The following is a 72,089-nucleotide window of genomic DNA, read 5'->3' as shown; positions in this document are numbered from 1 at the left end:
TCTACCAGGTGGACCAGACAGGTCCTAGCCAAGTCAATTCCCTACTGTGACGGAGTCTGTCCCGACCTGGCGTAACGCCACCAGCCCTATTTATCTAGTATGCCTTATCCAGTTCTCAAGCGTCGTTTGGTTGTCTCCACAGCCACAGCCCTCTCATCCCGCTGTATCGCATCACTGTCCACTGCAGCGTCTCCTTGCGGCTGCCCAGACGTGAACCCCAGCACCTGCGGCAAAGTTGACCCGCTAGGCTGACATGGCATGAGGGCTTGGCAAGTCAACACAATATGTTCGATCGTCTCTGTCTCTCGCCCGCACACCGCACACAAGACATCCACGTTGTCCTTGCCCTCGATACGCGCGTGCCATGGATGGATGGACGGATGGATGGATGGATGGATGGATGGATGGATGGATGGATGGACGGACGGACGGACGGACGGACGGACGGACGGACGGACGGATGGATGGATGGATGGATGGATGGATGGATGGACGGACGGACGGACGGACGGACGGACGGACGGACGGACGGACGGACGGACGGACGGACGGACGGACGGACGGACGGACGGGTGGATGGATGGATGGATGGATGGATGGATGGATGGATGGATGGATGGATGGATGGATGGATGGATGGATGGATGGATGGATGGATGGATGGATGGATGGCTGGATGGATGGATGGATGGATGGACGGACGGACGGACGGACGGACGGACGGATGGACGGACGGATGGATGGATGGATGGATGCATGGATGCATGGATGGATGGATGGATGGATGGATGGATGGATGGATGGATGGATGGATGGATGGATGGATGGATGGATGGATGGATGGATGGATGGATGGATGGATGGATGGATGGATGGATGGATGGATGGAATATAGGAGCGTCCCCTTTGAAACGGGGTGGTAGCAGTAGCTATCCTGCTCCTTTTTCTCCATATATCTTAATTATTTATTTAGAATAGTTAACTAAACCATCATTCTATTTATTAAATTTTTGTTCCTACATTACTAACATTATGTCACTTCTCTGCTTTTAAGCCACCAATCTTCCAGTCGTTTTTTGCTAGTTTCCACCGCCGCTTTATTCACCCGGCCACTGGTATCTCTAAACCCCAGAGCATCAGGAACAGTGATTGCGCCTGCATAAACTTCCGGATGGATTCGAGTATAATATGGTCAAATGTTTCACTGGAGTTTCCACATACAGCACTTGCGTCATCTCCATTGTTAAATTTCTTTTTGTAGCTGCGTGTTCTAAGGCACCCTGATCTAGCTTCAAAAAGTAGGGCACTGCCTCTTGAGTTATCAAAGAAATCTTCCTTCCTGATCTGCATTTTCCACTTACGGTATAATTCCACACTCTGTTTCTTTTCCATCGAATTTATCCAATTTTTACCTTCTGTGTTTTTCACCTGTTGCTTAATGCTCTTTATTTCTCCGTCCTTGTGACTAGCATACTTACTAGTTAGTTTCCTAGTTCTTTTCCTCCGTTGTGAGTCCACGCCTTTTAGGTACAGGTATTTAAATACTTTAGCTGCCCATCTGTTACTCTCTAATTTCCTCAGGCGTTCCTCATATAATATTTTACTCTGAGCTTCCCGTACTTCGAACGATGCCCAGCCCATATCTCCCTGTACCGCCTCATTTGTAGTTTTGCCGTGGGCACCTAGTGCTAATCGTTCAACGGATCTGTGATTTATTTCTAATGTCGACTGTACCTCTGATTTTAGGCACAAAACCGCATTTCCGAAAGTAAGTCCGGGCACCAAAATTCCTTTCCAAATACCCTTCAAAACATCATACCTATTGTATCCCCACAATGCCTTATGCTTCATTTTCCCGGCATTCCTTCGCCCTTTGGCCTTAAGTGATTGCTCATGCTTTCCAATGCATGCCAAACCTTTGTTTACCCATACCCCCAGATATTTATATTCTGCTACCCTAGGTATTTCATGGCCTTATATTTTAAGGCCCTGATCAGTTGAGCCGTTGAAAATCATCAGACCCGACTTAACTGCGCCAATTCTTCGTGCGCAGCGCCCCCGTATGGTCCTCAAAAAGCAGGGCGCTCCCCAGGGAGTTTTCATAGAACAGCTCCTGAGTGATGTCCCTCTTGTGTGTGGAGTACATACCAAGAGCCGGCTTGGTCGCTGCTCCAGTTTGCCACCGCCTGGCCTTCGCCGCTGCCACGTGTTCACGCACCTTCGAAGTAGTCCAGCAGGTGTCTCTAGTGTTTGTCACAATTGGCAGCGGTACCTCATACTTTGCAGTCAGCTCAGTCCAACACGCGTAGCGATCATGATGCCACTGACTGGAACGTTTCCCGTGTACTTCTTCCTCTTTACAATATATTGTCACGAAGATAGGGATTTATGGGTACCGGCAACAGGGGCAGATACACACAGTCAAGAGAGAGGTTCCCGAGAAACGGTAGCACGAAGACACAAGCTCAAGAGTCCACAGGGGTTAACTAGCCGAAGCGCGCGAGAGTCTCCAACTTCTTTGTCGTTCAAGCGCTACCTCGAACCGTCAGGTGGCATTATTCCCCCCCCCCCCCCCCCTCGAAAAAAAAAAACCGCAAGCTCACAGAAAAAAAAACTGCTCCGGATGGCAAATATGACTTTCAGCGGGTAAAATACGGCTTCATGCGAAGCACATGCACCAGGTCAGACGAGCACTGACGACTAGAACTCGGTACAGTTCCGTCTGGAATAACCTCGTACGTAACTTCTGAGAGGCGACGCAACACTCTGTAGGGTCCGAAGTAACGATTGAGAAGTTTTTCTGACAGGCCTGGGCGCCGGACAGGTGTCCACACCCAGACTTTGTCACCAGGCTGGAACACGACATAGCGATGGCGGTCGTTATATCGGCGTGCATCTGTTGCTTGCTGTTTTGTAATGTGATTACGGGCGAGTTGGCGAGCTTCCTCAGCGTAGTTGGTGAATTCTTCTGCGTCAGCGGTAAGCAGCTGGTCGTCAGCCACACATGGCAGCATAGCGTTGAGCATGGTCTGTACATCGCGTCCGTATACTAGGCGAAACGGAGTGAATCGAGTTGTTTCTTGGACGGCCGTGTTATATGCAAATGTGACATAAGGCAATATCTCGTCCCATGCTTTATGCCGGACATCGACATACATGGCGAGCATGTCCGCTATTGTTTTGTTTAGTCGCTCAGTAAGGCCATTAGACTGAGGATGGTAAGCAGTAGTCTTTCGGTGATGTGTCTGGCTTAGTTGGAAAACTTCTTCAAGAAGACGCGCTCTAAATGCCTTGCCACGATCAGTAATGACGTATGAAGGGGCGCCATGGCGGAGGACAATCTGCGTCATGAAAAATTGTGCCACTTCGGAGGATGTTGCACGTGGCACCGCCATAGTTTCCGCGTAACGTGTCAGATAACCTGTAGCCACGATAATCCACTTATTGCCAGCTGACGATAGAGGAAAAGGGCCAAGAAAGTCCATACCAATTTGGTCGAATGGTACTAGCGGTGGGGGAATAGGCTGCAGGAAACCCGCTGGCTTCAATGGCGGTGTCTTGCGTCGCTGGCACTCGCGGCAACCTCTAACATATCGATGAACGGTGGCGGTAAGTTTGGGCCAGTAGTAGGTCTGGCGCCCTCTGGTAAGAGTGCGTGCAAAGCCCAAGTGTCCAGCGGTGGGTTCATCATGGCAAGCATGAAGGATTTCATCGCGGAGATCTGCAGGGATGACTAGAAGATAGGCTCGGTCACTGTTGCCGGCGCTTTTCTTGTAGAGGATTCCGTCGCGCGTACAGAAGGGTGACAAGTTCTTAGCAAACAGTCGAGATACTGTAGAATCGAAACCCTCCAGATGATCGATCACAGTTTTGAGGTCTGGGTCAGCCCGTTGCCGGGCCTTTAAATCAGAGGAACTGATAATGCCAAGAAAATGGGCGTCTTCATCCGTACTGTCATGGGCCAACTCCACGGGTGATCGAGACAGTGTGTCAGCATCTTCATGTTTACGTCCGGATTTATAAACGATAGAGTAATCAAACTCCTGCATACGAAGGCTCCACCGTGCAAGACGTCCTGATGGATCTCGAAGACTAGCTAGCCAACACAAAGCATGATGGTCTGTCACAACTTTAAATTTACGGCCGTAGAGGTAAGGTCGGAATTTCATTGTGGCCCAAACGACGGCGAGACACTCCTTTTCAGAAGTTGAATAGTTTGATTCTGCCCGAGAAAGGGTGCGGCCGGCATAAGCGATCACTTTTTCCTCGCCTTGCTGGTGCTGGACCAGAACAGCACCCAGACCGACATTGCTGGCGTCGGTGTGAATTTCGGTAGCAGCGTCCTCATCGAAGTGTGCAAGAACGGGAGGGTTGTGCAGCCGTTGGCGCAGCTCGGTGAATGCCTCCTGCTGCTCGGAAGACCAGACATACGGGACATCATCACGTGTCAGGCGCGTCAAAGGTTCTGCAATCTTGGCAAAATCGGCAATGAAACGGCGATAGTACGCGCACAGGCCCAAGAAACGTCGGACTGCTTTCTTCGTGGTAGGGATGGGAAAATTGGCTACAGCGGCTGTTTTCTCAGGGTCAGGCCGGACACCGTCAGCGCTAACCACATGACCGAGAAATTTTAGCTGCTGATATCCAAAGTGACATTTTTCCGGTTTGAGTGTCAAATCGGCCGAGCGAAGAGCGTCCAATACCGTTCGCAGCCGCTTAAGATGTTGGTCAAACGTTTCTGAAAACACGATGACGTCGTCCAAATAAACCAAACAGGTTTGCCATTTAAGACCAGCAAGTACGGTGTCCATCATTCTCTGGAACGTCGCTGGCGCTGAACACAGACCGAAAGGCAATACTTTAAATTCATATAAGCCATCGGGTGTCACAAAGGCAGTCTTTTCCCGATCGCGCTCATCCACTTCTATATGCCAATAACCACTTTTTAAATCAATGGAGGAAAAGAACTTGGCGTTGCGAAGTCGATCGAGTGAATCGTCGATACGAGGCAACGGATATACATCTTTTTTTGTGACGTCATTCAGTTTCCTGTAATCAACGCAAAAACGCAGCGTGCCATCCTTTTTCTTAACCAACACGAAGGGCGACGACCACGGACTTTTAGACGGCTGAATAACATCATCATTAAGCATTTCCTGGACTTGTGTCCGAATTGCCTCACGTTCTTTGGCCGAAATACGGTACGGCTGCTGTCGAATAGGTCGGGCATCGTCAGACGTTATGATGCGATGCTTGGCGATAGAAGTTTGCCGGACTTTCGATGATGAGGCAAAGCACGGGGCGTACTCCAGCAGTAAGGCACGCAGGGCGCGTTGTTGACAGAAAGAAAGGTCACTGCTAACATCGATGCGGTCTAGAACACTGGGAGTATCAATAACGTCAAACGCAAAACATTCAGAAACTTCCTTTAACCGTTCGCCGAAAGCGATGGCAGTAAAGCGATAGAGGTGGCGAGATTCATTCGTGAAGTTCGTGACGAGAAGCTCAGAGTGACCATTATTGAGAATAATTAAGCTTCGAGCTGCACAGATGCCATGAGAAAATAAAAGAGAACGGTTGCTTTCAGCTATTATCGGCCCGTCACGAAGCCCGTCGCACACAACACTCACAAACACGCTGGAGCGGGGAGGCACTGAAACACACTCGGCTGAAACCCGTAGGGCGCACGTACGTTGGCCATCGGTGGGGCTGGCAGCCGCTTTCTCCGTTGAGAACGAGACCGTTCGCTGTCGGAGATCGATGATGGCGCCATATTCCCGCAGGAAATCCACACCGAGAATCAAATCACGAGAACATTCCCGGAGAACGACGCAGCTGACAACGAACGTTGACGTACGAATCTGGATTCTAGCCGTGCACTGTCCAATAGGAGTAATTACATGCCCCCCAGCCGTGCGTATTTGCGTGCTACACCATGGTGTCATAACCTTCCTAAGGGTCGCTGCCAGTTTCCCACTCAAAATCGAAAAGTCTGCTCCGGTATCCACTATAGCGCTGACATTATGACCACCGATGCACACAGGGATGTCTAGCGATAGCCGGTCTCGTGAACCAAATGCTGTCGTTTCTGCTCCAAAATCTATATCTGTTCTCATTGGGGGGACTTCTTTGTGCTGACCTTTAGAGGCCCCGCCCCCGGAGGTCGCTCTACTCAGTTTTCCCGGTGGGGGCTTGGCGAGCGACCAGGCGGTGCTCGCGGGAAGTTACCAGTTGTTGAAGCGGTTTGCCGACGTGGGGATGGAGACCTGGATTGTCGGCGCGCCATCCGGAGGCTCTCTTGTGCGAGGTTGTCTCCAATGTCACGAGGTAGTTGTCCGAACGTGCGTCTAGGTGCGTTGGTGTAAAAACCCTCCGGTCCGAGTTCCCGATAAGGGCACCACCGGAAAATGTGACCAGGTTCCCCACAGTGGTAGCAAAGGCGGCGGCTCCGAGGGGCCTGCCAGACGTCCGTTCGTCGAAAGTTTGATCGCGGTGGCCGCACGTACCGCGTAGGCTGCTGTACAGGAATGTATTGCATTGGCTGCTGGACGGGCATGCACTGGGTTGGTGGTAGCGTAGACAACGGAGTTTGGACGGGAACTGGGCGTCGGAGAATGTCAGCGTAAGTCGGACGAGAATAATCAGGAACAGGGGTACTTTGAGCTTCAGCAACATGCAGAGATGGCTGCGTGACTTGCTGAATCTCTTCGCGGATCATATGTGCGAGAGAATCACCCCTGGGTTGGAACGTGCCACAAACCTTCTGCAGTTCCTCGCGTACAATCGCACGAATAAGATCTCGGAGCTGTTCAGTATTTCTTACAGCAGCTGTAAGAGGCTCGGCAGCAGTCGTAACGAGGATTGGTTTGTCGTAGACCGCCGAGCGGCGCTGGTGTAGGATCTTTTCCATGGTGACCGCCTCTGTTAAAAATGAGGTAACTGTAGTTGGTGGGCTACGTACAAGACCAGCAAAAAGCTGTTTTTTAACCCCATGCATGAGGTGGCGCAGCTTTCTCTCTTCAGACATGTTGGGATCCGCACGTCGAAATAGTTTCGTCATGTCCTCAACATACATCATGACGGACTCGTTTGGCATCTGTTTTCGAGATTGTAGAGCACGTTCTGCTCGTTCGCGCTCATCCAGGCTGATATACGCCTCTACGATAAGACGGCGGAACTGAGGCCATGATGTTATTGTGCCTTCTCGGTTCTCATACCATGTCAAAGCATGGTCTTCCAGGCAGAAAGTGGCGTTCCGTAGCTTTAAGTTGTCGTCCCACTGATTAAAGGATGCGACTCGTTCGAACTGAGTTAGCCAATCCTCAACGTCTTCATGCGCAGTGCCATGGAACGATTTCGGCACTCGGGGGTTTTGAACGTAAACAGGAGTACCTTGCATGACTGTCGTAGTGCTTTGCGTGGCTGGCCGGAGGCTCGTTGTTGAAGTGGACTCCAAGGGCCCGTGTTCGGGAGGAAGGCCCAGGTTCCTCCGGCTGACGCGATGAACTGGCGTGTCCACAGGCAAAAGCTCGGTGTCGTTGGTTCGCGGAGGGGTGTGCGACAATGAGAGGACAATTACCCAGCGGCTCCACCAAAACTGTCACGAAGATAGGGATTTATGGGTACCGGCAACAGGGGCAGATACACACAGTCAAGAGAGAGGTTCCCGAGAAACGGTAGCACGAAGACACAAGCTCAAGAGTCCACAGGGGTTAACTAGCCGAAGCGCGCGAGAGTCTCCAACTTCTTTGTCGTTCAAGCGCTATCTCGAACTGTCAGGTGGCAATATAATAGCCATAGTAATGAATGGAAAGGGTAAAATGTTCCACAACGCATCAAAGCCAGCGGGTTGTTTAGTCAAGATTAGCATTCTTCACCACATGCGGGGTACCCGCAAAAGTTACTGATGACAGGAAAGATGATGGATATGCTTTGCGGGCATGTACAGCTAGCAAAATGGTAGGAGCAGACGGTGCACAGGGTTTGAACTTGCTAAGTACTTTAAGTCACTGACAGGTCTTTGCGAACTCTATTTAACAGCTGATCGACTTTTGTTCAGTGAATAGAAATTGTAACCTCAGGAATAGCGCACGGGGTACGAAGCCGCGGCAGCCCTCAGTTACAGGTTGTCATGGTATCTCATTTTCTGAGAATCCGCAAAGGCGTTCATTTTTGTATTCACCCACATCTCTGATGTTAAAAAGAAAACAAAAAATGAGCTGCATTGTTCAAAGCCCAGAAACACAAAATGCAATATAATTACACTGCACTTTCAAATAAACCTTTTTCAGAACAACACAAAGCAAGCATAACACCCGCTGCGCAGACTGGTTCAGCAGCGATGAACAGCAAAAAATGTGAAAACCTTATAATATAACGAAGGAATCTAAAAATAGTTATAGGCCCTTGATGCAGCAAGTCTGAATCATCGTGAAATGATGCTATCTCAGTTGAATCATATTACAAGGCAGGTAAAAGGCCCTTGTAGCCGTGCCTTTTCTATTAGTGTATGTGTTTCGAAGGGATATCGACTACCTGCTGTTGTTGTGTAGCCTTAGCGAGGCCGTCGGCCGCTTTGGGTGACTCATCACCGACACGTGCTGCTGTAGAAAGTGGCAGAGATTAAAAAAACGGAGCGCATCTCTTTTCCTGTCACTAGAATCACCGGTGCCAAGCAGAGTGACCTATGGCGGGCCGCCTTTAGCACACGTATTCATGTATATCACCCGCTAATGCTCTCTTTATACGCTTCTCGCTAGTACTACGCAGGAGAACGCTCTATAAAGCATTTAACTTCATGCTAGTTAGAAACAGCGAAGGAGAAATGAGACGCTTGACAAAATGAGGCCATTGATAACAGCTTTCTTGCTCGGGTCGCTTGATGAGTGTTTTCTCACTAAAAATGGTGGCGTTTTAAGATGGTTCAACAGAATAATCGTCAAGGGAAAGCAGTTTAGCTTACTTTAATTGTTTCAAGACAGTACCCGTATGCCGCTCCATTCATCCCCGAAACTCGCGTATATACGTTTTTAGAAACCCCTTGGCGCCACCGTTACAGCGTTGCTGGAACTGTACATGCGTCCAGACCTCTTGGCCAACGCATTCATCCTCATAATACGCGACTCTCTGGATGCTGGAAACCAACTGACATCTATGCAGGAAAAAATTACATGGGTCAACTTCCCGTCAAACAAAAAGGAGACAGCACCACATTTTGGATTTGAGACAAGATGTTGCAGCACTAGGCTCACATAGTTAATTCAAGATCAGGTAGTGGAAAACGCCTGAACTTCGCATCTTTGGTAATTTTGAAAAGAGATATTTCGCTCTAAAAGGCGTTTCATTGCCTACGTTTCATTTCGTTTCGCCTAACTGATCCTATGAAAGGAATATCGGTTTTCATACCGGTTTCCTGCACATCTATATAAGGCTACGAATTAAGAGATTCAGTATAGCGAGCTTTGCGTGACTGCGTGCTTAGCGGAATAACGGGTCTAAAGTACGCGTGCGTAGAACGTTAACTCTGCAATAACGTTAGCGTATGCACGCAGTTTTCAGTGGTTAGCGCTTGAGCTTTGCGAGAGCCGCTCGCTTTAGCTGCATAAAATGTTTTCGTGGTCTTATTTGACAATTTTTTTTAAACTCACTGGTGTTTGTACCTTTTGCTGTGACAGCCCTAGCTTCGGCGACCGAGTTGAAACTGTAATTGAGTTCAATTTTCGAGATAGATACTTGACTCTGGCTTCCATTTGGCCTCAATGGGGCCACCATCGGCTTTGATACCGTCTGCAACTGCTCAGAACGGTGCACAACCGGCTTGGACGTAACAAAACTTGGCTTGGAGTTCCGTGAGGATCATTTATGTATTTAAGCAATTAAACATAGCCATCTACATTATATTTCACTAAATTATATCCAGCAACGCATGTCATCTCAAGGAAAGTGTACACATTCTAGCGGTTTTTACTTCGCATTCTTTAACTAGATAGCGCCACTAGGTATTATATTTCCGACGTTTTACTTGCACATTTCGATTACAGAAAGTAGTAATAAAGTATTAATTGGCTCTGAAATAATCTGACATATAATACTCTGCAACTAAACAGATGCATAGAATAAGGGGCGTTTCGTTTCCTTGCAAAGTTGACCGCGTGTAGAGGTTTTGTAACGCTATATACTCAACCTTTCTTTGGGGATAATTTGCTTACGGCTTTCTAACGTACTCTCTGTTATTTCCGTCATCACGACAACGCTATACGAACGCTCTTTATTGTCAGAAGTTAGAATTTGCGGCTTTCTCATACTTAGTGTGAAGCATGGAGACGTCCTTCAGCTAAATAAGAAGTCATTGCGGTTCTGTTTGACAATATTACTGAAGTCCACTGACGTTCGTACCTTACGCAGTGGCTGATAGATCTTGCTTCGACGGCTATGTTGAGGCTGCAATTGAGCATAGTTTCTGAGACACAGTTTCGATGGCATCGCAAAGTCTAATGGGACCACCATCTGCTATGCTACCGTCTGCCAATAGTCAGACTGGCGCACAACCTTTAGAGACTAAAAAAAAGTGCGTTGGCCCCTTTCTGATGGTATTTCATACATTTAAACTATACAATACGGTAACCTATATTAAACTTACAAAAATAGTTGCGGCATTACATGTGACGGAAACGAAAATATAAGTATTTAGCGGTTTTTATTTCGCATTCCTTCATCTAGATTGAGCCTATAGGCTTACGTCTAAATTAATGGCAGGAATGAGTGTTTCTTAACTGGATGTAAAATAATCCAATACATAATATTTTTGCAACAAAGCAGCAGTAGTAACCATTGCGACTCCAAAGAAAGTAGAACCCTAAACTAAAGCTATATTTAAGGATATGTGGCTGGAGGGTCGCTAGCGTAATTTCCCTTATTTTAGCTATCTCGCAAACGCTTTACTAAACTTCTCTACATGTAATCCAGTGTTATGGCATCGTCCCAGTTGTTTTTTGCGGCCACAAGCTCGATAAGTTCCAGCCATTCGTGGGTATTCCAGTCCGGTGACCCGCTGAAAGTGGGCGGTATAGTCAGGGTTCTCACAATAAGGAGGCTTTTATCGCAGTCATAGTCCACGTGGTAAAATATATTTAAAACATTTCTAAGGTTTATCCTGGTCAGATATAGTTATCCGAACGTAAGCTGCTAAGCATGACTGCACATCAGCCTGCCGCCTGCGCCGAAGCAATGACGAACTCGGACCGGCATGCACCTTATACTTGGCGAGACTGAGTAACCAAGTGCGGGTGAAATCACGTAGTTAGCGTACGTTAAAGAACCCCTGGAGATCAAAATTTCTGAAGCCCTCTATCATGTCCTCTCTCGGCTCAAGGTCACACATGCGAGTGAATGACCTTGAACGTAGGTGGTTGAAATTTCCGGAGGCCTCCCCTATAGGTTCATTTCACATAACTTCACCGCGCGGTATGAAGACTGTTGGAAACCATGGTAGCGAAGAGGGGGAACGTCATCCGCCACTTTTTTTTTTTTTTTGTCACAGCGGCCAGGTGACGCTGTCCGCTCCTCGCGTGCCGAGTTCACGTCTGGTGGATTCACACGACGGGCTAAATAGCAAAGCACTCTTGCGCTCCGGCATGACCTGACTATGCAGTACTAGAACATTCTAGCACACTGTAGACGTGACGCCTACGGCAGTGATTTCCGCTACTTTGCTTCAGTCCATGAGCAGCGCTTTTGTAAGTCGGATCCTTCATGAACGACACATCATTTGATTTTATTTGCCTACCAGAAAGCTTTCCAGCCATTCCCCTCGTACCTAAGCATGCACAACGTAGCATATATTGAACTAAAACGCCGGAGGAAAGCGGGAAACATATTTGAGGGACTACTTTATACAGCCGCGAAGTAAGCACGAACAGGCGCCACACTGTTCTGTATCCCGATCGCCTTAGCTCGCTTGTACAGCGCGCAGCGGTATGTCGATTACCCGCAGTCACACAGAAACAATAGCAAGAGCTCATTGGCACCGTGCGACAGCTAGAAGGTATTCGTCGCTTTCATCTAGTGCTCTAGCGCGCTTAGAGTCACGCTGTATAAGTTTTTCTATTAGAGCTTTTGCCGAACTTCGAACCTTTGGACATCAAGGATTGTTTGGTTCATGCTACCATGCTACGTTTCTCGCGAGAAACTGAAGGCGAAGAAGTCGCTCAAAGCCCGCAATTATTTGACCAGCGGCTTCGTTCAGAAACAACAGCTGAAAAAGTTATCGCTTTGAGGCATAAGAATTTCATAAAAGAAATTTTTTCGCATTTTTATTATTATGTTTATAACAGCGCCTGACAATATTCTACAGTTACCTATAGTGTTTCTTTAAAGGCGTGTATCATTGACTTTTATTGCCAGTTCAATGTATTTGGCGCAAGTGTAAGAAAACTTTGAAAAAGCACTGTTTTTCTATTAACCAAAAGCGTACAGCGTTCTCATGGACGCCCGACGGTGTATCTGATAATATCTCGCAGGCTCCTGGTAATTAAGAGGTTTCTCAGAAAGCTGAACTTGAGTAGTGCTCAGAGACATGAGCCAGTTTCTACATCGCTATTCAATGTAGTCTAGGTCAGCTTGCTGTAAAATTGATACGTGGCAAGGTTAGTCCACGAAGGTTAGTCCAGGCTGGCACCGCACACAGAACACAGGAACACAGCAGCGTCGACCTTATTCTAGCATCAATCGTTGCTACCACTTTGTCTTCTTCTGTGTCACTGTTGCTGATCGTTGTCATCTTCAACTTCCAGCGATGCAAGGCATATATGTCACTTTACCCCCCCACGAAAAGCACAGTCCCGGTGCACACTAGGACGAACTGCTACTATAGGGGTAGTACGGTTTCATCCGGGCAACATTAACAATCTCGGTGCGTGGCATAGATGACTGTTGTGGCGGATTTACAGGGGCGATCTCGTAAGTGACAGGAGTGACTGGCCGTAAAACTCGGTAGGGTCCTCGTGGCAAGAGCTTCTCACACAGCCCTACTTTACGAGCGGGAGTCCAGAGCAAGACGAGAGAGCCCGGAGAGTAGTGGATATCCCGGTGGCGAGAATCATGGCGCCGTTTTTGAGAACTTTGGGAGGAAGCTAGTCGGCGGCGAGCGATAACACGGGCGACGTCAGCTCGGGAGATGGCGTCACGAACGTAGGAACTGGCGTTAGCGATGGGAGGCAGTACGCTGTCAATCGGAAGGGGAGGGTCACGGCAGTATAGAAGATAAAAAGGTGAGTAGCCCATTGTGTCGTGACGAGACGAATTCTACGCAAACGTTACGAACGGCAAATATCCCAGTCACGGTGATCATCCGAGACATACATTGACAGCATGTCCGTGAGCGTGCGGTTGAGGCGTTCGGTGAGGCCGTTCGTTTGTGGATGGTAAGCGGTAGTAAAAGAGTGCTTGATGGAGCAATACCGAAGAATTTCGTCGACTACTTGAGCAAGAAAGCAACGGCCACGGTCAGTGAGCAGCTGGCGTGGAGCACCACGGAGCAGATGACGTCGTGGAGAAGAAACGCAGCCACGTCAGTTGCACAGCTGGTGGGTATCGCTCGGGTGATAGCGTAGCGCGTAGTATAATCCGTGGCCACCGCAATCCATTTATTCCCAGACGCGGAAAGTGGGAATGGCCCGAGAAGATCAAGACCAACTCGGGAAAACGGGTCTACTGGGATGTCGATCGGCTGCAGGGATCCAGCTGGCATAACCGAGGGCTTCTTCCGTCGCTGACACCGGTCACAAGAAGCCACGTAAGGACGAACCGAGCGGTAGAGGCCTGGCCAAAAGAAGCGGCGACGGACGCTGTCGTACGTACGAGATACGCCAAGATGACCCGCTGTAGGTGCGTCGTGCAGCTGTTGAAGAACGGTGGTATGCAGGTGTTCGGGGACTACGAGCAGAAGTTCGGTGCCATCTGGTCGCATATTTCGTCGGTATAGGGTGCCGTTGTGGAGCACAAACAGAGCTAGGGTAGCGTCAAAGTGATCAGTGCTGAGGCGATTGGTAATACTGCTAAGCTTCGGATCTAAGCGCTGCTCATGGCGAATGTTTGAAAGGTCACAGATGGCCAACACATATGTGTCATCGTCACACTCGCTCGCAGGTGGCGGATCTACCGGGTGGCGGGACAGGCAATCGGCGTCAGCGTGCAGCCGGCCAGACATGTGGACGATAGAAAAAGTGTATTCCTGAAGGCGGAGGGCCCAACGGCCCAGGCGACCAGTAGGGTCCTTCAGCGTAGAAAGCCAGCATAAGGCATGGTGGTCTGTGATGACGGAGAACGGGCGGCCGAACAAGTAAGGGCGAAACTTTGTAACGGCCCACACGAGGGCTAAACACTCACGTTCTGTGATCGAGTAATTCCGTTCAGCCGCAGAAAGGAGGCGACTGGCATAAGCAATGACGCGAGTGCGACCCATCTGCTGTTGGGCGAGTATGGCACCAATACCGTGACCACTGGCGTCGGTGCGTACCTCCGTTGGTGCCGAGGGATTGAAGTGTGCCAGGACGGGCGGGTTGGCGAGGGCTGCAATGAGCGCAGAAAAGGCTTGGGATTGTTCTTGGTCCCAGCAAAATGGAGTGTCGTTCTTCAAAAGATTGGTGAGTGGACGAGCCGTCTCCGCGAAGTTGGGTACAAACCGCCGAAAATAGGAGCAAAGCCCAAGGAAACTACGTACGTCACTGGTACAACGGGGTGTAGGAAATGCACTTACAGCACGTATTTTGTCTGGATCGGGTTGAATGCCACGGGCGTCGACCACGTGAACGAGCACTTTGAGTTCACGTCGGCCGAAGCTACATTTCTTCGAGTTCAGCTGAAGGCCAGCTCTTCGGAAGACGCCAAGAATGGCATCAAGGCGATGGAGATGGCTCTCGAATGTAGAGGAAAATACAATGACGTCATCGAGATAGCACAAGCACGTCGTCCATTTCAAGCCGCGCAGGAGAGAGTCCATCATGCGCTCGAAGGTTGCGGGCGCAATACACAAGCCGAAAGGCATCACCTTGAATTGATACAGGCCATCAGGAGTGAAGAAGGCGGTCTTCTCTCGGTCTCGTTCGTCGACTGCGATCTGCCAATAACCGGAACGAAGATCAATGGAAGAGAAATAGCTGGCACCGTGTAAGCAGTCGAGGGCATCATCTATCCTGGGAAGCGGGTAAACGTCCTTCTTTGTAATTTTGTTCAGGTGTCGATAATCAACGCAGAACCTCCAGGTATTGTCCTTCTTTTTAACAAGCTCGACAGGCGACGCCCAGGGACTCCTCGAAGGCCCTATAATGTTTTTTGCTAACATCTTGTCCACATCATCTTGTATGACGCGACGTTCAGAAATGGCGACTCGATAAGGTCTTCTGTTAATTGGGCTGGCGTCACCGGTATCGATGCGATGTGTAACGAAGGACGTTTGTCCTAAGGGGCGGTCACCAAAACCGAAAATATCGCTGTACGAAGTCAGAAGGCTCGTAAGTGCTGTAGCACGGTCAGGGCGCAAGTTAGGTGCGACCATTCCTGATATGCGGGCCTCCGGAGGTGGGGACGGTGAAGGTCGTGTCGATACTTTAGCAGCAGGGTCAGGTAAAAGAGCGGCCACAGTGACGTCAGACACTGGGGTCAGTTTGGCGAGAGTAATGCCCTCAGGAAGAACGTGCACAAAAAAGGCCGAAGTTAAAGACTGGAATATAAGCGTTGTTATTTTCTACGTGCACGATGGTATGAGGGAGAGCGATTCTACGCTGCAGTGCCACGTCGGTTATGGGGCAAACAACGTAATCGCCATCAGGAACGGAGGGAAAAGGCGACATGAGCACATACACTGCAGCTTCTGGTGGCAAACGAGTAAATGTAGAGGAGCGGGGACGGAGCGTTGAAGTATCAAAGGCCTGTTTGTCAGGACAGAGTGGGAAGTCAAGATGAAGCAGTCCAGAAGAACAGTAAATGAGCGCGGAATGTGCAGTTAAAAAGTCGAGTCCTAATATAACGTCGCGAGGGCAACTGGTGAGGACTGTAAATAGCACAAGGATATGGCGGTCGGCAATGGTAATTCTCGCAGTACACATACCAATCACAGTAGCTGTGTTGCCATCAGCAACACGAACGGTAGATGAGGGAGCGGGTGTGAGGACTTTGTTGAGGCGTTGATGGAGCGAGAAACTGAGGACGGAAATGTGGGCGCCAGTGTCAATTAGAGCACAAACTGAGACTCCGTCCACAAGAATGTCAGTGATATTACGTCTAGGTGCAAGGGTCAGTTCCGAGTTGACAGTCCGGGCTGGTAATGCAGCGTCACTTACGGGAGCTGCATTCGCTAGTTTTCCGAGTAGGTGCCGGCGTATGACTGAGAGGAGCCGCTTCGAGGTACCGGTGAACGGGATCGATGAGCCCGGGGAGATGGAGATTGGTGGGGCGACAAAGCGTCGAGGTCCATAGTAATGCCGACGGTCAGCGTTGTAATAGAAGCGAGGGGTGGGGAAAGTACGGCTACGGCAATACCGCGAAGTGTGGCCGGCTCGACAACAAATGAAGCAGATTGGCCTGTCGTCTGAGGTGCGCTACTCTGCAGGGTTATGACCAAGGTAGCGACATGGGGAGGCTGGGCTGGTGATTGTAGCAGCCACTAAAGGAACAGGGTGCGATGGTGGTGGGGGTGGCACGGAGCTAGAGGAGAGACCGACGTTTGCAAGTTCCTGGCGGACAACGGCCTGTATCATGGCAACGGTGTCGGGCAGCGGAGACGAGAGTGGTGCAGGAGTTAGGGCCTCAAGTTCTCGGCGGACGATCCTAGTCACGGTCGTGGGATGGGAGGGTTGGTGCAAAGGGGCCAGGTCATCGCAGGATGAGGTAGCCGCCGTGTTCGGAAGACGCTCAAAGCGATGTACGAGACGTCTTTGTTTTGCCTGCTCGAATTTTCGGCAGGCTTGGAGCACCGAGTCGACGGTAGAGCAATCCATGCAGAATAGGATGTGGAACGCATCATCCGCGACACCCTTTAGGATATGCCCTACTTTGCCACTTTCCGGCATGGAGGTGTTAATCTTGCGACACAATGCAAGTACATCCTGAATGTAGGCGAGGTAGGACTCCCTGGGGGACTGAACACGAGAAGAAATTTCCGTTTTTGCAGCCAGAGCGCGTCCAATTGGTTTCCCGAACAAGTCCTTAATCTTGCGCTGGCAGGTATCCCAGGTAACGAGCTCTTGTTCGTGGTTTTGAATCCATGTTCGAGCTGTTCCCGCCAAATAAAAGATGATGTTAGCGAGCATGATGGTGGCGTCCCAGTGGTTGTTCCGGCTGCAGCGCTCATACTAATCAAGCCAATTGTCAACGTCGGGATTGTCGTCGCCATTGAAGATGGGAGGGTGGCGAATTTTCATTAGAACAACTGGCTGAGCCGATGTTCCGGCGGTGGTAGGGGCTGCTTCGGAGGTCATCATGGCTGTTTGAGACGTGGTTGTGATCTCAGGTAGGTGGCGGCCGCTTCGTAAATCCAGCTTTTGGCAGCGTAAATGGGCTAATCGGTGCGTAAGGGGATCTTGATTGACCTCCACCAAGATTGCGGCCATTTGCTATAGATAGGTGGATTACGCAGTCGTCAGCAAATAGCATGCTAGCAGCAGCGATAACAATCCCCTTCATGGATCACTGCCTTGTCGTGGCGGAGGGGCTTGCGAAACTCGATGAAGTCGTGAGCTTTGCTGTGTAGGGCCACCCAAGATAGACAGGTCACGTCAGAGAGTTCTGACAAAATGTGATTCACTGGAGAATGTAATGGCAACCCACTCCAGTATTTCCTGCCAAGAAAACCCTATGGCCAGTCACAATACCATTATTGATATGGCGCCGGAAGATGAGCCCCCCAGGTTGGAAGGCGTCCCACATGTTACTGGGGATGTACAAAGGGCGATTTCTAGTAGCTCCAGGACGAATGAAGCGGCTGGGCTAAAGCCAAAAGGACGCTCAGTTGTGGATGTGTCGGGAAGCGACCGGAAAGTCCGATGTTGCAAGGAGATGTATCACATAGCAACATGGAATGTAAGATCTATGACACAAGGTAAACTGGATATCGTCAAGCGAGAAATGGACAGATTGAACATTGATATCTTGGGTATCAGCGAGCTCAAGTGGACCGGAATGGGAGAATTTAACTCCGGCGACCATTATGTCTTTTATTGTGGACACGAATCCAAGGGAAGGAATGGGGTCGCTCTCATAGTAAACAGAAGAATGGGCAAAGCAGTACTAGGGTACAACCCCAAAAACGACCGAATGATTTCACTGCGGATCCAAGGTCACCCTTTCGACATAACAGTTATCCAAGTCTATGCACCGACCACTACTGCTGAAGAAGCTGACGTTGAGAGATTTTATGCGGACCTACAATGCCTTTTAGACCGCACCCCATCATCAGACGTTGTTTTTCTCATAGGTGACTAGAATGCTAAGGTAGGGAGTGAAGAAATATCCGGAATTACAGGCAAGTTCGGTCTTGGTGAGCCAAATGAAGCGGGGCAGAGGCTAGTAGAGTTTTGTCAAGAAAACAACCTGACCATAGCGAATACTCATTTTCAACAGCACAAGAGGCGCCTGTACACATGGACTTCACCGGACGGTCTGTACAGGAATCAGATTGATTATATTATTTGCCGGCAGAGATGTAGAAGCGCTATACAAGCAGTAAAAACAAGGCCTGGGGCCGATTGTTGCCAAGATCATCAGCTTCTTGTTGCCAAGATTAAGCTTCGATTGAGGAAAACGCAGAAAGCTAGAAGGCCTTTCAGGTATAATCTGGATCAAGTTCCATTAGAATATGCTGTGGAAGTGAGGAATCGATTTCAATAATTAGATCTAGAAGACAAAGAGCCCGACGAGATGTGGACTGATGTTCGTGATATAATACAAGAAGTTGCTACTAAGGTAGTTCCAAAGCAAAAGAAATGCAAGAATGCAAACTGGTTATCTGAAGAGGCTTTGCAAATAGCTGAGAAAAGGAGGATGGCAAAAGTTATGGGGGAAAGAGAAAGATACAAGGTTCTCAATGCGGATTTTCAGAAAATAGCAAGGAGATATACGAATGCCTTCCTGAACATACAGTGCCAAGCAGTTGAGGACAATAGCCAATTAAGGAACACAGGAGCTCTGTATAAGACAATCAAAGATATCAAAGGAAGCTTCTGTGCTAAGCTGGGCATGATAAAGGACAAACGAGGCAAGGACCTCACTGAAGCCGCAGAGATAAAGAAGAGGTGGCAGGAATACACAGAAGAACTGTACAAGAAGGACCCGAATGTGCAAACCCAACATAATACGGTTGTGATCACTGATCTCGAGCCGGGCATCCTGAAGAGTGAAGTTGAATGGGCCTTAGCCAGCCTTGCTAAGAACAAAGCTAGCGGAATTGATGGCATTCCAGCTGAGTTGCTTCAAAACCTCAACCATGATGCTGTTAACACTCGGCATACATTATGTCAAAGATTTGGACAGCCCTGCAGTGGCCACAGGATTGGAGGAGGTCAGTTTACATCCATATTCCAAAGAAAGGCAGTGCCAAAGATTGTTCCAACTACCGCACGATCACGCTTATTTCGCATGCTAGCAAAGTGATGTTGAAAATCCTCCAAGGTAGGCTGCAGCAGTATGTGGATCGGGAGCTTCCGGACGTGCAAGCTGGGTTTCGCAAGGGCAGAGGAACTAGAGACCAAGTTGCCAACCTTCGCTGGATCATGGAAAAAGCAAGAGAGGTCCAGAAACCCATCTACTTCTGCTTTATTGATTATGTGAAAGCGTTTGACTGCGTAGATCACAGCAGATTGTGGCAAGCTCTCCAAGAGATGGGAGTTCCAATTCACCTCATCTGTCTCCTCAGGAACCTGTAAGAAGGGCAAGAGGCCACAGTCAGAACTGGGCATGGTCTTACTGATTGGTTTCCGACTGAGAAAGGAGTGAGGCAAGGCTGCATACTATCGCCCTGCCTATTTAACCTATATGCAGAGTGCATCATGAAGAAGGCCGGTCTGGACGAGTCTTCAGCTGGAGTGAAGATTGCTGGAAAACGTATCAACAACCTTAGATATGCGGATGATACCACTTTAATGGCAGAAAGTGAAGCGGAACTCAAGAGACTTCTGATGCGCATACAAGAAGAGAGTGAGAAGTTTGGGCTTAAACTGAACATTAAAAAGACAAAGATCATGGCGTCTTGTCCTATCAAGTCCTGGAGCATCAAGGGACAAGAAGTTGAAGCTGTGACAGATTTTCTCTTCTTGGGCTCCAAGATTGCCTCGGAAGGAGACTGCAGCCATGAAATTAGGAGACGCCTGCTTCTGGGAAAGAGAGCAATGGTTAGCCTTGACCGCCTAGTAAAGAGCAGAGACATTAGTCTGCCAACCAAGATCCGTATAACTCGTGCTATGGTCTTTCCAGTTGTGATGTATGGGTGCGAGAGTTGGATTGTGAGTTGGACTGTGAAAAAGGCTGACCGCCGAAGAATTGACGCGTTTGAATTGTGATGCTGGCGAAGACTCTTGAGAGTTCCTTGGACTGCCAGAAGATCAAATCAGTCAATATTGTCGACCATAAACCCTGACTGCTCATTGGAGGGTCAAATTCTAAAGTTAAAGCTCAGCTACTTTGGTCATCTCATGAGAAGAGAGGAGTTGCTGGAGAAAGATTTGATGTTGGGAAAGGTTGAGGGTCGCCGGAGAAGGGGTAGGCAGCGAACGCGATGGTTAGATGCCATCCTCGAGGCACTGCAGATGAAGTTATGTGATGTTAGGAAGATAGTGAGAGACCGGAAAGCGTGGCGTGACATGGTCAATAGGGTCACGAAGACTCGGACACGACTGAACGACTGAACTGAACTGAACTGAACTGAACTGAGCGATAACAATCAGGTCAGTAAGCTCTAACTGGGAAGGACCAGACAAGCCTTTGTGGCTTGTTTAGGGCGATAGCCTATAACGGCTCATACTGTCGATCGTGGTTCTTTCACACACGTCCGTCATACTATAGCTTAAGTGACGTCACATCCGGTATGGCGGCAATTTCAAAGCTCTAGTCAGCAAGTATCTGGTCAATCAAACTGATCACGCCATCGACTTATTTCAGTAATTTTGCAGAGATTATCGGTAATTAATTAGTACATATTTAATTGAATATCCTATCTGCACCAGTAATCGAACCTCTATCCCTCGGATCCCGAGCCGATCGCTTTAACCAAGTGCGCCAAGCCCGGGTAAGGAAACGCACACCATAATGCCCCTTGTCTACCGTGAGGATGATAGTAGCAATGACAAAGATGCTGCCATTAGTGATAATAGGTCCATTTGTTTAGCTTACACCAGCTACGCCAGTGTAGAAAATCTCCTATACCTACAGTGGATTTTTGCTGCACTGGTGTAGCTGGTGTAGGTTAAACAAATGGCCCTATCGACAATGATATCCTTAGCGACGATGATGACGGTGGATTTAGCTGATAGCGTTATTGAGAGCAGATGTCCTGCACCGTGTGCAGCAGCAAAGCTCTGGCTTTCGCATTTCTGCAATGTAGATTCCAAAGAGCTCTCAGAAATTTTTATCCAAGCCATCGATAAAATGAAATAAATATATACAAGATGAAATAAAGTGAGCAGCGGGGCGTAGTGGTAGAATATCCGCCTCGCATGCAAGAGGACTGTGGTTCGAATCCCGGTGCCGCGCAATTCTCAGCCGCATTTAAAAATAAAAATCTGCGGGTTTATGGAATTGCCTAAAACAGGCTTTGGGGTGCGACCTGATGCCAGTGAACACCCCTGGGAACGCACTACCTCACCAAAGAGGAGTTGGTCACCCTGGTACAGTAATTGGCCCCAACATCCCATGATTAGTCCTACCCCGGCCCTCAGCCACCAGCGGCTGCTGAGCAAGTGACCACGGCAGCGGTCAGACCTGTGACGCAGCGAGGGGTGCTAAGAATTTCTGGCTCCGAGGAAAGGCCGCGATTGGAAAACTGACCCTGGCAACGCTTAATGCTAGAACCCTAGCTAGTGAGGCTAGTTTAGCAGTGCTGTTAGAAGAACTAGAGAATATGCAATGGGATATCATAGGGCTTTGTCAGGTGAGGAGGCCAAATTAGAGACGGGGAATAGGGTAGGTTTCGTAATAAAGGGTATAGCTAGTAATATAGATGAATTCTATAGTATTAATGAGAGGGTAGCCGGCATCGTAATTAAGCTAATTGAGCGATATAAGTTGAAGGCTGTGCACGCATGCGCACCTATGCATGTATTCATGACACCAGGTAGTACAAAGCTTCTATGAGGATGACAAATCAGCAATATGGAAAATAAAAGCACAATAAAAGTACTGATCGGCGTCTTCAATGCGGAGCTGGGTAGCCAGCACGCTGGAGACCACGCAGTGGGCTATTATGGCATTGGAATAAGAAATAGCAGCGGGAGTTACTGGTTGAGTTTGCTGAACGAAATAACTACGTAACTTCTCACGTGGCAGAATATCAAATACTGCCAGAAACATCCTGGCGGATATCAGACTCGATAGAGAGATAGCACTCGTATGGACACCTGCCCACTCAGGGAACCGAAGCAATGAGGCTGCTCACCAACATGCTCGAGGTTTTGTCGGCCGAGCGGTGAGACCTAATGCCGAGGAAGTCGAACTGCAAGGATTGCTGACATACAGCCACCTCTCACAACACTTCAAACTCTCTAGGGGAGTATACCCACCACCACACAAATCACAAACAAGACAAGAAATTATTTGGAGGAAACTACAAACGAACTCCTTCCCCAACCCTGCGGTTTACTCATATATTTCCAGACAGCATAAGCTCATCATGCACTACGTGAGGAGCGAAAGCCGACCTTAATCATATCCTGTGGGATTGCTCAAAGGACCCGCCTCCGAAGGCTCTCAGAATATAACTAACTCTTTTAATAGCCTTCATCAAATGTTACAGATTATTTGACTTAGTCGAAATCTTACTCAATGTGCAAGAATTGCGAAAGACGAAAGCACGAAGCAACGAAAAATACCTATAGTGCCTTTAAAATCACCAAACAGTATCCAACAGACCCCTGTCAGCAGACGTGTGAGAAAGAAATAGACGCTCTGGTTGCTATTATTGAGAAGAGTGATGGAGTTGTGCTTATTGGCTGAAGATCATGTCGGAAATAGTGCTCAAAAAGAGCGAAAAACGTTACCCACACACGCACCGACTCGAACTGGCATTTTATTAAGGCCTTGGCTATGTTTTCTAAAACGTGGAAGCAAAATCTGGGAGCAAAACGTAACGGCCGATTGGACGTAGGAGTAAGATGAGACTGGCAGTCATGAATGTGTATGCAATGACTAGTGGTATATAAATGTCATATCATGTGAGCCATTATCGTTATAGTCATGTGTCATAGTCACCGAAGACGCTATTAGAAAACTCAGATATCATTAACCTCATACAGGGTTCACATGCAAATCTCATGCATACATCCCATGCAAATATAAATGTATAGAAATATGATACTGTATGACATTTGTATGGGTTTAGCATGATAAAATGTTTATGATGTTATTGTTATTGATAAACGTTTTTGCTACGGAATTGCCATGAGTTAATTCGTAGATCCAATGTGCATGACTGTGAAGCCCATGGATTGTGTGTGTCAACCGAAGTCATGACAATGACTAGTGTCTGTTCTTATGTTTCAAAATTGGTGAGTCATGGCACGTACTCTAGGAGCTATTAAAATGAAGCCAAAGCACGTGCTTTCGCATTTTTTCAATGCAGACCTCTGCAGTGCACTAAAAAAATATTTTTTTCGCATGACGGAACTATATATCGCCTCCGCAAAACAACTACGCAGACATATTCAAGTTAATGTGCAAAAAAAAATGTAGAGAGGAGTAGGGCACGTTCTCTGCTTGGAAGGAACAAAAATAACAGGATATAAAGCGACAAAACTAGGTGAACCGGTGATAATAAACAAGAATAACAGCAAGAGTTATAGCATTTTTAGCTTGTGGCCAAGCTCATGTCAGCGATGCTATTCAAGAAGAATGAGATGCACGCTAGCAAGGTGAAACATATGTGCGCTGTTCGAAAAAAAACAACTAAGAAGGAAAATGCGGTAAAGCGACGAAAAGGGGCGAGCCGACAATGCATACTGTATCAACGCTTCTGAAATAAACACGCTCACATCACTACGAACAGACGGGATGTATCCGGTTTAAGTTCCACCGAACCGACCGTGTAGTTTGAATTCCGAGCTGAACATTACCTTCCCGGTTCGAGCTTCACATGGGATTGGCCTGTTTTTTTTTTTTTTTTTTGTTTTTTTTAGCTCCAAAAAATAAACAGTCCTTGTGAATTTAAGCCCCGGCACCACACTGTCTGGAGTAGTCTCACCTCCGAAGCCGAAATGGTCTGCTCGAGTTGATCTCCGTACCAGACTGGTCAATCTGATTTGAGGGCTATACAAATACGTTCCGGATCTCAGCGATATGAGATCGATACCGGGCCCATGCGTTCCAGTGAAAACCGTTTTTGGTGAGGCACAGAAGTTTTCAATAGGAATAAAAGAAAAAAAAAAGCGATTTCTTTTCCGGTGAGCCTCCCAGCATTTAATTCGTCTATCATACATCACCTGTACCTCACCTATACTCTTCCATAGACCAGAAACGTACAAATTGATGAAAAGGGCTCTTTTGGTTGCGTTCATAAGGGTTTAAGTAACGAAGCATCTCAGACTACGAGACAACGCAATGGAGGGCTCCGAAAAGTTAGACCACCCGGGGTTCTTTAACGAACTCTAACATCGCACACTATATGGGCGCCTTACTTTTTACCTCCATTAAAAAGCAGGCGCGCCGCGGCCTGGGTTTGATTGAGGATTTCTGGGTACAGCAGTCGGATTCCGCAACTGCTGACCCACGCGCAGGCAAGGAAGGGTTGAAAGTCAACTGGAAATAGTGCAGAGTGATAGGGAAAAGGAAATTATGGGTGCAACTTATAACTTATGAAACCTGCATATGTGATGAGTCACTGACATTTAGTCGATAGCAACAAGAAATGAGCATGCAATGTGATCTTGCAATGTAATGTAGGTCGTGCAATGCTAAGCCGTTTACGGGGGAGTATTAAGGGTACTGGGTGGAATGGAATGAACAGGCCAAGTGCAGCAGAAAGTTGGACGTGCAGATAAGTTTTTGCAGTGTCCGGTGATAAGGTGGCGCGGCAGACACAGCAAAAAGAAGAGACACCTGGGCGAGTTGGTACGGTGACATGATGAAAAAACAGCGCTACAGACGGGGACGGAGGTGAAGAACAAACAGGACAGGCGCTGACTCGCAACTGAAGCTTATTGAAAAAACACTGTATAAATAACCCAGCCAAGTAGCACCAAACCACACATTAAACAAAAAACCAAATCATGATTACCCCACACACACACCACGTTCAAGAAACCCAACCTCATTATCTGTTAAAGCGATTGACGGTTTAGTAACACATTTTTCACCCAATCGCATGATATGCCTGGCCTCAATGATTTCCCGGTTAATCTGTGCCGAGAGATCATTAGAGATTGGTAGAGGATCTAGTCTGGTTGTACACTGTAAGGGGTGTGATTGCTGCCATCCTTTTCTAACACAAACAGGTATTTTGGATGCCCATCCGGCACAGATTAACCGGGAAATCATTGAGGTCAGGCCTATCATGCGATTGGGTGAAAAATGTGTTAGTGCACCGTCAAATCGCTTTAACAGAATAATGAGGTTGGGTTTCTAGAACGTGGTGTGTGTGTGGGGTCATCAAGATTTTTTTTTTTTTTAATGTGTGGTTTGGTGCTGCTTGGCTGGGTTATTTATAGAGTGTTTTTTCAATAAACTTCAGTTGCGAGTCAGCGCCTGTCCTGTTTCTTCTTCACCTCCGTCCACGTCTGCAGCGCTTATTTTTTTTTTTCATCATGTCAACAGGAAAGAGGTTAGTTGCAAGAAACTTATGACAGATAGGATTTTGTCCCGAATAGGACGAAATTTTATTCAGATATTTATATATTTCATTTAGCAGAACAAAAACCAATGCAAACCAGGGTGATGCAGAAGGACGGAAGGACTAGGGGTTGGTTGCCTCCTGCTTCATTGCGAAACGACCAGAAAATAAACATAATGTACGTAAGACGGCAGCCCGAGTTTGCATGGTAAATGACAAGAAGGTGCCCTTAATACATTTATTAGGGTTAGGACCCGTTAAGAATGTTCTGTACACATTAGGTAACCTGGAAATCGATTGTGCAAGAACCGCGGAAACACTTTATTTCTGCTTACTTTAAAGCTATATTTAAAGAATTCTGTGAGCAGTTTCCTAATATTTATTCGGATTCTCACGAAATCCCACTACAAAGCCATGTTAAAAGTACAAACATCTATTCTATGCTTCTGTATGCTCTTTTTCCTTCTGCAGGTTTTCTGTAGCCTTGGCTCTTGCAAGTACACAAAATTCCAATTTTACTAATTGATTTTTGTTGTCACGACAGGTTCACTGTACATAACTGCAGGTAAAATTTTTTGTGACAAAAAAAACGTGATTAAGGAAAAAACATTTGTGTCTTCCCGACTAGGCCACCTTTAAAAATAGGCTGGAAGGAAATTTACCTTGTTATTCTGGTACACCAGTTTTTCCTAAAAGGAAATTGTAACTGAAACATTCCTTAATAATTTTGTTCGTTCCAGCTCAGAACAGACGTATATATATGCACGGGAAGTATCCACAGAACCCCACGTTGTACTATGCATATGTTATAGCACAATTCGGGAAACGTTCCCGTCGGCGCGAATTCAGTATATATGCTTCCTGTGCGGCCTGACCAGAAGGTTGGGGAATGGGGCTGTGTCGTTGCAGCTGGTGAGCCTGCGTGGGGAGCGTTGCACTAGACGCACAACAGGGTTAGACGATATCGCTGACAATGGTATTACTTTTTAGGCGGCGCCAGAAAGTAGTACGTAACGCTCCGCGACAGCTGGGAATCAGGAGCAATAATTTTTCGCTCGCGCAGTCGTTCTCCATTGTTTTTATTTTTTTTTTTTTAGTAACCTGCTTCGGCGGAATGAGGAGGCATAACTCAAGCGCTCAGAGACGAGGGTAAAACTGTGGTCGCAAACACGGGGCCCCAACTCGTGTGGGAGGTGCTTCACCTGTCGTGGGTCGAAAGGAGAGTCTTTAGAAGCCCACCATAAACGACTGAGGTAAGGAATGCTCTTTTCTACCGTTAGAAGATGCAAATGCCCGTAGGAGTTCAGGCATTGTGATTAACTTTCTTTTTTTTTATAAGCAATATTTAAACCCCTCTATCTTGCTATATAAATTAAGATTAACTCGATTACCTCTTTCTTTGTTCAAACAGCACCCTATCGTCAGATTAAAGGTGAGCCTTCAGTTAAGGCCCCTTACACACTGCCGCTTTGTAACAAAGAACCAGTGCATTTTATCTACACTTTGGGCTATTTATCATCGTTGTCCAGGCATTTTTTTATTTTATTCATGCGCTCAGTTTCGTAATAGGCTCATTATAATATCGTAGATAGACTGTCGAACAGAGCCTATATTTCTTAGCGTTCTGACGTATGTTGCCTTGGAATTTTTCTAGCTTTGTGAGGTATGCTAATATAAAAATGACTTCCTGACATTTTTATTGGACGGGTACTGGTTCTTCGCTATAAATTATAAACTGCAAACAAGCTATAACTAACGCAGTTAACTTCAATTCTCACTTTTCTTTTTAGAGCGCCTGCGCTCTCAATCCACCAACTGCAGTCACCGACCAGGTAGCATTACTAATGGAGCGCGTGATGGAGTACCTCTTCTTCGGTCTACTCATGGCAGCCAATCTGTCTCTCGGCCTGTACTTCTCTTTTCGTAAAGTCAGTCCGGGAACCGTACAGCACACGACGACCGCGGAAGTATTCCTGGGAAACCGAATGCTGAAGACTCTTCCACTGGCAGCTTCTTCCGTGGCGTCGCTCGTTTCTTCAACGGGACTCATCGGCTTTCCGGCGCATTTCTACGCCTACGGCTGGCATTTGTCGTGGTGCTACGTAACGCATCTAGTCCTCATACCAGTCGCTACAGAATTGTTTGTGCCCGTGCTATATCCTCTAAGAATAACATCCATATTTCAGGTGAGTACCAAGAACGACCTGCATTTTCTTATACGGGCTCCTATACAATATAAGTTTGTGTGCAACTGAGAGGGCGATTTTTTTTAGGTAGTTAGTTTTTCTGAGCGCTGTGTGCCACAAGCACAGCCGCTGGTAGTACGTACGTGTCTTTTGACACAATACCTTACAGGCCGCGAAAATGTTCAGTGCTTAGTAGTGACGATCGGTAAAGCATATAGATATATACAGTAAAACAAATTAGTTTACGCAACACCACAAGAACAGGGCATCAGAAGCTGGAAACGAAAGAAATCTACTCGCTGACTTTAAATGATGATATCGCTCTAATGCAGCAGTAACAGGAATGAAACAGTACGCGGCAATTTTAATACAAACAAGAGGACAGAGCATCAGTACCTGTAAAAGCGACGAGACGTAAATATAAGACGCAAAGCAAAAGGCTTGCAATGAAATGAAACAATCCAAAAGAGCTCCAAAGCAAATCAACTCCCAAATGTCAATAGAAAGTTTCAAGCTTTGAAAAGGCTGAGCTAAGGTCACGAAGACGGTCCCGTGTCACGATTGCCCTTGGATATGCTGACACTCTGCTGGATTGCGTTTCGCCGCAGATGCGTTGAACTTGGATTTAGCACCGAAACGCATACAAATGAAAGATGGAATACCCGTAGATAAAGCACAGAAATAGTTTGGCCTCTGTTGATGTTCATATATATATATATATATATATATATATATATATATATATATATATATATATATATATATATATATATATATATATATATATATATATATATATATATATATGTATATATATATATATATATGTATATATATGTATGTATGTATATATATGTATGTATGTATACCTAAACATCCTGCGGTGTCACTCGGGATGCAAGAGGGGTGGCCTTGTGCGGAAGTGCACACCAATTCGCCGGTTTTGAATGAGTGAAATGCTATCGCATTGCTGCTTTGTCCCCTACAACTAATTCTTTGAATTTCATACCTTCACTATCACGTCGTTCCAGACGTAGGCGTAGAATTTCGACGGCACCCCCAGTCGAAAAAAACTACAGAACTGTGTCAAAAATACGACAAAATATCCCGTCGTTCTGTCGTAACAATCAAATATTTCTGTAGTTCTGTAGTACTTTCCTGTAGTTCTGTAGTTTTTCTGTCGTATATTTTTGTTGTCTGTAGTTCTGTAGCACTTTTCTGTTGTAACAACAGAAATTTCTGATGTTACGACAGAATGTTCTGTTGTCACAACATGTTTCCCGTCAAAAACCGCACAGAGATTCTGTTGTAACATCAGAACATTTCCTTTAGTTTTTTCCGACTGGGCCGTACCTGCTCTGAAACAGCGAATGCTGTGCGCCTACTTATTAACTAGTTTTGTGGGGCTACGATGCATGATGTGAATACTTGCGCTTGGAGTATAAGAATGTGTATATGGGCGCAACCAATTCAAGCGGTACACTAGGTCAGCAAACTCCTCTGTCAGGCACCGAACGAAAGAGCGCTGATAAAAACAGTTGAGAAACTCATAAATGGGAAGCCACACTATGTTCATTGTACGACGTTTTCTTTTTACGCGATAACATGAGCGCCTCGCCGGGGCATATATCGGTGTCCCACCCTGAGGAACAAATCAAATCAGTAAAAACAGCATCACAGCTGGGAGGAGTATATAGGATCCCTTACTGGCGCGAACAGATGCGTTTTGTTGGCGGTTGCTTGAGATCAATGCTCTACCTACTATTCCATGGGGTGAAAGCTAGCATCTCGCGCTGTAACCACGATGTTGACGCGTTTTTCAACTTCCCGCACTGTTGTATGTATGTCTGCCGTTCTCTATCGCCGATGCTGAACATTGCTTAGGCGTCCGAATATTATCATGAAGGGAGAGGAAGAACACATTTATTATTGATTTTCTTCGGGAGCTTAGGTGGCAGCGGCGTTGCTGCATGACGGCCGGTTGGTGTTGTAGTTCACCCGAGGCGAACCAAACATTCGATGCTAAGGGGTGGGTAGGGGTAATATGGTGATTGTATTGCGGATGGACATTCAAACAGACAGTGACTGAGGTTGGTGTAGTTTCATGGGTGTAGTATTTGGGACAGGAAGACGTTGCCTGATGATTGCCCGTTGTTGCCCGAAGGTTGAATGGAGCGTACCTGGTAAGTACTCCCAGAGTATGAGTGACAATTTGCCAGTATCACTTGAAAGACCTTTGCTAAAAACTGGAAGGTTGAAGCACTGCATTAGCAGTCAATCGTCTGTGGCTCAGCGCGCGCACCCCTCACTTTTCTTATTCCGCGACGCATATCACCTCGTCGTCCTTGCGGCCCATTGCATTCCACCCTGCGCAGAAGAAGCCCGCCTGGCTAGTTACAAGGTTTCACGATCGTGACAGGGCATCAAGCGCGACATGAGATAGTTCTGTCTTTGCCGAACGGCGCATTGTCGCAGTGAGGCGTGGTTACATCACGGATGCGGGTAATAATGAAGTAAGGTCCATCATAGTCAGGCGAACGTTCTTGGTGAAGGCCACGGCGTAGCAGCGGGCGCCAAAGCCAGACAAAGTCGGCCGGAGCGTAGGAAGCGCCCTTGCGAAGTAATGGCCCGCAGGGGCACCATTCGCCGAGTATCTTCTGCCAGGCACACGGTTTCGGCGATGCAGGGATAGTCGCTTATTGTAAACGGCAGGGCGAGCGTACAGAAGAAAGAAAGGGCGATAGTCCATCGTCTCATGAGTCGCTGTATTAAAATCATATATATGTAACAAAATCCAGGATGGTGTCCCAGTTCTTGTGACCCGGGGCCACGTACATTGAAAGCATATTGGCCAAGCCGTTATTTTGCTGGTGGTAGGGTGTGGAGTGGAGAAAATGCATTGCACATGGACCCAGGAGCTCCTCTACAACATCCGCCGTGAACTGACGGCCCCGGTTACTAATTATAACCTGCGGTGGTCCAGGGCGTAAGATCACTGAGCGGACCCGAAATGGCGACTTGATAAGCTGTGTAGCCGATTGGATAGCGAGTGTTTCGCAGAATCGAATAAAAGAATCGGCGCAAATACAACCCAGCGGTTGTAAAGCAGTACTTTCGAAGTGGGCTGAGCAGGTTGATGCCGACTTGCAAAAATGGCACGCTGGGGCTGGGAGGTGGTACATGGTGCAACAGCCAAGCTAGGGCAATTCTATATTGTTTGTGGCGCTGGTACTGTGTGCAACTGGCCAGAAATCTCCCATTGGTCGATCGCATATTAGGCCAGTAAAAGCGTTCGCGGATATCTGAAGCACTGTGTCAGCAGTCTGGCTCTGCGCGCGCGTCATTCACTTTTCTTCTTTCATAGCGCTTAGCACCTCATCATCTTTGTGGCCCGTTACAAAATTCAAACACTGTCTTATCTGTACGTGCCTATGGCTTACGGGGCAGAAACGTGGAGGCTAACAAAGAGTTCAAGCTGAAATCAGGACAACGCGGTAGCCATGGAGCTAAAAATATCCAAGGGTGTGCTTAAGTCCGCTTAAGCGCAGTAATGCGAACACTTTTGTGTCATTGCTACCGAGCGAGGGACTCGAAACCATGACCTTCTTTGCGAATCGAAATCACGACCTTCACTTGAATTCAAACACTTCCATACTTCAAACACGACAATTTTGTGAGCCAAACCTACGACATTCTGCGGGACTGAAACCTAAACTTTATTTGGACGTGCGAAGCTTCTCTGATGAGAGGCTCTGAGGATTCCCTCTTTCGGCATGCTGCGGTGACAGCACTGGTGAGACAAATGTTTTCCCATTAAAATAGTAGGGGTAACGTTAAGAAAGAGAAAGCGTGCAGATTCAGTTAGGAACAAACGCTATAATTAATGAAATTGTAGTGGAATTTAAGAAGACATAAGCATGGGTAGAAGATGTAGTGCGAAGAGAGCATAATCGATAGCCGCTAAGGGTAACAGATAGGATTTTAAGGCGAGATGTGATCAGAAAGGGCGCAACAAAGTTACATGAACGGACGACATAGGCAAGTTTGCCGGGTTTTGTAGGTGCAGGTGACTCACAAAAGGATTCTTTGAGTGATGCGGGAAGCGGTACGGAGCGTTGGAAGTGGTAGGCGAATATGTCTGCTTAAGACAGGTAGTGACCGCAGATCCGGATCACGAAAGGGAAATAACTAGAAGAATAAGATTGGGATGAAGCGCATTTGGAAGGTACTCAAACATAACTAGGAGCTTGCCGGTATTGCTCAATATGAAAGTGTATAAAAGTTCATCATACCGGTACTGACCTATGGGGCTGAAACGTTGAGGTTAGCGATAAAGGTTCTACTTGAGGTTTGGTTTGGCTTTGGGGTTTAACTTCCCAAAGCGACTCAGGCTATGAGAGACGCCGTAGGGGAGGACTCCGGAAATTTCGACCACCTGGGGTTCTTTAACGTGCACTGACATCACACAGCACACGGGCGCCTAGCTTTTCGCCTCCATCGAAGTTGAGGACAACACAGAGGGCCATGAAACGGACAATGGTATGTATAACATTAAGAGTTTGGACGCGGGTAGAGTGGGTCAAGAAATAACTCAAGTGAGTGACATTCTAGTCGAAATTTTGAAGAAAAAATAGGAATTGGCAAGACATGTAGTTCGAAGGGAGGAGAACTGATGGTCTCTAAGAGTAACCAATCGTATTCGAAGGGAAAGTAAGCGTAGCAGGGACGGAAGAAAATTAGATGGCGGGATAAGACTAAGAAATTCACAGGGGTCAATTGGAGGCAGCTAGCACAAGACCGGGTCAATTGGAGGAAAATGGGAGAAGCGTTGGCCCTGCAGTCGGTATAGTCCGCCTGGTGATGATGATGACGACGGGACAGTCCTTTTCCCTGCAATGGGTGTAGCCGTGCTGCTGCTGACGGTCAATAATCGCCCATTTTTCGCCCACTTGTCTTAAAGGTATATTCGCTTGCATACTGTCGTAACCTTTCACATTATGTGAAAGACATCTCGAGATGGGCATAGCGCTCCGCCTCATACAAAGCCGTATCAATTGGTATCTGTGACCTGAAACAGCTCGGCTGTTTCGTAGCCAAAAAGCCCTGGAATTTTTGATTTCCATGTTACCCTGTCATTTCCAAGAAGCTACTGCCAACTTTCCCATGTCAGGCGGTCTTGTGGCGTCACACAACCAGCCGACTAATCAGTGCCTAGCCATGTCACCCTCAAATGACCACCTACTAGTGGCACGCTTGTGATTTTTGGCTCCCAATGGTGTTAAGTTTCTCGGCACCGAGTTGTCTGGAAAACAGCGTTTGACCTTGTCGGGTGCAAACTATAATCGCCTAGAAACCGTGAACAAAAATGTGTGTTGGCTTCTAAGCATGAGCGATCTCACTGACAGCGAAGTGTTGCGTTCTCGTCGTCGCGTAATAGAGGATTATCTCGAATTGGTGGTAGTTTTCGAACTTCACCGCGGCACACTGCCTTTCGGTGCAAGCAAAACGCAAGGACGCCCGTGTGATGTGCTGTGACAATGCAAGCTAAAGATCCCTAGGTGGCTGAAATCATTCTGTTGTTGACCACTGCAGCACTTCTTACTCTCTCGCCACCGTGGTGGGGCAGACGATTGGGGCGCTAGACTACTGTGCCTAAGGATGCAAGATCAAATCCCGGCCGCGGTAGCCACTTCTCGACGGAGGCGAAAAGAAAGGCGCCCATGTGCTGTGCGATGTCATGCACGTTAAAGGACATCAGGTGGTCGAAAGTTCCAGAATACTCCACTCCAGAGACACCCACCGATAAAAAGGGGTGGAAGGGTCCCCCGGCCTGGCTCTCGGCTTTTCAAGCGGCGAAGACTTACCTGTCCCAGCCCAATCAGGGGAGTACAGTTCTCACAAAAGCGCTGCCTCAGGTGCCAACACGTGTTCAGGACTGCACTGTAGTGTGCTAGAATTATTCATAAATTTAGAAAGGTTTGCGATAAATACAGCCGATGATAATGCTTTTGAGAAAGATGGCAATTTATGCTAGTTGGTCTTCATAGTCTTCTTTATGTGTTGTTTGTGCTGCAATAGTGTATCGTAAGGATAATTTTCTCGAACAACATGTACCTGTCAGAATCTATACAACTGAATCGAACCTTTTATTTTGGAACGAGAAGTTCTCACGATATTTGTACAATATGCAAAAATTACTGCAAAGGCACTGTGCCGATCGTCTCACCTGTAACTGTATGTAGAGAGGCAGATCAGCAGCGCCAAACGCATGCCATCGTTTCATGATTACCATGATGTCTCGCAAAGGCTACTGAGTGAAAAAGCACCATCAGTGAGTGTTAGAAAGTTCCCTATGTCATCGAAGTGCTTTGATAAGCAGCGCGAATTATCTAATGAGTACTCTATTAAGACGATGGGCGATTTGCGCAAGCACGAACTGATCATCAACTTCAAAGGTACGATACACGTCGAGTTTTCTCTCGTACTTTGTTTCAAGTATTATCTACCCAGTTCCCATTTTTTTTCTTCTTTCAATGCTATTAAATTTCCCAGTCGGGCACAGAAAACTTTCTTTCAGTCTAATATTAAGCGTCGGATGCGTTCTCGGCTATAATTACCAGAGCCAACCAGTCCGCTAGGTGGAATGCAAGAGCAGCGAACATGATATTGAAAAAGTGTATGTCCAAGCATCGAGCTCTCACTGTTGGTGAGGTACTTTTGTGAGATTTTCTGTACGTGGCTTGAAATGAAATATGAATTCATTATTATTAATTAAAAATCATTTTTTTCTACTTGGCCAGTATATTCGACTGCGTTTCAACGGAGCAATTTCCTTGACAGCGTGCCTAATCTACATCTTCCTGACGGTAAGCCTCTTCAGTTCATCGCAACTCGGAGAAAGGGGGGGGGGGGGTTGAAATTGTCGCACGAACTTGATCAAGACACTTAAAGTTAATTTGACTTGTGATGAACTGTTACGATGAATGGATATTTACTCTCCTTGACATTTCCCCCAAGAAATACTCTTGACCACGTGCAACAGGAGGTTGGCGGTAATACAGGACATTCTACGTCCGTTGCATGGATGAGACTGGTACTGATTAACGCCATTAAGTTATTCATTGAGCGGAGATTACAAGAAAGGTGTTTTGGACATGATCTCTCATACAAATTAGGCAGAACATTGATACAAACTATAGTCGACGACGAAGCGGAGACAATCAGCGGCTAGTTGGCGTAGACGATGAAGTAGTTACTGGTTTCTGGACTGAAGGGCAGCTTCAGCTTTCTCGCGGCGGTCGGCGTTGGGGAAGGGGGTCAGAAGTGCATGGCAAAACGCTTGCCAGGTGGTAGGGGCGCCCTCGTGGTTTTCGAACCCCGTACGCGCAGACTCTTCCAAGGTAAAGTAAACATTATTGAGCTTACGCTCGCCACTCCAGCCGTTGTACCGAGCCACTCGCTCGAAAGTCGCCAGCCAATCCTCCGCGTCTTCGAAGGCGTCGCCATGAAGAGATGGTGGTGTTCGCTGGGAGTGGCAGAGATTCGGAGCTGAGTTGGGGCTGCGTCATCCTCGTAGGAGTGGAAAGGGGCCCAACCTCAGGCGACTGTCCGCGGAGGCGGCGATTGAGTCGCTGGTGGACCGGAGTCAGATCCGTCGTGAAGCGTGTAAACGTGGGAAAGTGTATCCAGCGCACTCCACCAGACTGTCACGGGTATTGCGCCAAACGTCCAGGCAACGCCCTGAGCCTTGAGGATGCCGAAGTCTGAGAGTGGTCCGAGGAGCGGTCTGAGTGCGGTTCCAGGCAACCAACTTCGTCGTCTACACCAACCAGCAACAACTTTATCGTCTATGACAACAAGCCACTGATTGTCTCCGCTTCGTCGTCAACTATAGTTTGTATCAGAAACCAGCGGCCAAATGAAAGTGTGCGCATGTACTGTGAAGACATGACCCATCTTTTCCAGCGCGCAGACCCCAATATGACAGAGGAGAAGCAGCTTCACCACCTCATGCGTGGAGTTAGCATAAGCTGTTTGCGGGCCTCCTTCGCAGTCCACCGCGTACCTTTGCTGGATTCCTCGCGGAGGCAGCGACCATAGAAACGACGCTCGAACAACGGGTCCAGCAGCACAACCGAGATGTCAGCAGCCTGTCCCCAGATGTTTTTTTTTTTGTCGTGCCATGGAGGTGGTGCGGACGCCTTACGTGATCTCATTCGCTCGGCTGTTCGGGAGGAACACCAACGTTTCCGTCTGCCTCAGATTGCGCCAGTGACATCACTGACCAAAGTCGTCAGGGATGAAATACGCCTGGCTGCTCATGAGGTCCCGGTCACCAACGTACTGCAGCGCGTCGATGAAATGCCCACGCACACACCCGTTGTTCGTCAGGCAGCTGCCTACGATCCTGTCGCTACCATGCCTCCACGGGTCGATGACAGACAAACGTATGCGCCCGTTGCACGCCAAGCAGCTTCCTGCCTTCCTATTGCCCGATACCGGTGGTTAGCCGCATCAGTCCGTATGACGCATCGGCTCAAGTTGTGGCGCCTGTTACACGCCCTCGCAAGTCGGACGTGTAGCGTTCGCGAAACCGCAGGCTAATCTTGTACTACTGCGAGGAGGCCGGTCACCTTTACCGTACATGCCCGTATCGCCGAGTGGGACTTCGCGGCTTCGAACCCGATGCGCCCTGTCCATGTTCCAGCGCATGATGGATAGCATTCTGTCCGGTTTGAAGTGGTAGTCGTGTTTGGTTTACCTAGACAATGTCGTCATATTTTCGACCATCTTCGACCAACACCTAGAAAGTTTATGCCTTATGTTAAAAGCTCTCCGAGACGACAACCTGACAATCAAACTGGAGAAATGTCACTTCGGCTTTGAGGAACTTTGCTTCCTTGGTCAGCGCAAAATGTGCTCGCCCGGACCCTGAAAAGACAGCTGCCGTTTCTGGTTTTTCGCGCCCGACTGAAAAGAAAGCTGTTCGATGGTTCTTAGTTTGTGTTCCTATTACAGACGCTTTGTACGAGAATTTTCTCACATCGCGGAACCGTTAACCACATTGATTCGAGATGACACGCCGTTCCTGTGGGGAAGTGAACAACAGACCACTTTCCTTGAGCTTCGCAGCCGCCTACAGTATCTCCTGATGCTAAACCATTTGAATGAAAACGCCACAACTGACATCCACACTGATGCCAACAACGTTGGGGTTGGTGCAGTACTAATTAAGTGGCAAGACGGTGCAGAGCGGGCCATCGCTTACGCGAGCCGGACACTTACCCGCCCCGAAACCAACTATTCGACAGCTGAGAAAAAATGTATGGCGGTAATATGGGCCCTCACCAAGTTCCGACCTTACCTCTACGGCCGACCTTTCCGCGTTATAAGCGACCAACATTTATTATGCTGGCTCGCGAGCCTCAGAGACCCCTCAGGACGATTGGCTAGATGGAGCCTTAGATTATATATGACGTAACAGTCGTATACAAATCAGGACGGAAACATCAGGATGCTGACTGTCTGTCGCGCTCGCCCATCGCCATATGTCCAGAAGAAACGGCCGATGATTTTCCCTTTCTGGGGGCTATTAGTACCACCCATGTTTGGAACGGTTGAGGGTCACCGGAGAAGGGGTAGGAAGCGATAGCGATGGTTAGATGGCATCCTCGAGGCGCTGCAGATGGTATTATGTGATGTTAGGAAGATACTGAGAGACCGGAAAGCGTGGTGTGATATGGTCTATAGGGCCACGAAGAGTCGGACACGACTGAACGACTGAACTGAACTGAGTACAACCCAAATGGCGCAGCTGTAGAGGATGGACCCAGAGTTAGCGCCACTCGTCAACTACCAGCAGGGCGTCAACGCCCGCATATCCCGTGTTTTTCATCGTGGGCTTCAAACGTTCACTCTGCGTGGTAACGTGCTCTACAAGCGAAATTTTGCTAACAGTGAAGAAACGTTTCTCCTTGTTGTGCTCTGCGAGTTGCGGCCAGATATATTGAGTGCCTGTCATGATGAACCCACCACCGGTCACCTGGGGGTCAGCCCTACACTTGCACGAATCCGTCAAAAGTATTATTGGCCCAGGTTACTACCATCGGTGCTGGCCTATGTACGCTTATGTCGTAACTGCCAATGTCGGACGTCTCCTCCATTGAAACCCGCTGGATTACTTCAGCCTGTTGCTCCGCCGAAGAACCCTTTCCATCAAGTTGGCATGGATCTTCTCGGTCCTTTTCCGAAGTCCTCGTCTGGCAACCGTTGCGTTCTCGTCGCGACAAACTACCTAACACGGTGCGCAGAGACCGCGTCCCTTGTTAAAGGTACTGCAACCGAAGTTGCCCAATTTTTCGTTCATAACATCGTCCTACGCCATGGCGCCCCTGCCGTGGTAATCACTGATTGTGGAACAGCTTTTACGGCTCACCTAATTCAGTTGGTCATGAATGACTCACACTAGCCATCGACGTGCGACGGCGTATCACCCTCAGACCAATGAGATGGTGCAGCGCCTGAATCGCACCCTCACCGACATGATTTCTATGTATCTGGACGCAGAACATCGCACCTGAGATGCTATTCTGCCCTATATAACTTTCGCGTACAATGCCGCCACTCAAGAGACAACGCGACTAACCCCATTCCAGCTTGTCTTCGGTCACGAAGTGAGCACACCGTTGGATGCCATGATGCCAGTTGGTCCTTCTTGCGGCTCTTACGCCGAACTTGACGCCGACATCTTTGTTCAGCGTGCTGAGGAAGCGCGGCAACTGGCACGCCTCAGAATCCACCAACACAGATGAATGGCACTGCTCGGTATAACCTCGACCGAAGAATTGTCACTTACGAGCCGGGTGACTTCGTGTGGGTGTGGACACCTGTTCGACATCGCGGCCTATCTAAAAGTTACTACGCCGATACTTCGGCCCTTACGAGGTTGTTCGCCGTATCAGTGACGTCACCTACGCCGTTGTTCCCGTAGCCCCAGCTCTATCCTGAAGGCCACAGCGTCCTGAAGTCGTGTACGTGGTTCAGCTGAAGCCCTATCATGATCCTGCATGACTGAACTGTTCGTCAACGCCGCTGGGTCCTTGTGGCACTTTTATGTACCCTTTCGCTAACTTCTTCCTAGTACCACCGCTTCACATTGCGTCGATGCTAAAGAGGAGGGGGGCAGTGATACAAACTATAGTCGACGACGAAGCGGAGACAATCAGTGGCTAGTTGGTGTATACGTTGAAGTGTTTGCTGGTTGGTGTAGATGACGAAGTTGGTTGCCTGGAACCGCGCTCAGACCGCTCCTCGGACCACTCTCGGACTTCGGCAGTACTCAAGGTTCGGGGCGTTGCCTGGACGTTTGGCTCAATGCCCATTACAATATTCTAAGAAAACAGCAACGAGAATTTTCGGATACTCATAAAATACTCTCGGGAACAAGTGCTTTGTTTTTGGTGGAGGATATAGAGCTAGATTATTTTAATGATTCCACTAAACATGTTATTTCAAACCAAGCCCAAGAGATACGCAGACTTGAAGAATACAGATATCTCTGTGTATGGGTAATAGAAGATCAGCGCTACATACGAAAGCAGCAAAGTGCGACAAAGCTAAAGGGTAAAATATGCCGCGGTAATAAAACCAGGAGTTCTGGGCGCAAAGCACTTATTGAACACGGCGAAGAATTCAAACGGAAACAACGACGCTGGGAAATACTGTTGAGAATGAAGTTTTGCGCCTAATGACAGAATTTCACTTGGGGGTCTAGCAGTAAATAAAATATCTATTTGAGAGAGACATCAAGTACTTAACCTCCCCCTCTTTCCAAATAAAAAGGAACATGTGAAGAAAGGCTCAGCATCGCCCTACGCACGGAAAACGCAGAATAAAGGATTACTGAAAGAGCGTGCGGGATAGGATAGGATAGAATAGGATAGGAAATACGTTAATTTCTCTAGGAATGCCTTGTGCTAGTAGAAGAAGAGGTCCATCTTCCTTCTTCTCACAGGGTCGGTGCCCTTATTCCAGGCCTCCGCTGAGCTTCGCTGCTCGCTGGGCATGCTGGATCAGACATAGGTGGTAGCCCAGATCGCCGCTGGAGAGCCGGCTCTCCCACTGTTCCGCACTCGGGTCTTTACGAAAGCTATCGTTATTTTTACATTCTCACGTCATGTGGTATAATGAAGGTTCGCTACCACCCCATGGGCATATGTCCCGATATTGCGACAGGTAAATCATGCTGAAGATATGCAGATTTGGGAATGTTCCTCCCTGCAGTCTTCGCCAGAACACTGCCTCATGTTGTTTTAGACCCCGATGAGGCGGCGCATAGCGGATCCGTAGTTCAGAATGAGTACGTAGTGCCGACTCGCTCGGGTAGATCGTCCGATTGGGATGAAGCTCGGCTCTGTTCCCTCGAGCTACCTCGTCGGCGCGTTCGTTCCCCGCTATGTCGGTGTCGGTGTGTCCTGGCACCCAGTAGAGGTTGTGTGTGACTTTTAATGGGGTCGCGCTCTGGAGGAGCTTGAGCGCGGCGCGGCCTATGAGGCAGTTCAGGTAGTTACGGCACGCTTCTCTCGAATCTGTAAGAATGGTAAGGGACGTGTTGCTTCGATACCCGGCTACCACCGCTAGAGCCACGGCCAGTTCCTCCCCTTCGGTTACCGTGCAATCCCTGACCGAGGCGTTAGCTAATTCCTTTAGGTTGGAATCAACAGCTACCGCCACTGCGCTGTTATGTAAGCTTTCTGTATACGGAGCCGCGTCCGTGTATATCGTTGTGGATTTTGTAGCTAGATTTTGTTGTACATACTTCGTCCTGGCTGCCCTACGGCCACATGAAAGTTGGGGTCCATGTTCCGAGGAAGAGAGCTAACCTTTAGCGTCTGACGAATTGCGTCCGGTATGCTCACAGTACAATTCTCGATTTCCGCAGTTCCACCTAGCCTCAGTCGCCTAAGAAGCGAGCGCGCCGTAGGATTCTGCTGGAGCCAGCTCTCTGCGTGACCAGTTGGGCTTCTTTGATCTCTTCGGAGGTGTTATGAACGCCAAGAGCTAGTAGTCTTGAGTTGGAGGTGTTCATAGGTAGGTGCAGGGCTGTCTTGTAAACTTGCGGATGATGATATATGCATTTTCCACTTCTTTGTTGAGGTTGAAATACGGGAGGGCGTAGCCCACGCGACTGTGCACCAGGCTCTCAAACAGGCGCAGGGTAATCCCCCTCTCGCATGCCGCTCCGCTTCTGCGACACGCACGTGATTATCCTGGCGACCTGAGTGGTCGATTGCTTGAGAAAGCTGAGCATATGGCCGCATCGCTGGTTGCTCTGGAGCCACATTCCCAAGACACGTATCTTGTCTCGTTCGGGAAGTAGCTGACCTTCGAGGGAGACACTGAGGGTCCCTTCCTTGTGTTTCCCTTTGTGAACTCGCAAGAGTTCGGATTTTTCTGTGGAGCAGGCGAGGCCTCGTGAACGGACATATTTTTCTACGCAGGTAGCCGCTGCTTGCAGTCGTTCTTCTTTCTGGCCGAGCGACCCGGAGGTAACCCAGACCGTGAAGTCGTCAGCGTACATGGCATGCTGTATGCCTTCGAGCTTCTCGAGTTGTCTCGCGAATCCGATCATAGCCACGTTGAAAAGTAGTGGTGAGATTACGGAGCCTTAAGATGCGCCTTTCTTGGGGGTCGAGAATTTATCGCTGCGAAGGTCTCCGAGCCCTATCGTTGCAGTTCGGTTGGAGGGAAAGGCCTTCACATAGCTGTGAATCTTCTCGCCACCGTTGAGGTTGTCGAGCCCTTCCATTACAGCGGCATGGCTAACGTTGTCAAAGGCTCCTTTTTTATCGAGGGCCATGACCACGTTCTCGCCTACGCTCGGGGCATTGGTGAGGACTTGCTCTTTGAGTTGTGTGAGGACGTCCTGGGTGGAGAAGTGAGCTCGAAAGCCGAACATGCTGGGGGGGTACAGCTCTTCATCCACCATGTAACTTTGGAGCCTCCGAGTAACGACATGCTCGTAGAGCTTGCCTAAGCAGGAAGTGAGTGAGATAGATCGGATGTTCTCGATCTGATCTGGAGTTTCTTACCCGGTTGTGGGATCATTACGACCTCTGCATGCTTCCACTCTTCAGGAATCGTTCCTGCGGCCCAGTGCCCATTGAGGAAGGTGGTCAATTGGTCGACCGCGTCGTCGCTGAAGTTGCATATAAGTGCGTTCTGGATATTGTCTGCACCCACCGCAATGTTGGGCGTGCATACCTTTATGGCAGCGATCATTTCTTCTCTAATAATCGGCCTGTCTAGGTGGGTGTTCAGTCTCCCCAGGTATGGTTTCACGTATGCTGCAGGCAATGTCGCGCCGTAGCATTTCTCTTTTACTTTATCTAGCAGTTTCTCCTCCGTACCCTCGAAGGTGTGGATGAGTTTGCGGATAGCTTTCCCGCTTTCGGCCCTGGTTTGGATAGGGTCGAGGAGGGTCTTGAGTATACGCCACGTTTTGACCGTGCTGAGGGTGCCGTCCAGCGAGCTACTGAACTGCTGCCAGCTCTGCCTGACCAGTTGGGCTGCGTACTCCTCCGCTATCTTGGTAACTTCTGCAATCTTAAGCTTGAGTTTCCTGTTAAAGCACTGCTTCTTCCAGCGCTTGGTGCGCCCTCGGCGTGCCTCCCATAGCCTGAGGAGCCGAGGGTCCATCTCCGGTGCTTGCTCGGTGCGATCCACTTCCTCAGCGTACTGCTTCTGGATGTATTTGAGTTGTTGACACCAATCATATATGGAAGCAATCCTCACTTCCTGCGAAAGGCCGGCCAGTTGGTGATCTTGGCAGCGCCGAGCTTGCGCTTGATGTTGGTGGCTGCTACCGTGATCTTCAAGATATAGGGGTCACTGCCTGGATTCTCCAGCAGATTTTCCAACGTTGCGTGTTTCGCACCCCCGGCAAACGTTATGACCGGACACGTATCCTGGCAGACAGAATTGCCAAGGCGCGTGGGTTGAGTTTTGTCTGTTAAGAAGGTACATTGGATCGCTTCCGCCGCATCCTCGACCTCTATATCTTTCTGATTATTAGTGGGTTATCCCCCTTGCTGTCCGCGAGCGTTAAAGTCGCCTAAAATTCGCGTCCCGCTGGCGAAGCGGGCTAAATAGGTTTACGAGAGAGACATTCTTGTCCTTATGCTTCTTTTTGGGAATAATTTCCGTCACTAAGTGCTCAATTTAGGTGTTGGGAATTGGGTCATGGGATATGGTTACCAACGTTTTGCTCACCAGGGTTGCCGTGCGTCCGGTATCATAGCACGTATATCCCCTGAGTGTCGGTGTTGTGTTAGTTTTCAGTAAAGCTATTATCTCGGGTGTGGAGTATTGCGTGTGTAGAAACTGCATTAGGAGTCCCTGTTTTTGGCGGTACACCCCGCAGTTCCATTGCCAGATTTCTAGTGGTGTTTGTTTAGCCATGGCTTTGGGCGTTGTTCGGATTGGAGCCTTCAGTGACGAAACGGCGCTCTTCTATTAGCCTGTCCCGGGCCTCGTTTGTTACTCGTCGCGTATTTTGGCTTTTGACGTGGTCCTGCCACGCAACTTTTTGCTCTATTAACGTGACTTTCTGTTCTAATAGGTTGGTTTTGACATACATAGCATCTATTCTTGCATGAGTTTGGCGAAACTCTTCTTTGATGCGAACCGTGAAATCCTCCACGTGCTGCATGAAAGCTCCTAATGGCTCACGTCTAAGAGGGACGTGGGTCGTTATACTTCGACCGGCGGGATAGGGGGCCACGGTACCTGCCCTGTTCTCTGAGCCTGCATCTCTTTAATGAGGTCATCGACTTTTTTACGGAGATATGCATTCTTCTCTCTTAGGGCTTTAATCTCTTCCGAGTTACGCGTAATATTATTTGATCCGAGTGCGCAAACAGTGAGTTTGGAGGGCCTGCTCCCCATCTAGCCCTTAACGCCACCCGTCTTCTGTTGTTGCTTCTGCGACTGCTGCTGTTGCTGCTTCAGCTTGGCCGTTGACCAGTTTAGCGGCGAAAAAGAGTCATCCCTGGATCGGCTCTGGCTGCGATCTTGCACATATATGCTACAGCCTTGACTCGAGGAGCAGCCATGGTCCCGCTCTGAGCTCAGCCACCTGGTTCGGCGCTCTTGACTCAGGTTCCGGTTCCGTTGCTGCTGCTGCTGCAATTGCTGCGGGCGCTCCCGCTGCAGCTGCTGCAGTTGCTGCGGCCGCTTCCAGTGTTGTTGCCGAGACTGCCGGACGCCGGTCGTGCTGCCCCGGAGCTCGTCAGTAGTCATGAGGCATCGACGGCACTCTCTGGGGACGTGGTCGCCTCGGCACACCATGCATTTGGCCTTGCACTGGTGCCCTTCTGGTGGGTCGTGTGTGCCGCACGTCCTGCAGAGCTTGGTGTTCAGCGTTGGACAGACGTCCGAAACAGTGACCTTGATTTCCGCATACTTAGCAGATCTGCCTCGTAGGAGTGAGCATTGCGATCTTTTTGAGCACGTCGGCGATGTCCAGGTCGACGTGCTCGCAAGCATGATGTTCGATCCGGGCCGGAGTCTCATAATAAAGTCTTGTTCCTTGATTTTTCCTTCGCTGGCCGCGACGAGGGCCTGCGTTGCTTGGTCGACACGGATTTCGCTAATTTTTAGACCTCCCTTGTGGCGGTAGATGATCTTGATACCATCCTTCGGTAGCGGCCGCGGACGCGGCCTTATCTGCTGCTGTGCTCCCGCTAGATGTTGGTTCGATGTAGAGCGCGTCACGCCATTCGCGTACGCCACTGCTCTGCCAGCTGCGGCTTTCGGTGCTATCTTGGGGCTCGCCTGGCTTCAAAATGACGTCGCTCTGCTGCACAGCGAACTTAGAGCCTTTCTTTTTTGGGCGCCGTTTGGGAGAAACAAGTGTCCATCGCTCCGCATTTTCGTCTCGCAGTGGGTCGATATCAGCCTCACCGTACCGCTGCGGTGACGAGGTCTCTGTGGCCTCGTTCACTGCCTCCCCGAGTCCGGGGCTCACATTGACCGACGGGGAAATTGGGCAATTATGTATGGACAGCTGTCATATCAAATTATTCTGAACATAATTCGTAAATAATAAACGGCATAATCTAATTAATATGTTTATACGAAATAATCCATAATCCAATAATAACCAACCGGAATAATCCAGTTATTCCGTTTCATCCAGAGCTTCAGTTACCGGACAGAGGCACGGTACTGAAAAAAAGGGCTGGCATTGAATGTTATCGACATAAGAGAAATAATGAGCAATAAGATAAATCAACGTAAAGGAGATGCTGCCTTCTTAAAATGCAAGCGGAACAAAAACTATAGGACTTAGAACAGCAACGCCGTGGAGAACTCGCTTTTTATATTTATGAAAACATACTTCTGCAAGGGCTATTTCATGATAGCAGTGAGCTGAAAAAAAAAAAAAAGCTTTAAAAAGAGTGCACGATGCACAAAAGCGGTGTCGTCTGTTTAGAATGCGTTATATACATATTTACATTGGAACTGACCGTTTACTCTATGTATTCTATTACAGCAGAGTATTGGGGCCATCTCAATTTTTGCTGCATCACTCACGCTAGTCACAGGTACGGAATACTGTATGCTCCTTCTCGGCAGTTCTGAACGTGTAACAATGAGCGGGCATTTTCTGTGAAAAATTTTCAGAACAATGCAATTTATGAAATCTATAAAATATTTTGTACGACCATGTGAAAACAATGAAAGAAGGTGGATTGAGTTTCCAGCCATTTCAATTTGTCTGGAGTCATTTTGCACTGCTCCTTAATATCTCTTGAAACAGCCTTCATTTAGTGTGGCGCCATGATAAATAATAGAATGGCATTAATGAGCATAACATGTGGATAATCAACATAAGAAACAAGCTGGCAGAAAAGTCTCTACTCAGCCATTTGTCTGGTACATTTTTTTTTTTTTTCGGAATATCAATTTCAGCAGCTTTTAAATTCTCACCCACGAGGCAGGTGCCTCTTTCATTACTGAAAACATTATACCTTCAGAGAGGTTTCACGTCAAAGTACCCCAGTCTTCAATAAAAAAAATTACAGACAGTTTAAATATGCTCTAGTTCGGTAATTACTGAAAACAGGGTAGCTGAACACGGGCACACAGTAACGCCATCGATGTGCTGTAATGAATTATAAATCATTTAAAAAGCTTTGGTTGTAATTCAGTCACAGTACTGCGTCGGGGTTTGTGGGGTAAAACAATTTGTGCTTTTATTTTCTCCCATGTGCTTGATTGCAATTGAAACAAAATAGAAGGACACAACTGTTTTATAGAAAGGCACCTGCTATATCAATGTCATATTCCAAGTCTCCTGTTATTCATCTTTGTTGGGGTTAAATCCGAGTATGCGTCGGCGACTTCCGGAAGTTGAAGCTCATGTATTAAACTCACAGCGCTCGTGAACAACAACCACAGACATCTGCCGGAGGTTGATTTTGCTTTATGCGAGCAAGGTTCCTCAGAGTATCAGTAGAAGGAAAATCTAGCGCGTGTTCAGTATTTTGATTAACATACATTTCATGCATTTAGTTCACACAAACGTTTATGCATGAAAGCTGTTAGGTTTTAGCTACTTTTTATACTTCCCGCAAAAAAATGAAGTACGAAGAGAAAGTAGACAGTGTTCGTCAATGATCTTAGAGACATTCTATTTCCTGACTCATTCATTTCAGTTTTTGAAGCATCACTTTTTTGGAGCAATGTTTTCATTGGAATATCTGGGACGCTGTACGTAGCGCTGGTAAGACAATTTGCTCATTATTATCAAACCTCACATTTTCTTCCATGCTGTTCTTTTTATAAACACAGTGACGGAGTACCATACAGTATAGCAATCTATATGCGGCTTCTCGTGTCAAGGCAGTGTTTGGCAGTGCCCATTTTCCGAGTTTGCGCTGTTTTTTTCAGAATTGTCATTATCGCCGTTTTCGCCCTCATGTGATTGTTGGAAACGGCGGGACCGCAAGTAGCGGCGCCAATTAGATGACTGGAAGTGATAAGGAATTGTTTCGGTAAGAATGTCCCAGGAAAAAAAAAATCGCCCCCGGAGAAAAAGTCTCCGGAAAGAGGGTCCCCAGAAAATACGGCCCCGGAAAAAGTTTCAGATGAGTTTCAGATGAATTGCACTCATCTGCAATTTTTTCACACAGACAAAATTGCAGATGAGCGCGAAATTCGTCCAGTCGGTCCCACGTAAGCAGTTTGATCTATCAATTGATTCCCTGTCACGCTTGATTATTGGCTCGTCCATTCTTCATCATTGTGCTCTCTGTATTCAGTATGACGGACCATTTCCATCTTGCAAGTTCAAGCTATGTTTGTGCAGTTATGACAATATCATGATGGCCAGTACAACTATGTACATATCTGCTATATATATATATATATATATATATATATATATATCCACCAATTAGGCATCGCTGAACAAAAAATTTAAAATTTAATTCGCCACCCAGCTACGACTTTATTATTCCCAAATTAAGAAAAAAAAAAGATCCTGTGCTAATTGTTTTGCAATAGTAAGCAAGGTTTTTCAGCAGTGTCAGAAAACAAAAAATCGGGAAGTTGGCTCAATTGTTAAAATCAGGAATCAGGATATCACCCTCAGGTTATCGTGTCATACCAGTACATGCACCAAGTTTTAAACATGTGATTTTCCCTAGTTTAATTCTTTCTTCATACCCACACGGCGCGATTTTTGAAAACAGTAATCATATGATACCCAACTTGCCTTTTTTTACTAACTAGCTTCTTCTAACTTTAAGCTATTTGCTGAGGCTGATTGCATTTTCCTCCACTTCTATAATGATTTAGACAAGGTATGTCACCGCTTATTGCTTTGAAGCTAAACCAATTGAACATCGACCATAATGTTGCCAAATGGATTCAATACTTTCTTCACAGGCGACCGCAATTTGTTTCCGCTAACTGTAAGTTTCGTTGAACTGGCTTAACATGTGCTATGCAAGAACTACCCAGTGAGGATATAAAGTTGCCAGAGTTTTTATAAGTCAGTGAGTTCTGCTGGATCATGACAGGAAGCATACTCGGCGTATGCCGCTTGAAATAAAGTGGCATGGGTGTCTTCTATTGAAATCCAAGGCTAGAGAATAAATTAGGCGTACTTTTACTGCGCAAACTGCGCGAAGAGGAGGTCAGACAAAACAGCGATGCTGTCTCACCTGTTCTTTGTAGGTGTCATTCGCGCTGTAAATGCATGTCCTACTTTAGCGCAAACTACCTCGCCCAGCTGTCCGTCCTTCAGAACACTATTGCAAAATATTAATCACAGAGTTCGTTTAAGAACTTGTCACCTGTACTAACAAATATCCCATCATTCTTACCGCTACATGAACTAGATAGGGCCATCTTGGCAAACGATTAGTTTGGCATGAAGCACAAATATTTTTGCAGCGATATCTCCGCGAACTGTTGTAATCTTCTTTATTTATTGTTCCTGCCAACACCCACCGGGATGCCGCCTTATCACTTTGCTTATAGCGCGCAGGAAGGTCTAGGTAGTGCCGAGAAGATTTGGCACTGGCATAGGGGGTGGCTTTATAACTTTCTGGCACAGAATGTGCCGTTATCTACTTCAAATAACGGCGCAGCGCCTCGCGTCTGCTTGCTCATAGTTGTTTTGGCGAATTTATCTGGTTATTTCTTTGCTGCTTTAAATTGAGCGCTGCCGGAAGCAGCGGACATTCTTATTTCAGTTACCGCCGAGAACGCTTGCTGGTGTCGCTGCCGTCGAGTTGGTTTTTTACGGACGGAATTCAGCCCAATCGAAAGTGTGCTGCGCCAGTTCTTCGTTTCTTGCTAAGGCAATGTCACTGCCCCCTGACAATATTCAGTGTGCGCTGTTCCAAGATGCCGAGCTTGGAAAACAAGATAAATTAGGAAGCAATCAGAGGCAGGTACTATTTATTGATAGCTGTTGTCGGATGCCGAAGCACGGTGCAGTTAGAATGCAAAACGTTTGATTTTACCTTCATTTTACCTTCCTCAGTAATAGAACGGCAGTTTGGGCGAGTTGGTTCGATATTTGTTTATAAAACTGCCCAAAGACACGGGACGAAGAAGAAGGAAAAGACATACACGGCGCTGATATGCTAAAGGAATATTCTTTTGTGAACTCCATATGACACTAAGTATGTAAAAATCACTCAAAGTCATATGATATACCTGCATCAGGTTCAGGGGTTCGTATGAATTCTCGCATGATAAATGTAATTATGGTGATGTTTCACATATTTGTTGTCCAGTAGCAGTTCACCAAACACAAGCTTCTAACCCAGCAACATTTTGCTAGCCTTTGTAACTGGCGTATTTCAAACCACGTTTTAACTAAATGCCGGAACAAATGATCTTTTTGTTCCTTTGCAGGGTGGACTCCGAGGCGTTGTATGGACGGACTGCGTGCAATTCGTCCTTGTCGTAATAGCGCCATACGCAATTTTTATAAAGATAATGATCGATTCTTTTTCACGAGGATCGAGCGTTCAACCACTTCGTGATCTGGATGTTGCGAAGTACTTCGGAAAGTAAGTATGTTGCGGGGATAACAACGATTTCATGATTTAGAACCCCTCCCCTTCGGGCGCCGTGTCCTTGCCTGAGGACGCGATTTTTTTGCGTTGTGCTGCGCAAAAATGTAGTAAAAACGCCGTTTTGCAAGTTTCGAAACACATGCCTTGAGCAACTTTATATCTCATAGGATTTAAAGAAATCTTGGCTAAAAAGGGCGGAAAAAAGGGAAGCGTCTACGTTCTACGGAGCTCACAGCAAGCGGTTCCGTTTGTTTTTTTGCCAGTGTCGACGGTTAGAAGTTTACGCTGATGAAAATGTTCGCATTTGTTTATCGCAACCAGGTCCCGTGACCGAAATAATACCTATAGTCATTGTTATGAGCGCATTGTGCCTTGCCTGCACTTTCGACTGTCGCCGTCCCTGTTCAGCCACAGGCGCCTGTAACCGCCTGTCTTTGCACTCTCTTTTTCTAACTTTGTGCCGATTGCTCAGATAAAGTGCAATAAAAACGCCGTTTTCAATGCTTCAAAACAAGCCAAACTCAGCAAGTCGACAGACTTGACTTCCTTATGTCACTGTACCCTCTTAAGACAAGAACAAGAACCAAAAAGTGGCCGGTTAAAGTACTTTCTTACTATCGTTTACGCTGTGAAACATCTGGCTAGAATACATGAGATGGCAGTGCTGAGAAGCTTGCACAGAAAAGTATCTTGGACATGATTACCTTTTGGACATGATTACCTTCACTGCAGCCCTCTACTACGGCTCCCCTTCCTCTCTTTCCACTTTCTCTCCCACCTTCCTCCCTTCCCTTGCGGTGCGGTTCAGGTGTCCACAGAGAAAGTGTGACAGATACTGCGCCTTTCCCTTCCTGTGAACCAATTATTATTATGATTACCTTTCAAACGGACATTGCGAGCAAATTTATCGCGTGCGGTAAAGCACCGCCAAAATAGCGCGGTCAGCCAAGCAGCGAGTACCCAGAGCCTGTCGCGAAGAAGGCTAACCCGCATTTGCTCCTGACGGCCACCGTTACGCACGACGGCTGCAACCACTGGCTGTAGCATTTAAACAAACCGAACTAAGAGCATTGCCACCATGGAGGATGCACAGCGAAGTGTCGGTTTCACTGCCACATGCGCCATATCTTTTTGAGCGTGTGTGCTCAGAGAAAATTGCTTTTACCTTTTTCAAAAGAAGTATTCTCTTGGGTGCTTGTTTTAATTAAGAAATCAAGCAATAACCCGATAGCCATATTTTGTACCTGATACCTTGCTGAGAACACTATTGCACTTTCCGATAGCAGCATGAATTGTTTTATTAAGCCGCCCTGGTCCCCGAAGGAGGACATCGCAATAGATAATCAGGACTCGTCACTTGATGCGCGGAGAAACAAAAATTGGTCCTTAGACTACCTAAGGACCAATTTTTGTTGGAAAGTTTCATTTCGCGCCTGAAGGCGATAATATTTATTCCGCAGTACGTTGAATGCACAATTGATGCTTGTCTTGCGGAAGTACTAACGCATAGCTGATGCTATGCTTATATTTTCTGCAGATTATAAAAATTACACTTTCAAACATTTGACTGTGAACCCTTTATTGGCATAAGCCCGAGTAAAATTTCCCTTTCTCTGGGCGCGGTTTTAAGAATGCCGTCTTGTGAACATGCTGCTCAATTAAGGGGAGAACAGCACAGGTTGTTTTTTCCGAGCACTGATGTTTCCTTAAAAATGTTCCAGTTTCATCTTGGTGAAAAATGTTTTGGTGTCTCATTCCGCAAGCATTGCTTGCCATGGTTCTGTGCTGATAGAAACGTTTTTGTAAGGGAAAAAATTTGCCCACGATTAAGTTACTTCGTAATGCGAAATTTGAGCCCAGCTCATCAGCTTTTTCACATTTTCGATAGATTGAGGCAAATATTTCGAGAAAGCCATGTGCGCACAAATACAGACAACGTTTTTAATTTTTCACACACAAACTTTCAAGAAACACTCCACTAATCCTTCGGGACCATCATGAAGAAGCTTCGGGGTCGTCCGAAGCCTTCCACTACGGCACCTCTTTCTTTTATTCACTGCCACCTTTCTCCATTTATTTTAGGCTCGATTAAGGTGTCCGCGTAGAATTGGGACATATACTGCGCCTTTTATTTGCTGTCAACCAGTTTTAAGCTGCACTGATGCCTGCCGTGCATCGTCATCTATTTCTATATGCTCTGTAGTGCGGCGTTTGAGGAATCGCCAAATGAAAGGCGCCGCACGGACGCCTGGATCGAACACCCGGCGGGGTCAGCTCCTGGTGACGTCATAACGAGTCATGACGTCATGACTGGATGTGACGTCGTTATCTTTCCGGTTATTAGAAATGGCCGGATTTGACATCATGATGACGTCACATCCGGCCATGACGTCACGGCTGATGACATCGCCAGGTTACGTGGACGACGGCGACGATGAGGCGAAACGCAGGGACGGACGTCAAAGAACTGCGCTCTAAAAAGAGTGTTAACCTTTGTTTACATGGATCCGTGAAATGGAGACATGAATTTCAAGGGAATTGGATTTCAATTCTTAACTAATTGATTGCGTGAAAAGTAAAATTTAAGGCTTCGAAAATTCTGAAACGTCCCGATTATTCAGTCAGTGTGTGCTTTTTCTTTTTCAGCTACACAATCGACTTCCGTAGCGATGAAACCATCTGGTCGTGCTTCATCGGGAGTACGGCGCTGACCATCTATCGCCTATGCCTTGATCAAGTCGTTGCACAAAGACTTCTCGCCTGTCGCTCATTGAAAGCTGCCAAAAGGTGAACTATAATTAGTTACTTCGTTTCAATTGCAATTTAAAGAAACTATAGAGTTGGGTAGTACTGCGAAAACGTTTGGTAAATAGAATGACAAAACAAGATTCGCTGGAATATTTTTACTCTAATAAAGACAACTGTAAGTGCTGTCTTGTGCATACCGGCAAGTATGGAATGCTGTGTTGTGAAGTACCCTTCCAGTCGGCGAAGTTAGAAGAAATGGTTTCGCCGAAAATGTCCGAAACGTTGAACTGGCGGTCTAGCTTATATGTGATGCACTTAGGACGTGTGAAGTGGTGTGGTTACAAGAAAATTTGCGGTATAGATACTGGTGGAATTTGACTAGCATTGCAACACTATGATTTGTCTTCCGCATTCCTCCGCCTGTGTCAGAACATACTCCGACGAAGGTAACTACTCTCTAAGTTTTGCCGTGGTTACAACCCTTTTTGTTTTTTGGCTTCTCCCTTTCCGGTACAGTTGAAAAGGACAATTTTCTCGTCGTGTTCCACCTACCGACTGCTGTAGGTGGCCTATATTTTATGCCGTTCTTGAATGAATTCAGATGATGAGTATAATTCGTTGGAATATTTGCATTGCACAATTAACTATTGCAAGTAGTATAATTAAGGCTCCGTGCAGCTAAGCCGTACTTGAGATTTTGTATTATTGGTCCACCTTTTCCTTCACAGAACTGCGGTTACAAGTACGTTGCTCCTTACAGTGCTGCATCTTTCAGCCATATCTCTGGGCGTGGCACTGACGATTTGGTTCCGTGGATGTGACCCGAGAAAGTTAGGAAACATCGACAGGATAGACCAAGTGAGCAAAATGCCCGAACTGCGGGTATTTCAATCTATTGCGGAACAGCGGGGACCTCGAAACCACACAGAGGCATAAAGTGTGCTATTCTCGACATACTTTACCTCGACACTCGCATAATATCGACACCCACATCGTTGTCTGTCTCCGACAGCCACACTTGAGTTTTTGGTTAGACACCTTTCCATATCTCCGCCGCTCAAGACTACGGGAGAAAAAGGCCATATAAAGACATGTACATTTATTTGTTTTCCTTTTAGAGCATCTACTTTTGTGAAAACTCCAAATGCGTGCCATGATGTACACGCACTGAATAAGTAATGTATAACGCCACTTCACCCGATATTTTATGGAAGTCGTCGAGTATGCGAAATAGTCACCAGCTTTTTCTAGTGGAAGAAAGTGATTCGTTTGCCGTCTGTTTCAACGTGGTTTCGCAGTTTGTTTTTTGAATGCGCTGTTTCCCTGGCGTGGTCTCCTAAGCTTTACTACTAAAAAGAATAAGCTTATATTGACACTGTTCATTCCTAACCTCATTCCTAAGTTCATTTGGGGGATGAACTGCAAATAATGATTGATGACCTAGACAGGAAAAGTGGAAAAGTAGGCTTAAAAATCAATATGCAGAAGACTAAGGTAATGTTCAACACCCTCGGGAAGAAACAGCAGTTTACGTTAGATAGCGAAGCGCTGAAAGTAGTAGGCGAATATATCTACTTAGGACAAGTAGTAACCGCAGGTCCGGACCATGAAAAGGAAAAACCAAGAAGAATAAGATTGGGACGGAGCTCATTTGGCCAGCACTCCCAGATTATGACTAGCAACTTACCGGTATCGCTCAAGAGGAAAGTATACAACAGTTGCATCTTGCCTGTACTAACCTATGGGGCTAACCAAAAAGGTTCTACTTAAGTCGAGGACAACTCAGAGGGCTAAGGAACGAAAAATGGTAGGGGTACCATTAAGAGATAGGAAGCGTGCAGAGTGGGTCCGAGAAACAACTCAAGTTACTGACATTCTAGTGGAAATTAAGAAGATGAAATGGGCATGGGCAGGACATGCAGTGCGAAGAAAGGATAAGCGATGGTCGCTTAGGCTAACAAACCAGATTCCAAGAGAAGGAAAGCGTAGCAGGAGGCGGCAGAAAGTTAGGTGGGCGGATGAGGTTAAGAATTTCGCATGGGTCAAGTGTATGCAGCTAGCACATAACCGGGTTAATTGGAGAAATATGGAAAAGGCCTTCGCCCTGCAGTGGGTATAGTCAGGCTGATGATGATAATGATTCCTAACCTTCGCTTCACGCTGAATTCGAACGCCAGGTTCCTATGGGCGAAACAGTTATCGTGAAAAAGCTGGGCAGCTGATGTTGGGCCGTTTCGCTCGCCAGGCCCACCCACTAGAGTTCCGTGCTCTTCATACAGCAGGAATCGTTTACCTGGGACATCTTGTGAAGGTGCTGGGCAATACTTAAATACTGCGTTCCCATAAAAGCTGGGACTCCAGCCCACCAGGATTTCATAACTTTGATACTACGCCCATTCCTCGGAGTAGGCGATGGCTCGAAGTTATTAAGTTGAAGTCGACGCAGTGTAGGTTCACTCTAGCTTGACGACACAAGAAAATGCTCTAGCCTACCAAAGCAATCTCAGATAGGCAAGCAGGCTCTTATCGCTTCGCTGTAATCTTGTTGCTACAGCTGCGGTATATACCAACCTTTCAAGTTTTCTCAGAAGCACTGGAGGACTGGCTCAAGCAATTTAAGTGAGCAGTCGAATATAGAGGATGGACTGGTAACTCGAAGCTACATGGAGTGTTCTTACAGCTTGGAAGCGCAGCTCGCACATGGTCTGAAATCCAGTGACACAATAACAACCTGGAGTCGCTTAAAAGGCAAGTTATTGCAATGTTTCAAAACAGTTCTTCGAAAGGATAGAATCGAGCTGCTCCTGTAGGGATGAGTACAGTTCTCCTAAAAGAGCACGCTATTTTTTTATGGACATGACAAAAGTATCCGTTAGGCTGATCCCTCATATTCGAAGAGAAGAAACTCCATTATCTTATGAGAGCCATCAGAGATCAGAAATTTATTTGGTTTAACCCTGAGCAGCCCCACAACTGTCGCCTGAAAACATACCGATTATAGTGCGCGAAGAGCAACAGGAGGTCTTTTCGACAACACAGTCACAACAAGTTATATCCCTTTCGGACTAATTCGTGGTTAGCTGAGCAGGCTCTCACGAATAAACACACTGTGCATTTCTCCAAACGTAAATCCTGTTCTTCATTGGTCTCCGGCATGCCTTCTCAGGGCATCATTCCCAGGTGCTTTCACATTCCGACGCGCTACATTAGCAGGGTGTTCGTCCTCCATTTCGCGCAAAGTTGTAACCTTGGCAGGAGCCCGGGGGCTCCTATTTACACACTTATTGTCCCTTTACCTCCACGTCACACTGGCGTCACCTCTCGTGGCCTTGACCTTGACAGGGGTCATGGATATCTGGTGGCCTACATGAGTATGCCCAAAGTCATATGGCGACTACCAGGCTTAACACAAAAGTTTCACATCTAATTATTGTGACCTTGACCTTCAGAGTGGTCCAGGGTCTCTCGGTGGCCTACGTGACTACGCCCCAAAGTCACATGGCGACCACCAGGCTTCCACGAAAGTTTGACATCTACATTTCCCTCAAGGTGAAAACCGTGCATACCCGATTGCTCAATCTACGTACCGTAGTGATCGAAAGAGACAAAACATGATGCAAAATCAAGATATTTCAATGAAGGCGATTTAATCTCGCCTGACGGAGCGCAAATACACCCGTCCTCAGACTCAGCAATGTTAAATCTCTTTTTTGCTCGCGAACTTTTCGCAGATGGTGTGTGAATACATAACATTGATATTTCGAATTTCAGCCTTCCACAATTACGGCAGTGGTATGCTAAGTTGCGAAAGTGGATTTGCCCAAGTAATTATTGTGCACAATGAGGCGGGGGTTCAGACAGCGGCTTTTCTAGCCAATTCATGTAAGGCCGCAAATTTGTCGGGATTTTCTAAAGCAGTGAACATATCTATTCAAAAAATTGCCCACGATTACGCTACTTGCTAATACGAAATTTGAGCGCAGCTCATCAGCTGTTCCACCTTTCCGATAGATATAGGCAAAGATTTCGAGCAAGACACGTATGTACAATCACAGACAACTTTTAAAAATTTTTCACACATATTACGTCAATAAACACTCTACTGACGGTTCTTGGCTGTCATGAAAGAAGCTTTGCGGTAGAAGAAATGATCGGAAGGTTGCGGGAAGCAGCGCGTGGGCTCATAAGAACATTGTGCGACGAACAGGTAGCAACGACTGACTGATGCCGCTGACGCCGCTAGCGAGTGAAGCGAGTGAGAATAGGTAGTACCGTGATCCGCTGATAGCGAGCCGGCGTTTCGGCAACCGGTGAGCACCCTCGCCGCCACGCAGGAAGAGAGGGGACCCCCTCTTCCTCTTTTTGCATGGCGGCAACGGTGTTCTACGCAGTCACGTTGTCTTGACTCGCTAGCGGCGGCAGCGCCATCCGGCAGTCGCTGCTAGCGCTGCCTCCGGCGACCCCCCCCCCCCCCCCTTCCTTTCCACGTGGTGCTCGGTTGCTGCGCGCGCTCTTTCCTTATCGTTCACCGCTGAGTACTCTTCCTGCGAAGCTCCGGTTACCGTAGCGCCGGCTCGAACTGAGGGGATAAAAGGGGGCGGAGCTTGTTACTAGGCCGACGCGGCCGACGCCAACACCAACGCCAACGCGAAACCCAGGAACGGGTGCCAAAGAGCTGCGCTTTAAAGCTAACTCCACACGCTTTGCTGAAAGCACAATCGGTTGCATCAGCGCCCCTTTAGACGGCTCAAAACGCGTGGGAAAGTTTGGCGACAGTGGAGAAAACTACATCCACATTATAGCGGCCCTTCATTTTCCTAAACCAATACGAAGTTTGGTGGGCGTATGGAATTACAGCCTATTTGATATTTTGATGCTGGCGAACTTTATTAGCTGCCTCGGACCTGAAGATGTTCAAGAGCCTCTCAAAAATACTCAAAAGGGCTGTAGGAGGAAGTCCGGAAGCTTTGAATCGTTTTACATATTTATTGCATGCTTTTCAAGCACTATGCGATTATGATTTCACCACAGTTGATTTCAAGGAAGAAACGCCAACAATGTGTATAACAGTTTTGCAAAAGAATAACTAAGTAATGGCTTTGAATTCCGGGACGCGAAACGCTGGAAAACATGATCAGACAGCAGAGGAACACTTGGATAAAGGTCCTGAAGGATATGTTGTTTGGGTAGTTCGAAACTCTACCGCAGACAGAAAAACTCTATAAGACGTAAGAATTTAGGACGCACAGGACCCTGGGTCCCCGCACGACCCCACTAAAATTCAGGTGTTTATGTCCCTCAGGATCATAACACTGGCAGCCCGGCCGGTGACGATGGTCTTCATGGCCGGGACCTCCGAACGCAGCAGGGTCTCCCAGTCCTCCTAGGTCTTCAAGTGCTACAGGCTCCGCGGGGGAGGATACGCCGCGTAGAGTGAGAGAATTGGAGGGAAGATGCAAAGGGTACAAGCAGGAGTGTGGAAGGAGGGGTGGTAGTGGGCAAGGGTGAGGGGTGAAGGAAGAGTGTGTGTTTGCATCCTGCGCCATAGTGTTGCATGTTTATTGTCTAGAGAGGGGTGGGATGGAGGGTAGAGCTGGCGCGAGGCTCTCTAGGCCTACCTCAACTCGCTGAAAGAGTGCATGCGCTCCTTCGTAAATCCCGGATTAGAGGCCACCTGAGTTCGGTTTAAAGAAACTCGAGATACAAGGTTGGCAGCCTCGATTTCTGGATTCCCGGAGTGCGCAAGCACCCATATCAGCTCCACATGGAAGGACGATGGTTCATATGGCGAGCCCCGTACGCTAAAAGCAGGGACATAGACTCGGCCTCGTGCAAAATTTAGAATTGCTGCTTTTGAATCTGTTAAAACGTATTGAGCTTCCATGCGCGTTATGGCTATTGCAATAGCAGCTCCCTCTGCAGCTTCTGGGGAGTTGTTTAGGGGAGAGGCAATGTGATGAGAGGGGATGAGGAGGAGTCCACGCATACCGCGTCCTACTCACCGCCATAGTATCAGTGGAGCGCCTTTGCACGGGCTCTGCGGCGCTGATCATGGTAGAATGGATGCACACTTTTTCGGGAATGGCTTGAAAAAAAGACTAGAGCTGTTGTATAGGAACATATTTAAAATTTCTATCACGCGTCCATTGAAGTTGACGGCTAAGGTTATTCCAGACAACCGAAGTCACATGCTGAGGGACCTGCGTAGTAGGTCACTGAGGTTTGCGTTTGTACACTGTCGAACTCGGCTCAAGAAAACCTCAAAATATTGGCCGCAACCTTGGATCCCATACGCTATACTTTTAACCTGATAAGAGGTCTACCCTACAATGACAAAAATATTCCCCAAAGAAAACCGAACAATAAATTAATAAAATGTTTAGCTGACCACAATTTGACCTGGAACTGATCTCATCATTGTCCTCAATAATACAGCGCTTCATGCACGAAGCTTGCATGATCAGCGAATTGGTCCCAGTCACCAAACGTAAACGATAATCACTTTAATCTCTTTAAGGGGGCTCTCCCGCGCGGCATATTCATAAAATGGCGCTCTTCGCATTCCCTATGCATTGAACCTAAACTCTATGTGCCTGAAGCAAGTTAACTTCAATTCGGCGACAACACCACCAAAGTGATGCGATTTTATAAAGCATACTACGTGGGAAAGCCGTCTCAAGGAACTTTTGAAAGCGAATTTAGTATCTAAGATAACGTCGAACCTCATTATCGTTTGCAAAGTAAAGAATCACACTCTTCGACATTTTTTAAATTTAATTTCCCAGTAAAATCTTAGAACCTGATTTATAAAAATTCTAGGGGGCACTTTGGACCTCTAAAGTGCGAGGAGGCAAACGCATCTGTTGCGCGGTGGTCCGAAGACTTCCACTACGGCACTTCTTTCTCTCCTTTTTCACTCCCATCTTCCTCATTTTCCTTACGGTTGGTTGCCACTGTAGAAAGAATGAAAGCCCTTTATACTGAGCGGCACGGGCAGAGGCACTTTATTTTTCTTTACTTTTGTCTGCCATACCATAGAATATGTAGGAAGAATGACACCCGCGATACATTAGTAGTGCGGGCAGAGTCTGACTTTGGACTCCATCTTACCTTATTTAGGAAGAAGGAAAAGAAAATGCACGAGCCTGCTGCTGGGCTCTGTAGCTGAGCAACCTCCGCTGCCTCGTGCCGACAGACGAAATATTGAAGAAGAAAGATAAAGAAGAAGGAGAGGAAGACGCGCGTCGTAACGGCCGTCGTCCACCACCGAAGGGGTGGGTGTGCAATGACGGCATTGACCAGATAAACATTAGGTGGCAGGCTAAGCACCATCGCATGCAACGTTGACCAACCCATCACAACGCCGTAGGGCCAGAAACAGCTATCGTTCACCACCTATCGGTAGCGGATTTTTTTGTTTAGTTTTGTTTTTATTGTGGCTATAAAGATCCGTATAAACTCGTGCTATGGTCTTTCCAGTTGTGATGTATGGATGCGAGAGTTGGACTGTGAAAAATGCTGACCGCCGAAGAATTGACGCGTTTGAATTGTGGGGCTGGCGAAGACTCTTGAGAGTTCCTTGGACAGCCAGAAGATCAAATCAGTCGATATTGTCGACCATAAACCTGGACTGCTCATTGGAGGGTCAAATTCTAAAGTTAAAGCTCAGCTACTTTGGTCATCTGATGAGAAGAGAGGAGTCGCTGGAGAAAGATTTGATGTTGGGAAAGGTTGAGGGTCGCCGGAGAAGGGGTGGGCAGCGAACGCGATGGTTAGATGGCATCCTCGAGGCACTGCAGATGAAGTTATGTTATGTTAGAAAGATAGTGAGAGACCGAAAAGCGTGGCCTGACATGGTCCATAGGGTCACGAAGAGTCGGACACGACTGAACGCCTGAACTGAACTGAACTTATTGTGGCTGTAGGAAAAAGGAAAAGAGAATGCACGGACCTGCTACTGGCTCTAGGTGAGCCACCTCCGCTGCCTCGTGCGGACAGAAGAGAGAAAGCAGAGAAGAAAGAAGAGGGACAGAAAGACACGCGCCGCAACAGCCGTCGTCCAACACAGAGGTGGGCTGTTCCTGCGGCAGGTTAAAACTCAAAGCTAAAGCACTGGGGAATAGAGACAATAGAGGAAACAAAAATTAAATAATGTAAAGCGTATTGGATATGTAGAATAATTAGGGTCAAAGAAAACAGCGTGAAGTGTGGCGTCAGCGCAGAGATCAAAAGCCAGCGCATCGTTTTATTGTTTGACTTTTTCTTTCGTCATTCGTGCGTAATCACGTCTTTTTCATGGATTCTTTTTCCAACATAAACTGGAAGATCGTGCCATACTATATTCGCACCTATTTGTTTGATGTGCCTGGATTAGTTGGACTCCTGCTCGCTGGCATCGTAAGTGCAGCCACAAGGTAAATTTCCATGCTCCCTACGAATTGTCTCCGAACAAATCTTGCCTGAAGTAGTTCATTCTGAGCTTATTAAAGTAAACTGTTGAAGTAATCTAGGGTGCAGATAAAATAAGCTATTTTTCATGTAGTGTAATCGTGTGGAACAATGCTCTGCAAACCTCGCCCCAAGAATTAACAAACAGTAATTGAAATTTTTCGATTTCGTACGGTTTAGATTATAATGGCCTTTTTAGACCACGTTTCTAAGCGCTCAGCTCAGGTGATCTAACATATTATATGCTGAAATTGCCAGTATCGTGGACTTCGTTAAAGCTCTTTTGCCACAACTCCTATTGAGTAGCAATATTCAGTAAAAGCGCGTGGTATTCCTGAATGTTTCTGCTGCCGCGTTTTTTACGGCATTTTTTACTAACGCCCGGAGAAGTTTTAAGATTCATCTCTGAATCGTGCTGATCCATGATAATATATATATATATATATATATATATATATATATATATATATATGTGTGTGTGTGTGTGTGTGTGTGTGTGTGTGTGTGTGTGTGTGTGTGTGTGTGTGTGTGTGTGTGTGTGTGTGTGTGTGTGTGTGTGTGTGTGTGTGTGTGTGTGTGTGTGTGTGTGTGTGTGTGTGTGTGTGTGTGTGTGTGTGTGTGTGTGTGCGTGTGTGTGTGTGAGAGAGATAGAGAAAGAGAGAGAGTGTGTGCGTGTGTGTGTGCGTCGTGCGTGCGTGCGTGTAATGTTTTGATGGTTTGCACGACCAGTGCCCCGCATGGTGGTTAGCGGGGAAAATGTTAGCTCACCGGTCAGGTCGGTCGAGTGTTTTATTTACTGTTTTCTACTGCGGTTCTTTCAGCACAGTCTCGTCTACCATTAATTCGCAAGCAGCTGTTTTATTTGTCGATGTCTTGGCCCATCACTATAAGAAAGCGGAGCAGCATGTGCTTCTTATTACGCGGAGCACGGGTGAGAACTTTTCCCACATTTACTTATGATCAAACTTTTAAAAAATGTGAGCTTTCTTGCTGGCACATTCTTTATGTGGAACCCTACATGTACATCGTACCTATGATGCCTGATTTCTGATATCACACTGACGGCGTTCAAGGTGTCGTAATAAATCTTCTGCTGTGTGCTCAGGCGCATTCAGTAAAACAGCAGGTCAATATGTGTGGCGCTTTTATGGTATGATCATCGCGCAGTGTTTTTTTGTGCCATAATTATTATTGCGCCTTGCTTTCTTAGAAAATGATACACCCGTTCTATTGCTGCTTCGTTCTATTGCACTGCTATTGCGTTCTAGCACTGTGGCATCTTAGTTTTTGCATGGGAAACGTCGCCGCAAGTTAATTATCTTTTTCAGCGATGCTCCTTGGTATCTCAATGACAATTTACAGCACGCTTTGTGTACACATGGGTCCTGTGACAAAGGTGAGCGGCCACTTTTTCATGTTCGCCACTTTTGATGGTACGTGTGTACTATCGTCAAGAGACACGCACACTGCTGAAACCCTTCTACAACACCCGACATAAGTGTTATTCCGAGACGCCGAAAAGCCAAGACTTTATTTGGACAGCAACACGAACATACAAACAAAAAGTATTCAGTGGCTTCGGTTTATAAAGGAAGCCTGGGTGCAGCCGAGGCATGCTATTGGCTTGCGCTACAGTCGCACACGCGAGCCATGACTGCGCACATCAGATAGCGGCACAGAGTAGCAAGACGGCAGCAAGCCTGATAAGCGTTGCGCCGATATAACAATAAGCTAATATACCGAGGTCGCAGCAGATTTGAGGACGGTGTTAAGGTAAAAAATGTTTGAAGCAAAGCATGGATATCTCCCATCTCTTATATAACCGGAATTATAGTTAAATGTATGGTTCACAGAAACATTGCACAAACTAACTTAGAAGCGGTAGAGATGCTTCCACAAGGATCGTAACCGAGTTTACCCAAATTTTAAATTTGACCAACGGTTGCGTTGTTTCCGCAGAGGCGATGCGGCGGCACGTTCTGAAGCGCCGAGAGGTGACACTACGCTCTTTGTGCATCGATTATTTGAGAGCACGTGATTGTGTTAAGTCGGCAGAAGTACTAGTTGTAAAAGTATGTCCTCTTCTCGTCCGTGTCTTTTTTAGCGCAATTCCCTTTTTTAAGTATGTATAATTTGCATCGTTCTTGAAGGGTGCGTTTTGACTGAGCGCTCATTTCGTTTTGATGAACCATAGCGGAATTTTCGCAGAAATCGCCGGTGCTTGCAGTAACTGGTCCAACGTCTAGAATGAAAAACACACCTGCCGTGAGTCATGCTGAGCAAATGCCTGTACGATGATCCTCACTATTCTCCGTGAATCGCTTGCAATAGTGAAAAACACTGCCAAAAAATCAGAGTCGCACCGGCTGTTGCGAAGCGGCTGAAAAAAAAAAAGGAACATGTCGATGTTAAGGGCCTCTATATCTAAGTTTGGCAACGTTTTGTCACGGCATTGGACATGAGTCACTGAGGACGTGGGCGATTAACATTCTTTAAAAAACCCTTTTAAAGTCCTCAAAATCACGTCATTTCTTTAAACCTAGGAAAAAATTTAGCTCTGCTCGCAAAGAATTGGGCGATGGTTCCGATGTTTGATATTGCAAAATTTGAGTGCATCTCTTCACGCATTGTGGCTTTTCGGTATATGCTGTATTCTGTGCTCTTGACTGCAATGAAGACGGCCTTGTAATCTGAGAAGCAGTAAGAGCTCTTTACTACATGCTGAAACAACGGCTGATTCTGAAAGCCGAAGTCTATCCGGGACCTCCATGATGTGTCAGAGCAGTCGGTCTTGCCAAAACCGAACCGTCGAGAAGGAACCTTTTAAGGTTACGCCTACTATTTTTGGTTCCATTCCTCTCTGAGCTATCCAGTTACAAATAACCTTTTTCGTTAGCCTCCACGATTCAGCCTATGGGTGAGTAACTTTTTACATATACATTTCCCTCGAGCGATACCATTATGCCGTTAATCATGATTTCGGGTACTAGCCAACTGCCCTTCATCCCAATCTGGTTCTCATGAATATTTTTGATACGTGTTCTTCATCTTCGATTATTAGGTAGGCTATTCCCCTGTACCTCATCCAGTGCCTCGGTACCTATTGTAAACGCCTGTTCCTTTCCTAGACTGCTGACGATTGCCTTATCCTTCTGCATCTTAAGGTGAAAGTTTTTCTTCGCTCATGCATGGCGTTTGCAGAAAATGTGATCATAAAACGTCCGTGGCACTGCCTCTGAACGTAGAAAATCTGTCGTTCCACCGCGAATTTAACCGTACCCTTTCGATCCCCAGCCGAGCGCTAAATTCCCTACTCCACGCCAGGCTCCTGAGAAGCAGATTGTGGTTCTCCTTATCTAGCCTGCCGTCTCCATGGTAACGTAGGTGGCGCCACTATGCTACGGCGGATGATATGAGCGGCTGTGCTCCCTGAGTGCGGTAGCTAGAGGGTGCATCCAGCGTACTAAGCAAACTTTTGTTTCCAAACACTAAAAGAACTCGTGCCTAGTGAGCAAGCATCGCAAACGTAAGGGAAAACGACAGGCGAGTGGTACTCAATGAATGTAGGTGTGTCTAAACCAGCTCTCCAGAGCCTAGAGGGCTTCCATTTAAGCCGTATATTATGATTTCTTTAACGATCATGGAAGTCGCCATTGGAGAAGGTAGGACGAAAAATCGTCTAACGTTCAGCAAGTTTGAAAATCTGGGAATGCATAACGAGCCACAAAGTATACCTCAGAAATATACCGCCTGGGCTCTAAGCTTTTGACAAAGGCTGTATGTTGCAAGGCAATGTCATCAGAGAATCGCAGATTACTGAGGATCCCTAACTCTACCCATTCCAGGCCTCTGCATGAGTACTTCTCTAAACTAGCGCTGAATAGTACTAGGGATATTATGCCTCCTCGTCTAACACCTTTTTTTACGGGAGTTTTAGTACTTTTCTTATGGAAGACAGTGGCTGCTGTGCAGCCGCTATACACATGTTGCAGTGGTTTTACATATGCCTCGTCTACACCCTCGTTGCGTAAAGCCTGCATCACTTTTGAGGTTTCGACTAGGTCGAGTGCTTTGTCGTAATCGTTGAATGCTATAGGGGGATCGGTATATTCCGAGTTTTTCTCTTCAGTCTGTCCTAAATAAGGGGGGGATAGGGAGGGGGGAGCCGTTTCCATTTCTCCATCTTTCCAATTGCTAGCAGTAACAAATGCCACTTGTCTCTGCTGCAACCTGCCAGAGATTTCAGGTGATACGGCAGCACCTGCTGCTGCAACCAACGACGCGCAATCCAGAAAACCGAGCGTAAGAGGTACGCTGTAAAACACCGTCGATTTTTCCTATGTGACAGCTATTTGGTAATTTATATTCATCGTACACAGGGCTCGTTCATAACTTTGTAACATTTGCTGGTTTCCAATTTTCTGCCTAACATCAAGAAATTTATGCCATTCTCTCTCGAAGCTGCGTAACGTGTCTAGAGATTCCGTGTCACTCGATGAAGTTCGCGCCATATCGATCACATTATTAATGCTGATTCATGTGACATTTACCGGTTTCTCGTGTTTTCTCGGTAAACTCAGCCACAAAAAATATCGATTTATATGAGGCCTTTGGTTGTGAAAAACCGAGCTCATAGCCATCGTCTGTCGTCATAGAAGTGATTCTTTTTTCAGCTCTTCACGATGGTGTACAACGGCCTTTCGGCACCATTCGTAGGTTTGTGCCTCTTGGGAGTACTCTTTCCTTTCGTGCACTCCAAGGCAAGTGTGCTTTTTTTGCTATTTTTTACTACCAATGGAAATTTAGTAGCCACCACATTAAAAAAAGGCTTATAGATGTGCAGCTAGATGATTTAGTCTTAAATTCGTGACAGCGAACATATTTTCTTCAAGAATTGATCATAAGTTTGGAAGTGAGATTGACTGATGCTCTACATTTGCGCTTGAAATGTGTTCTAAAACGTTCATGTCTGATACCTGTTCAAAAGTTGTTGTTTTTTTCCTTCTTGCGGAGGACGTACTGCGCGCTTTATTTACCTTTCAAACAGGACTACAATGGTTAACTTTCACAACCCATCTATTGCCCAGGGGGCAGGCGTGGCAACACTGGCTGTGGTTGTGTACCAAGTTTGCCATATTATGGGAACAATTCGAAGCGGAAGGACGCCTCCGTTGATGGAGAAGTCCCTGAACTACTGCTCCGCGAACCATACTTCAGTCGGATTATTTCGGAACACAACGCTTTCAGCCTTACAGCAAGAGTGAGTAAACGTTTCTTTAGAGCTATATGTTCACAGGCGTTCGTACAAGCCCTGAACTGGTTTCTATCGTTTGTTTTAAGCAAACGATAGAATGCCTTGCCAATTGCTTTCCGATTGGCAACGTTTTAACAGTGTTTTATGCGTATACTATTAATTTTTATGTACGAAGGTAGCGAAGAAATAATTCGATCACAGCCAATATTCCCATCGCCAAAAAAATTGAGTAGTTTGATCAGAAAATAAACTGCAGAACAATTCAGTTCCTTTAATTTGTGTTTGGATTATCTTCTGCATATTCATTACCATAGAGGCATGAATTTAATATTTGTGCTGAAGCCTACCTGATGTAGGTATTAATAAAACCCCGCTCCTAAACAAGCCGTAAGGAGGCGTCTGCTTGGCTTATGAGGAGCGTGCCTTTCTGATCGCCTAAGAGTCCTGGAATACTAATTGAAATTTCATATTACCCACCCATCTGAAAGTAGAAGCCAGGACTAGCAGCTGTTGCCATGGCCGGCGTATGGTCTCGCGACACCGTACAACCCACTGGCACATCTGTACGCGGTTATACCACCTGGGCCCGTATTCCGAGTTTGTGTCGTTATCGAAGTGTTGCTATCTCACATGACATCGAGTCATCTGATTGGTCGAAACGCCGGAACCGGGCGTTGCCACTACGGAACCGGAAGTGGTGGCAACATCATGTTCTGGCGTTTCCACCTATCAAATGACTAGAGGTCACGTGAAATAGCGACACTTCGATAACGACGCAAACTCGGAATACGGACCCTGAAGAGACAACCATTTGTCTTAGCCGCGCACGCGACTTTTCACTCACGACAACTGCAGCGCCGAATTATCCCAAGTACGGGGCCATTAAAACTATCGCATTATTAATACCAGAAATTGTATGTAACAGTTTTCAGTTATTACGACAGGTCATTTCAGACGATCGATAGCAGTCATGGAGGCAGTGCGGATCCGTGATGGAAGAGGCTAGTTCAGAATTGCTGAAATTAATAGCTCTGTGGAGAGGCCCCATCATCGTTCTTAGAAGAAATAAGTCCGAATGAAAGGGATGTTCTGCAGAGCGGCAAGATGTCTCTGGTTTCTACCCAATGTGTTTACACAAGGTAGTAAGAAAATCACATTGGAAATGCAAGGAGTTTTAAAGCTAAACGTGAATTCCCAAGAAATTTTTGTTTAGCATGATGCCATTGGCTTGCATGATAAATAAGCAGGCGAATTTTATAGCATACCCAATGCATGGCTTACAGAGGCAGAGCACAATAGTAGTTCCGGAAATATCCAGAATGCTTATATAACCTTCAACTGCTTTGGAGGTGGCCGTGCTGAGGTGGAATATAGGTGGACTATATATGTTGCGAAGCGTAGGGGAATGCAAAACTACACCAGAAGCAGACCACGATAGGGATATAAGTAATCGTATAGAGACTGACTTGTTAATAAGAATGACTTGTTGAAACCCTCGCAGTCGTATTATAGAAAAACTACGCATGGGGGAAGACACTCAAATGCGAAGGAAATGCGAACGATTGTCATTAAGTAAAGAATTGCGTTCCAAGTCAAGGGAATAGCTGCGAAGCGCGGGAGAACACCAGGTGGGCGGATTAAGTTAAAACTTTTACTGAGGTAAAGAAATAACAACTGACACAAGACATAATTATCTGGAAAGATAGGAGAGGTACCTTTTTGGGTGTTCCTTTTGCTTCCTAAACTCAGTAAATTGCAGAAAACAATATTTGATATATTGTAGATTGTCGGCAGCACTACTAGACGGTCTCACTGGTTATTGTGTCAATTTTACACCGACAGCTACGTCCATTTAATTGCCCCATTTCGAGCCCGTAGTTGCGCAGCAGGATGTTTGTGGAATGTATCCTTGTCAGTGAAAGACACCTGCCTCCACCCTATAGGGTCTACAGGCCCAGCTTTAGGTAGTGATTCATGAGAGGCTTACCTGAATAACATAGCTTGTCTGAACGGGGTAGCCTCTACTTCGTCAATACTAGACCCCAAGTATCGCCTTATTCTTGCTAGATCTCTTGTTTAGTTCTCTTGTGAAGCAGGTGTGATGCCCCCGCATTATCGTGTCCGTATAGAGCAAAAGTTATGGCGTTTTTTTTTTTTTTAGTTAAACACGAAATGCTTCATCGAATACCTGGCCACATATATCATTATTGCCACCCAGATCTCGTTTTCGTCTCTACTTCTGTAGATACAGCCCTGTCCAGGCACGGCCGGTCTCGAGGGAGAGCGCGCGCTCTCTCTCGAGACCGGCCGTGGTCTAGGGTAGTGAAAATATGCCGGACCAGAACATATTTCGTCCGCTGAGAGGAGGAGGAGGAGGACGAAATGGAAGAAGAAATGCGGGGAGGTTCAGCGGTACAAGAAACCAATTTGCAACCATGTGCTAGGGAAAAGAGATATAAAGATTAAAGGTCGAAAAGGAGCTAGAGGGCAAAAGAATACCTTTGTTGAAAAGCGCACTTGAAAGTCACAGCCTGTCGTGCATGCAGGCTGGACGGTCTCAGGAAAAGGTGGAGTTCGTGGCAAGCCTTAGTGATCAGTTGATTTTGGTTTAGTGGAGGCTAATGAGCAGCTGTGCTCCTATTACAACTTAAGTGCACCTTGGAGTATTCCGCTAATGCATAGTTCACTACCACCTCGCCCTGTACGCAAGTAACACCACCGTATGTTAAGCTCTAATTGCGTACCACCCGCGACTTGCCGCTCGCGAATCATGAGTGTCGTACCGCTCGTAGAACTACTACCGCTCATGGCTTGTTTTTAGCGGTAGCTTTGTACTGCTTCGGTGTCTACGCAGATAGTATAGAGTGAGAACGAACATGTCCGAGACTAGTTTTATGGAAGGAGAATAATCGTAGCAGTAGTTAGGCGCATAGGGAGACCTCGTATCGATCGAGGCAAAGATGGGGACGCGTAGACGGGAGAGCAACCGCTGTTCCGTACAGGTACGCCGTGCTCGGTATGTAGCTCAACTCCAACTGTTGTCGCCAACCGCTTTGAAACATTTCTCGGATGCCACATTCAGGTGAGAGGCCACAACTCGAAATCGAAAACTGGGTTCACAGAAGACGGCCAGTGCGCGCGACAATGCCAACGACAAAATGGTTTCTCAATAACATTTGCCAGTAAAGATTATGGTTAAACATCAAGCGTGGAGTGCATGGTTCTGTACCGGCGGCTGTTTAAGGCCGTGTGGCATATCTGTACAGGCAGGGATTTCTGATTCTCTATTTGGCCGCATTGTACTGTTACGTTTATTGTAATTTTGGTGGCTTGGGATAATTATATATATTTGCTAAATTAGGAGGACAAATGACAATCTGGCTACTCCTCGACGTTCATAATCAGTTTATTTAAATTGTGGGATGCCTTTGTTTCAGACCAAAAGACGTGTTCTTTCTATTTCGCATTTCCTATTTGTGGAGCAGCTTCGTTTCGATAATCGCAACCATACTACTTGCAGTCCTGGTGAGCGCTCTTACCGGTAAGAAAAACTTGTATGCCTCAATTTTATAGAGCTTTGCCATTTTATAGAGCTTTCCAATTTCCCATTTCTTGGTACCTGCTTATAACGTGTAAATCCAGTTCTTCACGACAGTTTAAAATGCACCTGCATTCCATTTTTATTTTCGTGAACAGTGCACCCACAGACCTCGCAGGTGGAAAAGAATGATGCGTAAACACGCAACTGTGCGTCGAGAGGAGGTGCAGTTTTGAGCTTAGGGCTCAACCACCTGTTGTTTTCAACTACACACAAGTCACGCACATGAAAAAAATTCGTGCATTTCGTATCAGCTCGTTTTACGCCGCTGCAGCAGCTCTGATTCATCCGCACGATGGGGAAGATATGGTGCCTGATAGCTGCATAGCCCGCAAGCTATGCCGACGGGTGTGTCCACTGGGAATGCCAACGAGGTTTATCGTGCAACTGAAAAGAAACTGGGTTCAACTCCTGTTTGTCAGTGATTTTATCATCTCTTATTTCGGAACAAAACAATGCTTGCGGGCGCGTTGAGCAAAAAGCGCTAACCAATTTGGCCAGAAATAATACCTCAAGAAAAATAAATACTTATATTTTAGAAAGTTCCGTATGCTTTCACCGAGGTTAAGTGCACTGCTGTTACCCCAAAATCGCTAGCAAATACTGTTCTATATGTGCGGATAAGTATAAGCAATATAGCAAATGAAATTGGAGCACAAAGACGCAGTACACGTGGCTCGATAAATGCTTCTGCTAAAACCTAGCCTATACTGGCATAAGGTTGGGACTCAAGAAATACTCATTTCGTGTTTACACGATATGAATACAATATTCAAGTGCTACACGCCGCAATTGCTTAAGACACGATGCAATTTCAAGGACGTCATCAAGTAATGGAGAACACGGAGCACTGCACCTGCTTGTCTTACTTCGCGGGTTGCGTAGAGGGACCAACGTTTACGCGGAGTGCACATGAGTACACATATTTAATATGGAACGATATCAGAGTGAACACAAACGATTCCTCTTTTCAATATATTATTGCGGCCATTACAACATATTGTCACGTAGTGGTGACAAGGCCGCATGCCAGCGGCTGTCGAACAGGAACAAATAAAGATTCAACCAGTTCGCGGCAATATCAGCATTCTATGTACAATACAAATAACCGGCTCAGTTTGTGCACTTACGGGTAATGAGGAAGCGGGATGGAGAAGGACCCCTAACTGAGGGAAGATAATTAACATAACTGAACATGGCCGAGTAGTGAAGGCCAACATTACACCTTAGGCTTAGCAATGTGTCACTTCGTAAGCAAATGTCTGTAAACGAAATGCGGCTGTTGAAGCATATCAACATTTGAAAATATCATAGGGCGGCCCTATCAGAAAAAGTGTCGGAACCTTCGACCGTGAGCATATAAAACTGATATTCACCGATACCTTTCAAGATGGCTTAAATTTGCCGCCGTCAGGAATCGCCCCGTTTCTATTATTACAAAAGTAGACTATATGCTCATTGTAGATTGTAAGTGGTTCGCCCAGCTGTTATGAACGTCCGGCCGAGTTACTGGCGTGAAGCTGCACACCACGTATACAGTCTGAAAAGATCTGTAAAAGATGGTATTGAAGATTGTCTGGTTAGGTAAGCCAGCTTCGTCGTTTTTAGGAAAAGCTTCGCGACTTAGGGAAAATATGTTAGTATATTTGAGTACGTTGCCCCATATTCAAGACGCGCTCACACATTCACATCATTTAAACTCATCTTTTATAACTTGATGGTCGGTTCCGCAGGTGTTTTGAGGCTCACACTGACATTCTGTGCAGTCGAAGGTGCACTTGGTCGGGCGTGCTTATTTAGCGGTCTCAATCGATGCGAGGATGCAGCTGACGGTTGGTACTGCAGGCTTCAAATCATCACTACTCATACGATATTTAACATGGTGTGCACCCACGAGTACCTGTGTCTATGGACAAAAAATGGTTCCTCTGTTCGCTACTGGGGATACAGCGTGGTTGAGTTTGCCATTGCTGTTTACTTAATTTATGCAGAAAGCTTTGTCGCATTTGGAGGTGCAGATGGGAGACTGATACTTTCATTGCAGATTTTATTTACTGCCTTTCAACACAGACTTGTGAAACACATACCTCCCACAAGGAACTAATCTTGGAAGCCATCGCCAGGTTTATGGTTGTACCTCATGGACTTTGCTACTTATTCCTTTTAATGTGCATCGCATTCGGAATGGAAGTATCTCGACATCCCCACGGGTCTATTTCGCGTTTTTCTCCCG

The 72,089-nt window shown here is 46.9% G+C and overlaps 1 protein-coding gene across 1 annotated transcript; it reads left to right on the top strand.

Moving 5' to 3' along the window:
* The first annotated feature begins 27,867 nt into the window (after positions 1 to 27,867).
* Positions 27,868 to 69,995, top strand: LOC146208919 (sodium-coupled monocarboxylate transporter 1-like). The gene is made up of 14 exons (XM_084579512.1): positions 27,868 to 28,209; positions 35,010 to 35,075; positions 45,764 to 45,815; positions 46,929 to 46,996; positions 49,645 to 49,802; positions 52,455 to 52,595; positions 53,285 to 53,414; positions 60,882 to 60,970; positions 61,826 to 61,935; positions 62,333 to 62,400; positions 65,678 to 65,764; positions 66,092 to 66,264; positions 69,696 to 69,799; positions 69,955 to 69,995. The coding sequence occupies exons 1-14, from the start codon at positions 27,868 to 27,870 to the stop codon at positions 69,993 to 69,995; spliced, it is 1,629 nt and encodes a 542-aa protein (XP_084435638.1).
* The last annotated feature ends 2,094 nt before the right edge of the window (positions 69,996 to 72,089 follow it).

Source organism: Amblyomma maculatum, chromosome 1 (assembly GCF_055883805.1).
Source record: "Amblyomma maculatum isolate TAMU_Amacu chromosome 1, ASM5588380v1, whole genome shotgun sequence".
In the NCBI taxonomy this organism is placed as follows: Eukaryota; Metazoa; Arthropoda; class Arachnida; order Ixodida; family Ixodidae; genus Amblyomma; species Amblyomma maculatum.
This window is presented reverse-complemented; position numbering and strand designations above follow the sequence as displayed.

What these genes read in the sequence shown, in the direction of transcription:
- LOC146208919 (XM_084579512.1), top strand. Translation starts at nt 27,868, where the DNA reads ATGGAGCGCGTGATGGAGTACCTCTTCTTCGGTCTACTCATGGCAGCC. An exon ending in TAATCTACATCTTCCTGACG is followed by an intron (nt 35,076 to 45,763) that starts GTAAGCCTCTTC and finishes ATTCTATTACAG; the next exon opens with CAGAGTATTGGGGCCATCTC. An exon ending in GTTGCGAAGTACTTCGGAAA is followed by an intron (nt 49,803 to 52,454) that starts GTAAGTATGTTG and finishes TTTCTTTTTCAG; the next exon opens with CTACACAATCGACTTCCGTA.